The following is a 72,089-nucleotide window of genomic DNA, read 5'->3' on the forward strand; positions in this document are numbered from 1 at the left end:
CTTTTTACGGGGCATTCACAAGAAATGAGCAATGGTAAATGTCTGCAATAGTCAATTACAACAAAATAAGAGTTGTTTTAGAGGAAAAGGGCAAGGTTTACAATAAATGAGCAATGGAAATGCTTTACAAGAGAATAGCATTGGTAACTATTTTACAAGACTTGTTACAAGAAACAAGCAATGGTAACTAGTTTATAAAAGTTGTTGACAAGAAATAAGCAATGGCAAACAGTTTACAGGAGTCGTACCTAAAAACGAGTGATTGGTAAATGTTTATGACAGTTGTTTACAAGAAATGAGCAGTGAAAACTACTTCACATGAGTTGTTACAAGAAACAAGCATCGGTAAATAGATCATGTTCATAAGAAATAAGCAACGGTAACATCTTTACAAGAGTCGTTCACAAGAAATTAAGAGTAGTTCATAAGAAACGAGCAATGGTAACTTTTTACAAGAACTGGGGAACCTTGACATTTTACGAGTTATTAAAAATGAGCAATGATAACTACAGAAGTTGTTCACAAGAAAACAAGCTATGGCAAATATTATTATTTACAAAAAAGAGCAATGGTAACTAGCTTACAAGAAGTATTTACAAGAAACTAGCAATGGCAACTAGTTTACAAGAGTTGGTCACAAAAAATGAGCAATGGTATCTAGTTTACAAGAGGTATTCACAAGAAATGAGCAATGGCAACTAGTTTACAAGAGGTATTTACAAGAAACGAATAATGGCAACTAGTTTACAATAATTGTTCACAAGGAACGAGCAATGGTAAATAGTTTACAAGAGGTATTCACAGTAAACGAGCAATGGCAACTAGTTTACAATAATTGTTCACAAGAAACGACCAATGGTAAATAATTTACAAGAGGTATTTACATGAAACAAGCAATGGCAACTAGTTTACAAGAATTGGTCACAAGAAATGAGCAATGGTATCTAGTTTACAAGAGGTATTCACAAGAAATGAGCAATGGCAACTAGTTTATAAGAGGTATTTACAAGAAACTAGCAATGGCAACTAGTTTACAAGAGTTGGTCACAAGAAATGAGCAATGGTATCTAGTTTAAAAGAGGTATTTACAAGAAACTAGCAATGGCAACTAGTTTACAATAATTGTTCACAAGGAACGAGCAATGGTAAATAGTTTACAAGAGGTATTCACAGTAAACGAGCAATGGCAACTAGTTTACAATAATTGTTCACAAGAAACGACCAATGGTAAATAATTTACAAGAGGTATTTACATGAAACAAGCAATGGCAACTAGTTTACAAGAATTGGTCACAAGAAATGAGCAATGGTATCTAGTTTACAAGAGGTATTCACAAGAAATGAGCAATGGCAACTAGTTTATAAGAGGTATTTACAAGAAACTAGCAATGGCAACTAGTTTACAAGAGTTGGTCACAAGAAATGAGCAATGGTATCTAGTTTAAAAGAGGTATTTACAAGAAACTAGCAATGGCAACTAGTTTACAAGAGTTGGTCACAAGAAATAAGCAATGGTATCTACCGGTAGTTTAAAAGAGGTATTCACAAGAAATTAGCAATGGCAACTAGTTTACAAGAGGTATTTACAAGAAACGAATAATGGCAACTAGTTTACAATAATTGTTCACAAGAAACGAGCAATGGTAAATAGTTTACAAGAGGTATTCACAAGAAACGAGCAATGGCAACTAGTTTACAATAATTGTGCACAAGAAACGACCAATGGTAAATAATTTACAAGAGGTATTTACAAGAAATTAGCAATGGCAACTAGTTTACAAGAGTTGGTCACAAGAAATGAGCAATGGTATCTAGTTTACAAGAGGTATTCACAAGAAATGAGCAATGGCAACTAGTTTACAAGAGGTATTTACAAGAAACTAGCAATGGCAACTAGTTTACAAGAGTTGGTCACAAGAAATTAGCAATGGTATCTAGTTTAAAAGAGGTATTCACAAGAAATTAGCAATGGCAACTAGTTTACAAGAGGTATTTACAAGAAACGAATAATGGCAACTAGTTTACAATAATTGTTCACAAGAAACGAGCAATGGTAAATAGTTTACAAGAGGTATTCACAAGAAACGAGCAATGGCAAATAGTTTACAATAATTGTGCACAAGAAACGACCAATGGTAAATAATTTACAAGAGGTATTTACATGATACGAGCAATGGCAACTAGTTTACAAGAATTGTTCACAAGAAACGAGCAGTGGCAACTAGTTTACAAGAGTTATTTACAAGAAACGAGCAATGGTAACTTGTTTACAAGAACTGTTCACAAGAAACGAGCAACGGTAACTAGTTTACAAGAGTTGTTACAAGAAACGAGCAATGGTAACTAGTTTACAAAGTCAGAGCAATAGTAACAGGTTTACAGGAATATTTTTTACAAGAAACGAACAACAGTAACTAGTTTACAAGAGTTGTTTACAAGAAACAAGCAATGGTAACTAGGTTACAAAAGTCAGACCAATGGTAACTGGTGTACAGAAGTATTTTACAAGAACTGAGCAATGGTAACTAGTTTACAAGGGTTATTTACAAGAAACAAGGAATGGTAACTAGTTTACAAGAGTTTTGTGTTACAAGAAACGAGCAATAGTAACTAGTTTACAAAAGTAGTTTACAAAAAAAACAAGCAATGGTAATGGGTTTCCAGAAGTTGTTTACAAGAAACAAGCAATGGTAACAAGTTTACAAGAGGGTTTTTTTAACAAGAAACGAGCAATGGTTACAAGTTTACAAGAGTTATTTACAAGAAACGAGCAATGGTAACTAGATTACAGAGGTTGTTTACAAGAAATTAGCTATGGTAACTAGTTTACAAAAGTCGTTTACAAAAAAACAGGCAATGTTAACGGGTTTACAGAAGTTGTTTACCGGTATATGAAACAAGCAATGGTAACTAGTTTAAAAGAGTTATTTACAAGAAACAAGCAATGGTAACTACTTAACAATAGTTATTTATAAGAAACGGGCAATGGTAACTAGTTTACAGGAGTTGTTTACAAGAAACGAGCAATGGTAACTAGTTTACAGAAGACGTTTACAAGAAACAAACAATGGTAACTAGTTTACAAAAGTCGTTTGATAAAAAAAGAGCAACGGTAACAGGCTTACAGAAGTCATTTGCAAGAAACGAGCAATGGTAACTAGTTTACAAGCGTTATTTATGAAAAACCAGCACTGGTAACTTGTTTACAGAGGTTCTTTACAAGAAACAAGCTATGGTAACGGGCTTACAGAAGTTGTTTACAAGAAACGAGCAATGGCAACTAGTTTACAAGAGTGGTTTACGAGAGTTGCCTCGCTATTAGAGTCGTAGCTATGTCGTCACAATCTACCTTATTTTGGAGTAAGGGAATATAGGCCAACCACTGAAATTTTTCAGAAATGAGTTCACACAACTAGTTTACAGAAGACGTTTACAAGAAACAAACAATGGTAACTAGTTTACAAAAGTCGTTTGATAAAAAAAGAGAAACGGTAACAGGCTTACAGAAGTCATTTGCAAGAAACGAACAATGGTAACTAGTTTACAAGCGTTATTTATGAAAAACCAGCACTGGTAACTAGTTTACAGAGGTTCTTTACAAGAAACGAGCAATGGTAACGGGCTTACAGAAGTCGTTTACAAGAAACGAGCAATGGCAACTAGTTTACAAGAGTGGTTTACGAGAGTTGCCTCGCTATTAGAGTCGTAGCTATGTCGTCACAATCTACCTTATTTTGGAGTAAGGGAATATAGGCCAACCACTGAAATTTTTCAGAAATGAGTTCACACAACTAGTTTACAGAAGACGTTTACAAGAAACAAACAATGGTAACTAGTTTACAAAAGTCGTTTGATAAAAAAAGAGAAACGGTAACAGGCTTACAGAAGTCATTTGCAAGAAACGAACAATGGTAACTAGTTTACAAGCGTTATTTATGAAAAACCAGCACTGGTAACTAGTTTACAGAGGTTCTTTACAAGAAACGAGCAATGGTAACGGGCTTACAGAAGTCGTTTACAAGAAACGAGCAATGGCAACTAGTTTACAAGAGTGGTTTACGAGAGTTGCCTCGCTATTAGAGTCGTAGCTATGTCGTCACAATCTACCTTATTTTGGAGTAAGGGAATATAGGCCAACCACTGAAATTTTTCAGAAATGAGGTCACACTGCCACCTGGTGTTACGTAGGTGGAAAAGCCAAACAGCCAACAGCATGAAATAACCCCATAGCAGGTAAACACAGCTGTACATGGTAAAAAAGTGAAACGTATCAAAACAAGAAGTCCCAACGTCTCTCCACAAATCCTCTCCTACATTTCCAGTCGGGCACTCAGCGACACAGATCCGCGCATGATCTCCTCGCCACGATGCAACAAGCCGGGCCGGCACAGACGAGGCAATTCTGTTTCTATTTGTTTGACAGCGAAAGGGAGGGTAAAGATAGGAGCTTCTAGCGGGGATGACGGGTGTTGGGAGGAGATGGGGGGGCGGCGTAAATCTAACATAGGGCCCTGTGGCAGAGCCCCCAGGATCAAATCCAATTCTGGCAAGATACACATTAAGCCCCGTCAATCACAACAGTGTCCTTGGGATGCGGCGGAATGGCGATGAGAGCGAGTGGCAGGGAGTCTCTCTTTCCAAGGGAGTCGGCATGAAGCCTCCTTAGTAGAAGGGGGATGAGGAAGGGGCTACTATTCAAACACTACTTAACACACTTATACGGTAAAGCACACATATCAGTGTTGTTTTATTTGTCCTGACCTGCCACTAATAGATCTGGCGCTACAGTTGTGGCAAAATTAATATTCTGGTAATTTATTGTCTAACAATTCTAGTCCAAGTAGAAGTCCACATCTGAGTTATGTTGTAATGCTTCTCTTCCCTGTATTGGCTTGTTTTTTGTGTCCTAATATAAGGCACTTGTATAGCCCTGCTAAATTCCTAGAGCACAGCGGAGATGGCTCCACTCAGTTCTTCATACACCCTAAACCCCCACACTGAAGGAAGATTTGGTACAGCATGGCAACATAAGCCAGCTGAATTCTGATTGGATACAAACTCTAAACTAAAAACAACATCATTGGAAGGAGCAGAATGCCTGAAATAAATAAATATTTGCTGAAATAAATAAATAAATGAAAAATGAAAAAAAAATACCGTATTTTCCGCACCATAAGGCGCCCTGGGTTATAAGCCGCGCCTTCAATGAACGGCATATTTCAAAACTTTGTCCACCTATAAGCCGCCCCGTGTTGTAAGCCGCATCTAACTGCGCTAAAGGAATGTCAAAAAAACAGTCAGATAGGTCAGTCAAACTTTAATAATATATTAAAAACCAGCGTGATGTGGGCGCGCATGGAGTCGTATATCAACATGGACGGAGCTGCGTGAAAAAAGCCACCCGGCCTCTTCGCGTAAACTTACCTTAACCACTCGCTCATCTTTTCTTCATCCATCCATCCCTTCGAGTTAGCTTTTATGATGACGCCGGCTGGAAAGGTCTCTTTTGGCAAGGTCTTCCTTTTGAATATCACCATGGGTGGAAGTTTCTGGCCATTAGCATGGCAAGCTAGAACCACAGTGAAGGATGACTTCTCATTCCCTGTGGTGCGAATATTCACCGTACGTGCTCCCGTTGTATCCACAGTGCGGTTCACAGGAATATCAAAAGTCAGTGGAACCTCGTCCATGTTGATAATGTTCTCTGGCCGGATCTTTTTTTCAGCTATCTTGTTTTTACAATATGCACGGAAAGTAGCCAGCTTTTCTTGAAAGTCTTTAGGCAGTTGCTGTGAAATAGTAGTCCGTGTGTGGATGGAGAGATTGCGTCTTTTCATGAACCGGAAACCTGTCGCTAGTAGGAGCCATTTTGTGGTCTTTACAGATGTAAACACACAAAGGAAATGAAACGTAATATCCGCGCGCTTCTTCTTCTTCTTCTACGCGGGCGGGTGGTTGCTTACAGTAGAAGAAGAAGCGCTTCCTGTTCTATGGGGCGGGTGCTTACCTTGGCGGTTGCTTGCGTAGAAGAAGAAGCACTTCCTCTTCTACGGGGAAAAAAGATGGCGGCTGTTTACCGTAGTTGCGAGACCGAAACTTTATGAAAATGAATCTTAATATTAATCCATATATAAAGCGCACCGGGTTATAAGCCGCACTGTCAGCTTTTGAGTAAAGTTGTGGTTTTTAGGTGCGGCTAATAGTGCGGAAAATACGGTATGACAATACTTTTAGATATTGAAGGAAAGTAAAATCAAAAAACACTTTTATCTTTAATTATGATCATGATTTCTGGTTGTTAGGCCAGCAGAGAAGACCCTAGGGCAGGGGTCGGCAACCCAAAATGTTGAAAGAGCCTTATTGGACCAAAAATACGAAAACAAATCTGTCTGGAGCCGCAAAAAATTAAAAGCCATATTACATACAGATAGTGTGTCATGAGATATAAATTGAATTAATATGACTTAAAGGAAACTAAATGAGCTCAAATATAGCTACAAATGAGGCATAATTATGCAATATGTACATATAGCTAGCCTAAATAGCATGTTAGCATCGATTAGCTCGCAGTCATGCAGTGACCAAATATGTCTGATTAGCACTCCACACAAGTCAATAACATCAACAAAACTCACCTTTGTGGATTCATGCACAACGTTAAAAGTTTGGTGGACAAAATGAGACAGAAAAAGAAGTGGCATAAAACACGTCCTAGAAAGTCGCAGAAAGATATACATGTAAACAAACTAAGGTGAGTTCAAGGACTGCCAAAATTAGTAGGACAAAACGGCGCTCGCCAAATACTCTAATCAGTGAAGCATGTTTAATATAAACAGTGTGCTTTATAACAATTAGGGAGGTTTGTGTCATGTTTGTCCTCCTACAGAAACCATATTAAAACAAAAAATATTTTTTTTTCCCCTCATCTTTTTCCATTTTTCATACATTTTTGAAAAAGCTCCAGAGAGCCACTAGGGCGGCGCTAAAGAGCCGCATGCGGCTCTAGAGCCGCGGGTTGCCGACCCCTGCCCTAGGGTAAACTGGGTATAACACATGGCACACTGACAAAGCTTAACCTATTGTTACTATAACAATCTACAAGGTTAATGTAGGTTGCTTCTCTTTCTCCCCCTCCATTTTTCTGCATTCTTTCGTATGTCAAGTTATCATTACGTATATGTATTGTTGCACTTGAACAACTGTATTGTTGATAATAAAGGTAAAGTATTGGTAGTGTTCTTTATCAATAGCGCTATTTCTATTGGTATTTGTATTGATCCAATGCTCATTGTCGTTTCTGTATTATTTTTTTATTTTTCGCTAACTGCTTATTTGCTATTACTTTTACCATCATATTTGTACATGTCGTATTTGCTGATGCTGCTCTATTGTTGTTGTTGTTGTTGTTGTTTTTGTCTCTCTGTCTAATCCCCCTCTTGTCCCCACAATTTCCCCCTCTGTCTTCTTTTTTCTCTCTTTCTATCCCCTCCTGCTCCGGCCCGGCTGCACTAAATGATAATATAAATACATTTAATAAAGTCAAATACAAATAAAGTAAATCTGAACAGCCGACATGGGCATCTACATCAACTATATGACTTGCCTGAGAAGCTGGACAGGACATAAAAAAATAAATAAATTAAAAAATTAAAAAAAGAGAAGACCTTGACGGCACACCACTGCCAGTGACGGAGCAGGAGTGGGCTAGGAATACATTTGCAGTAAAAATTAATATGGAGGACCCTGTCATTCATTTATTTTTGACATACACTTGGCATAGAGTGAGGGCCTCGGCCCAACTGCTAACTGTGCCTATCCGGAACGTTCAATGTCAAATGACATTTACTTTGATGCTGGACTCGGGCTAATTGCCATGACTTCAAGCGTGATGATTAGCGTTCACATCAAAAGTGGTGCACCCGCAGAATACTCCACCCCCGGTGCCAAAACGCACTACACCCGTGCAGGAGATTCACGACATTACCGCGCGAGTCCACGTTTTGATAACCAAAATGAGGCACTAATCCGCATACAGCTGAATTAGCAGGAAATAAATGAGACCCCAGGGGGTCGTCAACCCCCCCATTAGCAGGGCTGATCAATACATAATGGAGCCGCTGCCTTGATTGGCGCCCGACACCGCTTGATACCTGCAAATCTCACATGCACGCATTGTTTTGCGCGCAAAGACCCAATAATCAGGTCATTGAAAGCTCCCCCGACAGTCACCATCGGCGGCGGCGTGGAAATTTACATGGCGTGCATTTAAATTCCTTTGAAGTTGTTTGTTTTGCTCACCTTGGAAACACACTATTTCTACTTCTCCTCTGTGGTAAGACGCACCCCATAAATATTTATCTACCCAGGGCCTGTGCTATTCTGGCCCGGTGTTTTGAACATAGCCACTGGAGATTGGACCTATCAGGGACCCGCAGAGAGAGAGGGTAGGGTGGGAAACAGGGGGGAAAAAGGGTAATATTTTTTTGTGCATGTTCCAAAAAGGAAAGTGGATGGTTTTGCGTGATGTTTAATGCAGAAGGAGCAGGCCAAGTTTGACAGAGTGCGTTTCCTTCACGAGTCACCCCACACACCTCCAACTTTCAGTCACAAATGAGCCTCAGCATTTTTATTTTGTGCTTGGGTAGATCTTTTTTTTTTTTCTCTCCCTCCCCCCCCTCTCTCGCTCTTTCAGCTTTAAATTAAAAACTTTTTTCCATGAACAAATAGGTGACGGCAGCCAAAATGGATGCAAAAGTTTTTTGGCTGAATACAAATTCACAGTTACATTAAAGAGCTGGAATAGCTGGACGGCTTGAAGGAATATTTACAAATAAATCAATAAAATACAGCCCTTAAAATTCACAGAATTTGTTCAGATTTGTAAAAATACATATTCTAAAAATTGTGAAAAAATGTTTCAATAAAAATTGCAAATACTGTACTTTTCGGACTATAAGGCGCACTAAAAATTCTTTCATTTTATCAAAAATCGACAGTGCGCCTTATGTACGGAATAATTCTGGTTGTGCTTACCGACCTCAAAGCAATTGTATTTAAAAGTTAAAGTTAAAGTACCGATGATTGTCACACACACTAGGTGTGGTGAAATTCCTCTGCATTTGACCCATCCCCTTGTTCACCCCTGGGAGGTGAGGGGAGCAGTGAGCAGCAGCGGTGGCTGCGCCCGGGAATCCTTTTGGTGATTTAACCCCCAATTACAACCCTTGATGCTGAGTGCCAAGCAGGGAGGTAATGGGTCCCATTTTTATAGTCTTTGGTATGACTCGGCCAGGGTTTGAACTCACGACCTACCGATCTCAGGGCTGACACTCTAACCACAAGGCCACTGAGCAGGTTTGGTTCATTTGGTACATCGTGTAATTATAAGCGCGACCAGTAGATGGTAGTCACACATAAGAGATACGTGTAGACTGCCATATGACGCCAGTAAATAACACCAAAACTTTAAATGTGTCATTGAAAACACTCAAAAATCTGTCAAAATGTTTTAGTATGACTAAAACGCACTACTTGATGGATTGTCGGTCCATTACGTCCACCGTAGTCAGAGATACAAGTATTACCTTCTGGTACCTGCTGATGTGTATTTGGGGTCTGCATAAGTCCTGAAAATTTGCGGAGGCACGCCACTGTAGTCTGTGCCGATGACGTAGTCGATAAGCGTCTTCTTCTTCACTATCTTCTTGTTATGGGACATTCATCCTCTGCTGTTGCCATTTCTAATATAAAGTAGTGTAAAGTCCCAACTTACTGTATATCTCGCTATGGAAGCGCTAAAAACCACCAGTATAGTGGGTTAACTTTATTCACCCACGGAACTTTAGTTATTAGCAAACATGATACATTTTGTCTGTATTCTACCCAAAATATTAACATGTGTGCCTTGTGATCGTTGTTAAGAACTTACTACTACTTTAATATTGGAATGAAGTTCATTTAAGTCAGTCATTCTGTACTTTACAAGTTAAAACTTTAAATGACAAACATTAACTTCTAGTTATTGATATAATTGTATAATCATACTACTATATATATATATATATATATATATATACACATATATACATATATCAGCCTGCCGATATTATCGGCCGATAAATGCTTTAAAATGTGATATCGGAAATTATCTGTATCGGTTTTTTTTATCATCTGTATCGTTTTTTTATTTTTTTATTTTTTATTTTTTTTATTAAATCAACATAAAAAACACAAGATACACTTACAATTAGTGCACCAACCTAAAAAACCTCCCTCCCCCATTTACACTCATTCACACAAAAGGGTTGTTTCTTTCTGTTATTAATATTGTGGTTCCTACATTATATATCAATATATATCAATACAGTCTGCAAGGGATACAGTCCGTAAGCACACATGATTGTGCGTGCTGCTGCTCCACTAATAGTACTAACCTTTAACAGTTAATTTTACTCATTTTCATTCATTACTACTTTTTATGTAACTGTTTTTATATTTTTTTACTTTATTTTTTTATTCAAGAAAATGTTTTTAATTTATTTATCTTATTTTATTTTATTAATTTTTAAAAAAAAGGACCTAATCTTCACCATATGTGGTTGTCCAAATTAGGCATAATAATGTGTTAATTCCACAACTGTATATATCGGTATCGGTTGATATCGGTATCGTAATTAAGAGTTGGACAATATCGGAATATCGGCAAAAAAGCCATTATCGGACATCCCTATATTTTATGTATTCATTGTGTTTATTATTTTATTCCAGAATTGTTTTTTTGTTTTACTACCATAGGAATTTGTTAAACATTTACGAAGTTAAACTTGCCAAAAAAAAAAAATCATGCATTAAATGTCTTCCTCATTATTCACTATAAATGTTATTGCATTTTGTCATTTGCTATTTTCTAATAATTTATTAACATATTCCCAAAGCCCAAAAATTATCAGCAAAGGGTTTTTTTTGTATTTAATATTAGAAAGGTGTTTCCCTGTCTGACATTTATATCTGCCTCATACTGACATGTACTTACAATAATCCAATGCATGTGAAAATGGAACATACCTGTGTGGAAACTCTTTCCCTTCATGGACATTGGATGGTGACACCTGGGAGCAGGTGGGTGCTGGCCCTGTCACACACACACACACACACACGTTAAAAGGTGAGCTTGGCAGGCTTCCAGAATTTTTAGGCCCCTAATGAGCCCACCTCAGTCAAAGTCACCTGACGCAGGTAGATTGATCTTCACGCTTGACTCAGCGTCCTCTCCACTTGACTGCTGTGTTTACCTCCCTGCACAATTAGTCTCGAGGTGAAGACAAACAGAAGAAAGACAAAGATGCAATGTGTGTGTGTGTGTGTGTGCGTGAGACTTCATTAGCTGTTTATAAAGATGGGAGATGTCTTTCAAATGTCTTCAAGGTGGCTCCCTTCTAACTGAATGGCCATTAATCCCCATGATGCTACAATAAATGCCTGCGGCTCCAAATAACAAAAGCAGAAATTGCTTGGATGAAAAAATAAAATGCTTGTTTCATCCCCTTTCTTGTCCACATTTGCATTTTAGACCCCCAAAATAAACTGCAAGCTTCTTTTTTTTTAAACAAAACTTATTTGGGCTCAACCAGCATTGTTACTATTGTGCACAATTTAAAGGTAAATATTGTCTGAATGGTTATAATTGTTGTTATCTAGTAGAGGTTAGTTAGCCTTACCTGAAGTGTGACGCAAAGACGCCTCGGATGGACTCGTGTATTCGAACGGGGCCACAGCGCCACTCTGCGGTAAAGAAGGAAATTACATCCTGTGGCCATTCCAGGAAACAGGAAGTGTGAAAGCTCAAAACATAAAAATATTTTTTTATATGGATATAAATATAAAAAATAGTAGCTGCCCCTACCACAAATAACTTTGAATTTCACGCCATAAATATATATTATTCAAATTAATTGAAACTCTGAACCTTGTGTATCTTATTTAGCATGTTTAGCTGTTAAGCTAATTTAGCCTGTTCGGCTAAAATTGATTGCGATATTTTTCCAACTTTTGAATTAATTAATTAAATTAATATAGTAGCAACAGGTCAATTGTGATAATAAAACTAATAAAATGGATACAAAAGTTTTGAATGCTTGCATAATTACCTTTAATGGCGAATCTTTTTTGTGTGGAAATTAGCCAGCTGCTTTACATGATTACCTGACAGTAACCGATGTCACGTGACATCCGGGGGGCGTAACGATCCAAATGTCAAAAAAATAAAATATGTAAAAAAAATAATCAAAACATTAACTATATATATATTTTTTTTTTTATTTATTTAAACTAAGGGCAGTTTTAACACGATTGACTTAAGCAAAGTGTTGTATTGTTTTGATATTGTTACATTGTCTTTATATATCGTTAAATATTTAATTTGCAAAATATTTTGATTATAATTATGATCCACCAATTAAAAGTGCAAAATCACAACCAAATATCTTGAAAAATTATGTAAAAACTATCAATATCTGCAATACTTAGCTTTTTATTTGGACTCAATTTTATATTTCATTTTAAAGTGCGAAATAAGTCGTTGGAAATATCTCCATCTTTATTACTAACAAATGCAGCCTGGCCTGGGAACGCCTCGGGGTCCCACAGGAAGAGCTGGACGAAGTGGCTGGGGAGAGGAAAGTCTGGGTTTCCCTGCTTAGGCTGCTGCCCCCGCGACCCGACCTCGGATAAGCGGAAGAAGATGGATGGATGGATGGAAATGCAGCCCATTAAAAATGTGTATAGCTCAACACTTTGTCAAAACTTCTTTGGAGAACTTCAAAACGCTTCCCACAGAGCCTCTGAAGTACTCATGATTAATTAAACAAATTCATAAAATGAATGCTCTTCAACTTATGTGAGAAAAAGAAATCAGTCATATTTGTATTTATTTTCTTTGCTCTTTCATGTGACTTGATAAAAATGACTCAATACAAAATGAAATCACCCTAACTGCTACCCAGACAAAAAAAAAGCCAGATTTAATTTCTACAGCTACAAATAAAAAGTTAGAAAATCATAAGTATCTGTCACAAAATGTGCCACTTTACCACAATTGTTCCTCGAGTACATAAAGTGAAAACAATGCTTTCAAATAAGTTAGCGCGGCCCTGCAACTATGGCAAAAATAAACAAGTCACATAAGAGAATATTCTCACGCTGAAAAAAAACTATCTGGGTAGCAAATGTTTTGGTTTGGTTATCCACATAATCGGACTTCAGACATACTGGATCACGGTGTATTCAAAACATATAAATATACTATATAGCAACAAAAATAGACTAAAACTATTTCATAGAAAAAAAGGATTAATACCAAACGAAAGCGCTCGATTATAAAGGGCAATAATTTAAAACTTTCACATGGTCAGACCTCGTCTTCAAGGCTTTTCTTCTCAGCACTCACGCCGTACTTAGCGCCACAAATGCATGAAAAAGTATAAATACAAAAGGACACTAAAAATAAGTTAGTGTGGCGTGACTGTACATATGTACAGTTGGAATACAAGGTTCCACATGTCCATTGTCATACAGAAATACATGATTTGGTCTTGAGATGGAGGACACGGTGGCGTGGACAGTGGACACGGTCTCTTCAGCACAGTGACAGGCCGAGGAGGGCCATTCCTTCAAGCAGCTTCGGCACGTTTGGGAGTGCGTACAAGCGGGAATGTGGCGAGGAGGAGTAAACATCGGCGTGGGAGAGGTACGGGAGAGGTGCGGGTTTTCGTCAGTCGACGTCGCTGAGGTCGCTGACGCGCTCGTCCTGCACGATGCTCAGGTGGTTCATGGCGCGGCTGAAAGCCACCTGGACCGCCTTGCGAATGCTGGACGAGCGGCCTTCCATCATTTTGATCTTGTCGATGGTCTTGTCCATGCCCAGGGGGACCATCTTGGACCTGGGAAGCCACTGCCTGAGGGTGGGGAGGGGAAGTTGTCACAAGGATTTAGCAGGAAGACCACATTGACCCAAATATTAGATGTTGCTTTCCCCCTCGGCAAGTCTTGTATTTATGGTCTGGATATTTACACATGAAAGTGGCGCCAAACGACTTCTCAAGCAAGGCAGCGCTTTTCTTTCCGTCCGTCACTCACTCACTCACTCAAGCACACATACAGGTAAAAGCCAGTAAATTAGAATATTTTGAAAAACTTGATTTATTTCAGTAATTGCATTCAAAAGGTGTAACTTGTACATTATATTTATTCATTGCACACAGACTGATGCATTCAAATGTTTATTTCATTTAATTTTGATGATTTGAAGTGGCAACAAATGAAAATCCAAAATTCCGTGTGTCACAAAATTAGAATATTGTGTAAGGCTAATACAAAAAAGGGATTTTTAGAAATGTTGGCCAACTGAAAAGTATGAAAATGAAAAATATGAGCATGTACAATACTCAATACTTGGTTGGAGCTCCTTTTGCCTCAATTACTGCGTTAATGCGGCGTGGCATGGAGTCGATGAGTTTCTGGCACTGCTCAGGTGTTATGAGAGCCCAGGTTGCTCTGATAGTGGCCTTCAACTCTTCTGCGTTTTTGGGTCTGGCATTCTGCATCTTCCTTTTCACAATACCCCACAGATTTTCTATGGGGCTAAGGTCAGGGGAGTTGGCGGGCCAATTTAGAACAGAAATACCATTGTCCGTAAACCAGGCACGGGTAGATTTTGCGCTGTGTGCAGGCGCCAAGTCCTGTTGGAACTTGAAATCTCCATCTCCATAGAGCAGGTCAGCAGCAGGAAGCATGAAGTGCTCTAAAACTTGCTGGTAGACGGCTGCGTTGACCCTGGATCTCAGGAAACAGAGTGGACCGACACCAGCTGGACTGCTGCTGAGTGGTCCAAAGTCATGTTTTCTGACGAAAGCAAATTTTGCATTTCCTTTGGAAATCGAGGTCCCAGAGTCTGGAGGAAGACAGGAGAGGCACAGGATCCACGTTGCCTGAAGTCTAGTGTAAAGTTTCCACCATCAGTGATGGTTTGGGGTGCCATGTCATCTGCTGGTGTCGGTCCACTCTGTTTCCTGAGATCCAGGGTCAACGCAGCCGTTTACCAGCAAGTTTTAGAGCACTTCATGCTTCCTGCTGCTGACCTGCTCTATGGAGATGGAGATTTCAAGTTCCAACAGGACTTGGCGCCTGCACACAGCGCAAAATCTACCCGTGCCTGGTTTACGGACCATGGTATTTCTGTTCTAAATTGGCCCGCCAACTCCCCTGACCTTAGCCCCATAGAAAATCTGTGGGGTATTGTGAAAAGGAAGATGCAGAATGCCAGACCCAAAAACGCAGAAGAGTTGAAGGCCACTATCAGAGCAACCTGGGCTCTCATAACACCTGAGCAGTGCCAGAAACTCATCGACTCCATGCCACGCCGCATTAACGCAGTAATTGAGGCAAAAGGAGCTCCAACCAAGTATTGAGTATTGTACATGCTCATATTTTTCATTTTCATACTTTTCAGTTGGCCAACATTTCTAAAAATCCCTTTTTTGTATTAGCCTTAAGTAATATTCTAATTTTGTGACACACGGAATTTTGGATTTTCATTTGTTGCCACTTCAAATCATCAAAATTAAATGAAATAAACATTTGAATGCATCAGTCTGTGTGCAATGAATAAATATAATGTACAAGTTACACCTTTTGAATGCAATTACTGAAATAAATCAAGTTTTTCAAAATATTCTAATTTACTGGCTTTTACCTGTATACTAGTGATGGGTCCGGCAACACCGATGCATCGGCGCATGCCTCGAGCTCAGAGCAAAACCCTGTGTCGGTGCGCGTACCGCTTTTAGAAAGTCACGTGACCGATCATAAGCTGTGTCGGTCACATGACCGATACGCGAACTGTGTCGCACTGACGCCTCCTCTGTGCCCTGTGAGCGGGTCTTTTCTACAGCCGGAGAAATAATAACTAAGAAGAGAAATCGTCTAAAATTTAATACGTTGGAAAAACTGTTTTTTTTTTTAAATAAAAATGTGTATAAAAATAAATACAAAAATTCCCAGTCCACAAGCATCCTCATTCACAACACGTTCTCTTAGATTTCCATGTTCTGATACATGTTCACATTATTTATTGACTATCTAAAAAAGATAAAAAGATATTTTTATTGAAATGAAGATATGAAATAATCCTAAATTGAATACAATGACTTGGTTTACATTATTGTATATACGAGGTCATAAAATCAGTGTCAGTTGAGTCGGTCCATAGGTTGCCTGTAGGGATTTTTAATGTCCAGCAGATGTCAGTATTTAGTGACACAGTATCAATACAGTTTTGCAATGTGTCGAAACGCTTCATGACGCCTCATCAACCCATCACTAATATATACATATAAATATACAAATATATACAGTACAGGCCACAAATGTGGACACACCTTCACATTCACAGTACAACTGATGGTCCCCACCCCATTGATAAAGCAAGAAATTCCACTAATCAACCCTGATAAGGTACGCCTGTGAAGTGAAAACCATTTCAGGTGACTACCTCTTGAAGGTCATCGAGAGAATGCCAAGAGTGTGCAAAGCAGTAAGCAGAGCAAAGGGTGGCTATTTGGAAGAAACTAGAATATAAAACATGTTTTCAGTTATTTCACCTTTGTTTGTTAAGTACATAACTCCACATGTGTTCATTCATAGTTTTGATGCCTTCAGTGACAATCTACAATGTAAATAGTTATGAAAATAAAGAAAACCGTTCGTAAATCGAGGTTCCACTGTATTTAGTATTGTACTTAAGAGTCTTCTCGCTTGCTTTGTGAATGTCTATCCTAAGTATTGAAAAGCTGGGATTGGGCTGGAATTGTGGTTGCTCTATTTTATTTTATTGGATTAACATTCTGTGTGATTTTTGTAGAATTGGGTTTTACTTGTCCGCTTTTCCACATCGACAGACTGATAGGCATCACGTTACACCACCGATTGTATTTTTTTGTGGCTACTAAGAAAGAAGCAGAGTCAGACAGGTGTTGAACAGCTAATAAAATATCACAAGTGAGTCTGACACCTGGTTGTTGTTTTAAAGATTTCCACTATCACTCAGAGTCCTGCCACCTTCAGAAGTTTTCTGATGACTCTGCGATAGCGGGGTGTATAGAGGATGGGGATGATGAGGAATAGAGGGCACTGGTGGAGGACTTTGTCATATGGTGTGTAAAGAACCACCTCCAGCTCAATGTGACGAAGACCAAGGAGCTGGTTGTGGACCTGGGAAGGAAGAGGAGTACTCCGACGACCCCTGTTTCCATCAGGGGGGTCGATGTGGACATGGTTGAGGATTATAAATACCTCGTGTACACATGGACAACAAGCTGAAAGGGTCAAGACACGCTGAGGCACTCTACAAGAAGGGACAGAGCCGCCTCTACGTCCTCAGGAGGCTAGGATCCTTCAACGTCTGCACAAAGATGTTGAAGATGTTCAACGAGTCGGTGGTGGCGGGCGCCTTCTTGTACGCCGTGGCCTGCTGGGGCAGCGGGCTGAGAGCGAGGGACGCAAACAGACTGGACAAGTTGGTAGAGAAGGCCAGTAACGTGGTGGGAGTGGAGCTAGACTCTCTGGCGGTGGTGTCAGAGAGGAGAAGTCTATCAAAACTCCTAGCCATTATGGACAACACCTCCCACCCACTACACTCGGACCTTGCGGGGAGAATGAGCACGTTCAGTGGAAGGCTCAGACTCCCAAAATGCAACACGGAACGACACAGGAGGTCCTTCATACAGACAGCCATCAGACTGTATAATGCATATGTTCCTTGACTGCACTTAAAAGTATATGTAGAATATATTTATATTATTCATATATTATATATATATATATTAGGGATGTCCCGATCCGATATTTGGATCGGATCGGCCGCCGATATTTGCCAAAAAATGCGTATCGGCAAGGCATGGGAAAATGCCGATCCAGATCCAGTTTAAAAAAAAAACTCCGCTCCGTGTTTTCCAACGCACCGATTTAAATAATACATTCCACTTTTCTGCTGCTCCCTAATTTCCGTTCCGCATTTTCCAGCACACCTTCAACACATCCACAGGTCTGTGGATTCTCACGCAGTTGCTTTTAGCTGCTGGCATTACACGACAGGCTCTTCTCACTCTTTTCTGTGTCTCCCTCTCACAGACAGCAAGCGCACCTTCTTACACACGTCACATACTGTCACGTCATACGTCACATACGTATACGTCCTCCCCGAGCAGAGAGGTAGCATCATGGCTAACGTTAGCTGTGATGCTAGCTCAGCCGTGTGCCACACGTCCACACCATCAAAATGCCGAGGCAAAAATTTCCACATCAACACCGTATGAAAAAATTAGTGATTTTTTTAGTTGTGATTTCCTTCTCTGCATGAAAGTTTAAAAGTAGCATGTATTAATGCAGTATGAAGAAGAATGTTTTAATGTGTAGTATTGTGTATTATTCAAACTCCCCTAATTTCAGCTGGCTAGTTGTTATCAAGAGTACTAAAACACTTTTCAACATGATTCTGACAACTAACTAGGCTAAATAACTTTAAACTTTAATACATGCTCGGATAGGCCAGTATCGGTCAGTATCGGATCGGAAGTGCAAAAACAATATCGGTATCGGATCGGAAGTGCAAAAACCTGGATCGGGACATCCCTAATATATATATATATATATATATTATTTATATTATATTATTTATTATTATTATTGTCTATTGTGAGCGAACTGTGGTGCTGAATTTCCCCCAGGGATCAATAAAGTACTTTCTATTCTATTCTATTCTAAAGACATTCCCCACCAAAAAGTATCAGAAAGATGGCTTATTGTCTTACAGTGTATTTGGGTCAATACAATATTCCTCACATACAACCTATTAATAATGTACAACAGTAAAAAAAATAAAAAGGAACTCACCAGCTGCGTTTGTTGTCGAAGAAGAGCACGAGGTAGAGTTTGTCGTCCGATTTGTACTGCATTTGTTCTCCGATGCGGAGCACGTCCATGGGGGGCATGGGGATGGACACCCCGTTGTGCTGGCAGCCCACGCGCGGCATGTGGGGGTCGACGATCTAAACAGGCGTACGCATTAAATGGACTTGTCATTACATCCACTCTCAAAGTGCACACTATGCCCTTGTTTTTTTGTGTCTTTGCATGCAATTAAATAGCAAGCGGTTAAATGCTGCCACCTAGCGGACAAAAATTGAACAGTACATTTTGGCTTCATCCGCAAGCCACGGACTTAAAAGTTTTCAGAGCTACGAAAACACTCACCAAGGCAGGGTAGGAGGGGTATCCGCTACATTTGGCCCAAACTAGCTTTAGGGGTTCCAGTGCAACAGTTGCAGCACTAGCGGGCATCCAAATATTGCTGTTGCCAACCTCTACAGAAGCGGGGGGGACACCGAACAAGGATACAGGTGGGTTTAAATCAACCACAGGAGCATCACAAGCAGGAGGGTGGGACGTCCACATGGAACAGACAGATATTGCACTTTACGAGCCATGTTCTTGTTTATTTAATCAGCCAAATATGAATTTTAGAGGGTCCAGATGTTGGCTTGTGGGATGCCATGGCGACAGGAGGAGTTGCAGAGACCGCCGCAAGAACTTGGCAGGGAGCTACTGTGAATTTCCCAAACAGCAGGTGTCTGCACTTTGTAATGCATTTAACCGTGACATTTCAATGAAATACACCTTACAAATGGTCAGTTTTTGCTTTATTTTCTTCGACAACCTGCAGACATCTGGGACTACGCACAACAAAACCACTACACTTATGTGTCGACACACAGTATATTTACATACCTGCAGCAATCCGTGCAGCTTTGGCAAAATTCCCATTTTCTATGCAGGCAATTAATTCACTCTTATCATCCACTGTGTTTCTGCGCACCATGGCGGGTTTCCCCTTGCCGCACTTGGGAAGACTGAGGATGGTGCTGGAGACGAGAAAGTTGAGGTGGTTACACGAGAAAAGGTGACGCACGGCTGGTAGGGCTGGACAATTAATCCAATTTTCATCACGATTTTCGATTTTGGCTTCTCACAATCATTAAAAAATAATGGAAACAAATGATTAATGGGCCGCGCAACGAGCATGCAAATCCCTGAATTTGCAACGGTGAAACGGATGAGAAGCAAATGAGTGAGGAAAAGACGTCTGCTAGAAGTTTGGAATATCACCATGGTTACTAGTTTTTATTTGACACAGAGCGAGTATGCCTAATCAATAACCACGAAAGAAAAAAATCACGACCATATCAGGGTTTCCCCTCGGTTGCCAAAATGCCTGTGGCGGTGTGGGCGTGGTCCCATGACGTCATCCTATACTTGGCATAATTTGTTATGACGATGTGATTTTCTTTATAAGGGCTCCAAAAATGTGCACATAAATTTAAAAAATTCTGTGTTAAAGGGGAACATTATCACCAGACCTATGTAAGCGTCAATATATACCTTGATGTTTCAGAAAAAAGACCATATATTTTTTTAACCGATTTCCGAACTCTAAATGGGTGAATTTTGGCGAATTAAACGCCTTTCTAATATTCGCTCTCGGAGCGATGACGTCACGGAAGCAATCCGCCATTTTCTCAAACACCGAGTCAAATCAGCTCTGTTATTTTCCGTTTTTTCGACTGTTTTCCGTACCTTGGAGACATCATGCCTCGTCGGTGTGTTGTCGGAGGGTGTAACAACACGAACAGGGACGGATTCAAGTTGCACCAGTGGCCCAAAGATGCGAAAGTGGCAAGAAATTGGACGTTTGTTCCGCACACTTTGCTGACGAAAGCTATGCTACGACAGAGATGGCAAGAATGTGTGGATATCCTGCGACACTCAAAGCAGATGCATTTCCAACGATAAAGTCAAAGAAATCTGCCGCCAGACCCCCATTGAATCTGCCGGAGTGTGTGAGCAATTCAGGGACAAAGGACCTCGGTAGCACGGCAAGCAATGGCAGCAGTTTGTTCCCGCAGACGAGCGAGCTAACCCCCCTGGATGTCTTGGCTCACACCGAAGATGATCAAGAGAAGGTTAGTTAGAAGGCGCTCGCCGAATTCTTCCTCGCTTTCTCCCGTGTCGCTGGCTGTCGTGTCGTTTTCGTCGGTTTGGCTAGCATACGGTTCAAACCGATATGGCTCAATAGCTTCAGTTTCTTCTTCAATTTCGTTTTCGCTACCTGCCTCCACACTACAACCATCCGTTTCAATACATGCGTAATCTGTTGAATCGCTTAAGCCGCTGAAATCCGAGTCTGAATCCGAGCTAATGTCGCTATAGCTTGCTGTTCTTTCCACCATGTTTGTTTGTGTTGGCTTCACTATGTGACGTCACAGGAAAATGGACGGGTGTTTATAACGATGGTTAAAATCAGGCACTTTGAAGCTTTTTTTTAGGGATATTGCGTGATGGGTAAAGTTTTGAAAAAAACTTCGAAAAATATAATAAGCCACTGTGAACTGATTTTTAATGGTTTTAACAATTCTGAAATTGTTATAATGTTCCCCTTTAATAATTAGTAGTGACATTTATGTTTACATTATATCTTTTGCTCTACATTTCAATTATTACTGCTTATTGTACAATGTATTTTGTTGAGAATATTTTAAGTGCTGGCATGTGAGCCTTTGAGGGGAAAAAAAGAGGAAAATTGACAAAAAAAGAGGAACATTTCTATCTCCTGGTACACAAAGTGCTGCCAAATTTTGAAAATCAAGAATACATTTCCTGCAATTGGGTGCATTTCTACACTATATTTTACCTTAATATTTATTCTCCTCTACCAACTTCTTTTTTTGGCTTTTTAACACTTACATGTCCAATTTAATGTACCACAGACATTTTAGGTTTTACTAACATTATTATAATTGAAAATGTCATGTAAAATTATATACAGTAACATGCATGCAAAGAACTCAGAAAACGTTGGCAACGCTATCTTCCGGTGTTGTGACCTCTGTTTACATCGTGATGTCAAAAATATATTTTCTCGCTGGCTACTAATAAATGCTCTAGAACTACAACTGGTTCGGAACTAACAGTGTTGGGATTATAATCATCCAAATATGATAAGCAGCAACGCAGAAAGCCGTCAACGTTGTGGCTCGGAGAGCAAACACAGGCGACCAGGAAGCTAGCTAGTGCTCAGTGGCCTAGTGGTTAGAGTGTCCGCCCTGAGATCGGTAGGTTGTGAGTTCAAACCCCGGCCGAGTCATACCAAAAACTATAAAAATGGGACCCATTACCTCCCTGCTTGGCACTCAGCATCAAAATGTTGTAATTGGGGGTTAAATCACCAAAATGATTCCCGTGCGCGGCCACTGCTGCTGCTCACTGCTCCCCTCACCTCCCAGGGGGTGAACAAGGGGATGGGTCAAATGCTGAGGACAAATTTCACCACACCTAGTGTGTGTGTGACAATCATTGGTACTTTAACTTTAACTAGATGATGCTAACTAGTGAACTTGTTTCGTCGCCCTGTCCTACAATTCAGTGCAGCATTTAGGCAAGACGAACATCGAGTACCTGCGGCTGAGGCGAGTGTTCAACAAATTTTGTTTAGATCCTATGTTTTTATATTGTAATGAGTTTACACTATTCACCCATGGAACATTTGTTATGGTTAGAGTTCCGGCCGGGCGGGTTTTCACGGGACACATCTTCGGTGTTGTGTGTTGCACTTATAAGTCACGGATGTTTAGTTACTGGTCGATTGCTGATAAGAAAACGAAGTTAGCTACATCTTTTGACACTCCTCCTTTGACTCCCATCCTTACACGCTACAATGTTTCATTATAAAACACGAAAGTTATATTTTGACTTGGAAATCAATGTTTAAAAACGCGGACATTTTAAATTCCTGCAAGTGTCTAGAACAGAGGTGTCAAACTCATTTTAGCTCAGGGGCCGCATGTAGGAAAATCTATTTCCATGTGGGCCGGACAGGTAAAATCATGGCATAAGACAACTTCAGATTGTTTTCTTTGTTTTACTTCGGCCCAAAATAGAACAAGCACATTCTGAAAATATACAAATCACAAATTATCCTCTTGACAAAACACTTCAAGTTAGTTGAAAACTTCTGAGGAAAAACCAGAGCTGTTTCAAAAACACCATTAAGAACACAATGAACTTAGACTTAATCTCAGTGTATATACAAAGCAATTAAACTTTAAGTCACAGCCCATCTAGGATTGAACAAAAAACTACATAAAGCATAAATAAAAAATATGTATCAACTACCTCATTTGTTATTTTTACACATTAATCCTGTGCTAACTTAACAAACCATACAAACTGAGGTTGAAACTATTCAAGACAGTTGACTTACTCCCTGCCTTCGATGTATCACCGTGTATCGATAGAAAAATACAAGCTGTGCAATGTGTGAACAGTTTCAACAAACCAACAATAAAACGTAAAAGACTGACAGTAATGTAGTAAATCGCACAGTTCACGTTCTTTACATTTGCACTGAAGACATTAATTTTCACACAACTATATTAATGTGCAGTGTCTCATGCAGCATTTTAAGTGGAAATACCAATTGTTTATTTTACTCCTGTTTGTTTTACTAGGGTCGAGGGGGAGTAGTCGCAGCCCAGCTTTAATGCGTACCTCCTTCTTGGTATACTTGCTCACCCCGGTACAAACTATTTGCTTACCTAACAGAATTACTATTGCGACATCCAGTGGACACATTTAGAACAGCAGTTTCTTTAAATTAAAAATGCCGCTTAATTTCACACTTAGCAAACTCGTCTTGCGGGCCGCATTGAGCTTGTTCGCGGGCTGCATGTTTGACATCCCTAGTCTAGAGACTGTCAGTGACTTTTACTTTATCAAAAACAACTAGTGCAGCGGCTCTGCATAGTGTATTGATTTTCCCTAACCGCCGCCGCTCCAAAAATGTATATATAAAAGTGCAAATTTCTGTATTTAATTAATGGACATTTTATAAAGAAAAAAGTATGACACAAAAAGCACATAAAGGTAAAAAAAGGAAATCAAAAAGTGTTAAACGGAAACACTGAATTGTATTTGTTCATATTGCTATTTAAATTTATAGACGTTACTATTATGATTTTTTTTACTTATTTATTCGTTACTCTTTTATATCCCGTTGTTTTTCTAAATCATATTTAAAGTTGAATACTCATGTTTTTAAAATAATGATTAATTACGTTATTACTCGTAGTTTCAATATTATTTGCCATAATCGTCCAGCCCTAGTGGTCGGTCTATACCATACCTGGGGCCTCTGGGTAGGCTGTTGCATGAGGAGATGGAGGACTCGGAGGCGCAGCGTCTTCGCGGCTCCGAGGGTCGGCTTGCTCTGCTGGGCTGCTCGACCACTTTCTCTTTTTCTATCCCCAGGAAACCTCTCGACAGGCCTGAGCCAACACAAATTGTACATTGTCATTCTCGTCCACAGCCACAAGGGGGTGCAATGCATTGAATTGAATGAGCCGCCATACCCATATCAAGTCTTTTGACTGAAGACTTGCCCTCCTCTTCATCTTCACCCTCACTGTCTTTTTGCTTCCTCTTCTTGGTGTGAAGTAACGTCTCCAGTCTCGGAATGACCACGGACAGGAAGGATTTGGTACCCAGCTGCGTGGCGCCGTTGCGCACCTCCTCCTCACTCTCTTTTTTCTCTGCGCCGTCATCGCCTTTCGCTTTGCGGAAGACCACGGCAGTCTCTTGGCTCACGGTGCCCGTCGGCTCGGCGAGGGTGGACGTGGCCACTACGCTCACGTCGCCATCGAATAAGGCGTTTTGGAGGCCGTTGTGTGAGTGGCCGTTGAGGCGCGGCGGCGACGAGGAACGAGGGAGGTCGGGTATTTCCCAGTTGTATCCGTCGTCACGCTCCGGGGCGGCGTCTATCGGTTTGAGGGTGGGGGGCCCCGGGTCCGTGTCCGAGTGGATGAGAGGAGGGATGGCGTCCGAAGGTTCGAGTTTCGGTGGGAGAGACTTGTCTGCTGGAGGAAATGGCACAAAAACAGAAGATCAATAGGGGTGGTAGAGATAGATGTTTATATTTATGTGTATATATGTTGTGTGTATGTATACGCACTCACACGCACACACTTTATAAGAATCCATTTTAAAAAGACGTTTTTACGCCATCTCGATGCAACTAGAAGGAGCTTTTCTAACCTGTATTAAAAAGTTACATTATAATTACTATACCAAATAATACCGTATTTTTCGGACTATAAGTCGCAGTTTTTTTTCATAGTTTGGCCGGGGGTGCGACTTATACTCAGGAGCGACTTATGTGTGAAATTATTGACACATTACCGTAAAATATCTAATAATATTGTTTAGCTCATTCACGTAAGAGACTAGACGTATAAGATTTCATGGGATTTAGCGATTAGGAGTGACAGATTGTTTGGAAAACATATAACATGTTTTATATGTTATATTTATTTGAATGACTCTTACCATAATATGTTACGTTAACATACCAGGCACGTTCTCAGTTGGTTATTTATTCCTCATATAACGTACACTTATTCAGCCTGTTGTTCACTATTCTTTATTTATTTTAAATTGCCTTTCAAATGTCTATGCTTGGTGTTGGGTTTTATCAAATAAATTTCCCCCAAAAATGCGACTTACCGGTATATATGTTTTTTTCCTTCTTTATTGTGCATTTCCGGCCGGTGCAACTTATACTCCGGAGCGATTTATACTCCGGAGCGACTTACCGTATTTTCCGCACTATAAGCCGCACCTAAAAACCACAAATTTTCACAAAAGCTGACAGTGCGGCTTATAACCCGGTGCGCCTTATATATGGATTAATATAAATATTTATTTTCATAAAGTTTCGGTCTCGCAACTACGGTAAACAGCCGCCATCTTTTTTCCCCGTAGAAGAGGAAGCGCTTCTTCTTCTATGGTAAGCAACTGCCAAGGTAAGCACCCGCCCCCGTAGAAGAGGAAGCGCTTCTTCTTCTACGGTAAGCAACCACCCGCCCCTGTAGAAGAAGAAGCGCGCGGGTATTACGTTTCATTTCCTTTGTGTGTTTACATCTGTAAAGACCACAAAATGGCTCCTACTAAGCGACACGCGTATAACGCAGAATTTAAACTTAAGGCAATAAGTCATGCCGAAGAACACGGAAATAGAGCAGCAGCAAGAGAATATAACATAAATGAATCAATGGTGCGTAGGTGGAGGAAGCAACAAGATGACCTGCGCCAGGTAAAGAAGACAAAACAGAGTTTCCGAGGGAACAAAGCAAGATGGCAACTGTTGGAGGACAAACTCGAACAGTGGGTTGTTGAGCAGAGAGCAGCAAGCAGAAGTGTCAGCACCATCCCTATTCGAATGAAGGCAACAGCGACACTGACTCCGATGACTTCGACGAGACGCAGCCGGCCATTTTGGATCTCGTATTCGCCCAACTTTTTAATTCGGACACCGAAGGAGAAGAATTCGAGGGATTTATGAATGAAGAATAACTTCAGAAAGTGACCGTTATGTTTATTTTGTGTGTTGTGACATTAACGTTCGAGCAACATTAAGTTATTGATGTTGCTATTGCTAAGCACTATTTTGAATTTTACTATGTTTGTGATTGCACATTTGCACATTACCGTACATTTTGGGAGTGAACAGAGTTGTTAGAACGCTGGTTTTTAATATATTATTAAAGTTTGACTGACCTATCTGACTGTTTTTTTGACATTCCCTTTAGCGCAGTTAGATGCGGCTTATAACACGGGGCGGCTTATAGGTGGACAAAGTTTTGAAATATGCCGTTCATTGAAGGCGCGGCTTATAACCCAGGGCGGCTTATGGTGCGGAAAATACGGTATACTCCGAAAAATACAGTACACTGCGAAAATCGGTTTGAATCGAGAATCGTATAAAATCGAGAATCAATTCTGGTTTTAAATCGTCACGCCAGGAATTGGATCAAATACTTAGGTGCCCAAAGATTCACACCCCTGCAATTATATAATTTCTCGCCGTAACAAATCTACCGCACTGAGCAAAATATAGTCTAAGTCAAGAGTTACATATGCAAGCCAACAAGTGGTCAGAGCTTTTTTTCCCCGTCACTGACCTGGAGAGATGCAGCCATAACAAACACCCAGTCGTAAAAAAACATCTTACAATATCCATACGTACCCTCGTCTTCCGGTAAATGTCCATTTGGCCTCCATTTCTCCTCTTTCTTCAAACCTTCAGATCGGAATACAGACGACGCTGACGTGGAAGGAGCTACAGACGACGTGAGGTGTCGGTGGGCGGATGGTTGGACCATCTTCAGGCTCATTTCGCTGCGCACGTCATTGATGGTCTTCTTGAGCAGCTTGATTCGCTTGCTGCGCGACGGGCTGGACTTCATGGCGAAGGTCAGGTCAAACTTCTCCAGGAGCTGCTGCAGCTGCGTGTTCAGGGGTAAATGGCTGCGATTGGCTGGTTTGAGGAGGCGATCCACTACGGGGAAAAGACAGTAGATGATCAGTTTGGTTTCGTATTTTCTTAACCTGACTCTCGCCAGATCCTTGTAGTTCGCTGAGCTCCACACTAGGATCTGGGACTTCTCAATAGGAGATGTATTTCAGAAGGCGGGGCCTTGTAAAAAAATAATTGTATGTGACCCGATTGTAGCTGAGATAGGCTCCAGCGCCTCCTGCGACCCCGAAGGGATTAAGCGGTAGAAAATGGATGGATGGATGGATGGATAAACCACTTGTCTGTAATCTTGAATGACGTGCTACTTCAACCACTCACATCGAAATCAACCTGTGACGCTGATGAGAGCGACGCTGGGAAATCCAAAACAGAACAGTCGACATATTGGATAACGACAAAGCAAATTGTTCTCTGTTCATCTTTTAAAGAATTAAAATTCTATAGTTTCGACAAAACAGTTGCAATAGCAGAATCAATGTCAGCACACGACTCCTCCCGGCGTGCCGCCATTGTTGTTTAAATCAAACAGTCGCTTCGGCGCTTCGTCACATCTATGAAATCCCGCCTGGCGATCCTGATTGGTTCCTTATTTTTTGCTTTCTTGAAGGAGTTTGCAATGCCCTCGAGCCCAGATCTTTGTGTGGAGCTCAACGAACTACAAGGATCTGGCAAGAGTCAGGTTAGTATTTTCTAGCTTGACAGGAGAATGTGGGTTCAAATCTGTGCTTGGACTTGGCATGTTCCTCACTTGCTTGTGTGGGGTTTCTTTGCTTCCTCCCACAGACAAAACAACATGAGCTACAGTTAATTGGAGACTAAATTGTCCTTAGTTGTGACTGTAAATGGTTGTTTATAATAATTATTGGACCGATATTGGACATTAGGACACCACACCAATAAATCTGGTTAAAGTTCAAGTTAAAGTACCAATGATTGTCACACACACACTAAGTGTGGCGAAATTATTCTCTGCATTTGACCCATCACCCTTGATCACCCCCTGGGAGGTGAGGGGAGCAGTGAGCAGCATTAAAAAAAACTGCTCCGACAATTGATTAAAAAAAATGAAATGTTTAAATGACGAGAGATTACACGTACTGTGCTGTAGATGGATTAGGGTGAGCAAAACAAGCGACCCTACCTTGTAGGACGTAAACTTCCTTTGAGCTCACAGTGTAAAGAAATATGGCATCAATCTTACAGAGGATGACATTTCCTGTGCTATTTGCACCAAATGTTCGGTACACACTCCGCAAGGAATGAAAAAAAAACATTGGGCTTCAACACATCAAACCTTGTCAGCCACCTAAAATGCCAGCATAGCTATGACGTTGTTTTGATAGCCTAATCCTTAATTTTCACGAGATGCGTAATAGCTGCCACAGCGGTGGATCTGATACGTTTCCATCCATCCATTTTCTACCGCTTGTCCCGTTCGGTGGGAGTGACATGCTAACAGCCAATCAGGTAACAGTACCAACTATCAAGTTTGGTTGCGCCATCTTGTGTAATGGAAAAAACAGTCACCTCGACAGTATGGCAGTTTATGGATTGTGTCAAAAAGACTGTGGTCAGACCAATGTGGTCTGTCTATTATCCAAGGCGATTGTCCCATTTAAGAGCGAAAAATTCCGATCCAGTTTTGAGACAGTGTTGATGAGCATATGAGTCAGTATGAGGTGTTTGAAAAATAATTATGATGCTTGTCTTGTATGTTCCGTGGCGGTATAAATAACGCATGTATGGAAAACACAGGTCAATAGTCTGCCTACCGTCCACCCAGGAAAAGATCGACGTCTTCATTTCCGGAACCTCCACAAGATGCATGCCGCTCTCTGCGTCAAAGCCAATTTTTTCCGCGTCTCGTCGAGCCTTTCTGATCACCGCCCCACCCTGATCTCGAAAGCGAACGGCCGCCCGGTAGAAATAGGTGTCCTTGGCGTTGTATTTCATGCAGTTGTCAATAATGAGGTTGAAGTCCATCTCGAACTGGTCGAAGTTGGTGTAGTTCTGGGCGTCGATGCGCTGACGCATGGTGGACAAGTCCATTGGCTGCTTGATGTGCTCCAGGTAGTCAGTCACCTACACAAAGTAAGACATCGGTAAATTATTTCTGACTGGAAATCGACCAATGTGGATTTTTTCAGGGACAATATCGATTATCAGTAGTCATGGTTAATTATATTTGGAGCCGATATTCATTTGCAGTAAAGGTTAGCGAAACATGACTAGTATATGTCAGTAAACAGCTGGATAAGTCTTTAAGTTCTTGTTTTGTTTTTTTACATCAGCGACCAGCAGCGAGATAATATTTCCTGCAACGCTGATGTTGTGGTTCATTTAGCAGCACAAAACCTGAAGGGATTTAACAAACACCTTTATTACGTGTGTCTAAGAGGAGCATTAACATTTACATTTTAACATATGGGAAATCTTTTGAGAAAATTGGAAAAATTTGGCATTAAAAAAAACAAAAATAAAACCAAAAATACATGAATCGCACGGTTAGTGAGCATGCCTCATACCGAGAAGGCCCTGGGTTTGATTCAATTGAGGTTGCGACTTGTCCAGGATGTACCTTACCTTCCGCAGCAGGGATAGGCTCCAGACCCCGCTACACTGAGAGGGACAAACGGTAAAAAAATGGATGGATGGACGTAAAAAATATATAGGTATAATTTTTTCATGGCCTGGAATTCAACAAATGTTCTCTACTCCACAATAACTCGTCGTATACTTCCACCCATTTAATTTTATAACATTTTATAGCAGTTTATAGATTTAATACAGTGGAAGGTTTTTGTACGGAACCCTGAAATATTGCCAACATTTAAATATAAACAATTCTGGGCTCGTTCACGTAGCTTATTGTTGAGATATGTTTCCAGCTGGCTGTTGCAGAAAGTATGACAATGTTTAAGCTGCTGCCTGTTCTTCTTTACTTAATAAGTCTCCTACATGTCTAGATATTTACACAATGTTTGGATTTTTGGCAGACGTAACGATCCAACTCTGTAGCGTTTTTATTTGATTGAATCAGAAAACAGGAAACCTGGTGCGCTCTTTTAATGAGTTCACAGTGCGAGTGTTGCGGACGTAGGCTTGTCGAGCGACTCCAATGCTGCAGTAGCGGAAAAAAACAAAACAGTACCGGGGAGATGGCAGGAAAGAAGGACAAAGGATTTTCCGCCAAAAATTGAAAGTTTTGACACAAAGAGGAGAGGTTCTGTAAGCGATCAGCACGGCAAGAGGGATATAGAAAAGCGGGCATGGCCACAGAACTCAAATAAATAAATGCCCTGTCAGATATCAAAACATATTTGAGGAGAATTTTTGACCATCCATCCATCTTCTTCCGCTTATCCGAGGTCGGGTCGCGGGGGCAGCAGCTTAAGCAGGGAAGCCCAGACTTCCCTCTCCCCAGCCACTTCGTCCAGCTCCTCCCGGGGGATCCCGAGGCGTTACCAGGCCAGCCGGGAGAGATAGTCTTCCCAGCGTGTCCTGGGGCTTTCCCGTGGCCTCCTACCGGTCGGACGTGCCTGAAACACCTTCCTAGGGAGGCGTTCGGGTGGCATCCTGACCAGATGCCCGAACCACCTCATCTGGCTCCTCTCGACATGATTTTATATATTTTTTTAAATGGGCTCAAGCAAAAAAAAATGTTTTTCATGCAGGGCAAAAGGGCAAGTGCTTGAACAGTATACGTCACAATTTTCTTTTTTAAATACTGGTATGGTAGGTGTATATATTTCCTCTGCTAATGTAGATCTGTTGTAAAAAAAAAAAAAATATATATATATATATATATATATATATATATATATATATATATAAAGGCCGATACCACAATACCTCGAAATACCAGATATCGGCCCCGATAATTGGTCGATCTCTAGTTGTGACGATGTTTATTTTGGCATGTGGAGTTTAAGCAAAAGCTGAAAATTCACCTCACTGATGTCAACTGGCTGAGTGAAGATCCTAGCCTGGTCTTTGGACAGCAGCTGGTCCAAGATGGTCCTCAGCAAGATGCTAAAGGGAGTGAGCTGCATCTCCAGAAGGCTCTCATGGAACTTTAACTACAACACAGCGCAAAACAACATGAGCACATTCGGTGGCTTTCGTATCTAGCAGGACTTGTCTTAGTATTTATTACCTCCTCCCTCTTCAGCTTCTCCCTCTTGCGAATGAGCTCCAGCAGCAGTCGGGCTCTCTCCAGGTCGTGCCGGAGCCGGTGCCATGCCTTCAGCTGCTCCTTCAGCACCAGCTTTTCGTCCTCGTTCTGCTTCTGCTGAGAGAAAAAAAGAAATGAGCACATCTGACAAGACTGGCCGGGTCTGCTCTACCAACTACACGTCCGGAAAGAAAAGAAGATGATTTGACTGACTGATGAACAAACCGGGTGCGCATTCTTCTGGGATTGCAGGCTGGTCTGGAGGCGACGGATCAATGGCAGGCCGTTCCGGGATTGCCTTTTAAGGGTCCAGTAATTGAGGACCAGCTCCACAAACACTTTCTTTTTCTGGATGGACACCTGGTTCAGAATGCTTTGCAACCTAGCGCAGACATGCAGAAACCAGAGAGAAAAAAGTGACAGGTTTGTGCAAGGTAAGCAGTTCAAACATAAACCGCCACCTCATGATCTGACAGTCAGAGGCAAAGCCAGGGCACCACTTTAGAACCGACACTTGTGTATCTATGATGTCCATGTACCAAAGCATGCCTTGTGAGTATGAGGTAGTATAAACAGTTTTGTATATATATTAGTGTGTTGAGATCACACCATAGTTTGTGTGGTGGTTTTTCTTTTTGAGAACACCGCAAGTAACAATGGAGAATTCTGTTGTATCGCATTATTTGGTTGGTGTGTGCGAATATGGGTGAAAATGTTAAGCTAATAGATAGTAAATGGAGCATTGCCTCAAGCACATTATTATTATAGACCGCAGCACCGTAGGTATAACTCTGCATTTAATGGTGTGCCAAATAGACGTGGTGTTTTGTTCTGTTTGTGGTTTTATGCCATAAACACGAAGAGAATTACTGTGTTAGTAATTAGGCAAGGGCTGATAACGCATTTTGCTGCACGATATATTGTCCCACAAATTACTGCCAAAAAACAATATTATTGTCAGCATTATTTTGATAGCAAATTAAGCAGTAAAGTACCGGTAATTATAATTTATAACTAAAGCTGCAAGCAGCGATGGATGGGACCGACTTTGACGGCACATAAAATCCAAACCGCAGCAGTAATTAAAACTCTTTCGTCAACTTTTAATCAGAAGGGTTCAATCTCTCTCCTGTGCTAGTTTGAAGCTGACACGACAAACGCGCTCAGAGAAGATAATCTTTGAAAAAAGGTGACCGGTTTTTATAAAACTTTTGTTTTGAAGGAGGAATTGCAAACTTCCTGTTGATTTTTGCTGGGGGTTGTCAATATATTAAAATGTAGGTCTAATTGAGACCTACATAGAGGTTTTTGTTTCATGTCTCTAAGACATTCCTACTGGAAGTTACAGGCAGTTTTGTCTGAATTTTCTTCCTAGGAGCAGTTGTGTCTGTGTTTTCTTCCTAGGGGGGCGCTAGAGCGCAATTTTGAGTTTTGGGGTTGGGTTTTTTTATGAGAGCGCAATTTCTGCCAGTCCTGATGTGTGTGTCCAGTTTGGTGAATTTTGAAGCGTGTTAAGAGGGTCAAATTACAGCTCAAAGAGGCAAAAGTGTCTGTTTTTACTAAACTTTTATTTTGAAGGGGGAATTGCAAACTTCCTGTTGATTTTTGCTGAAAGATGTCAGTGTATGAAATGTAGGTCTAAGTCAGACCTACATAGAGGTTTTTGTTTCATATCTCTACGACATTCCTACTAGGAGTTAGAGGCAGTTTTGTCCGTGTTTTCTTCCTAGGGGGCGCTATAGCGCAATTTTGAGTTTTGGGGCTAGGTTTTTTGATTAGATCGCAATTTTCGCCAGTCCTGCCTGATGTGTGTGTCAAATTTGGTGAGTTTTGAAGAATGTTAAGGGGGTCAAATTACAGCTCAAAGAGGCGGCGGAATAATAATAATAAAACCTTACAATTACAATAGGGTCCTCTGTCCCAAAAAGACATTTGGTCCCTAATAATAACGCAAGTAACTCTTTCCAGCTCAATAAACTTTTCTCATTAGTTCACTTTTGTATTATGAATTGTAAATGGAAGGTCAAGAACTTTGACTATCTTAAATAAGTAAACTTGAAATGTAGTTTTGAGAGGGTTTTTGTTGCTATCACTTTTACAATAAAATTGGCGTACTGGCTCGTTTGTTTATATAAATGAGATATTTTTTCAACATTTCCGCAAAGAAACATTTGGCTTCGCGATCATCTTTTTTTCCTACTAACTTTTATTACTTTGCGGTGCTTCTCACTAGCAACTAGCCAGGCTCTGTCCGTGCATGTGTGTGAGCTGGTGAAGAATTCACATCGTTCATTTAATTCTGCTATAGAATTGACCTCTCGCACCTTGTTTGGCAGCAACAGACGAAGAAAACACACAAGAGGTGGGAATCTTTGGGCACCTCACGATTGGAATACCGATTATGATTCACGGGCTACGATTCGAATATGAATGTATTATTCATACGTCTAGGATTATCATATTGTATATTGTTAATATCGTATACTACCGTAAATTCCGGACTATAAGCCGCTACTTTTTTCCTACTATTTGAACCCTGCCGCTTATAAAACGTGCGGCAAATTTATGGATTTGTCTTCGCTGACGGTCATTGTGGTCTACAGTTGGGGGAAAAAAACAAAGCAGATACACTGAATAGTTGTGGTATCATTTGTGTTCCGGCGCCATCTTTTGGACGAGTTTGCTCATTGCAGGTGCTGCATAGCCCTTCTGTTTAGACTGACCTTTCAACCAGAAGTAGAGGTCATGTTCTGTCTTGTACATCCACAGCGGTTCTACTCGTACAGATGATCACTCTAAGCAACATTTGTAAGTTTTACAATGTAACTAAAACAATTCTTACTTACTAGACCAGGGGTCGGCAACCCGCGGCTCTAGAGCCGCATGCGGCTCTTTATCGCCGCCCTAGTGGCTCTCTGGAGCTTTTTCAAAAAATGTATGAAAAATGGAAAAAGATGAGGGGAAAAAAATCTATTTTTGTTTTAATATGGTTTCTGTAGGAGGACAAACATGACACAAACCTCCCTAATTGTTACAAAGCGAGCGCCGTTTTGTCCTACTAATTTTGGCGGTCCTTGAACTCACCGTAGTTTGTTTACATGTATAACTTTCTTCGACTTTCTAGGACGTGTTTTATGCCACTTCTTTTTCTGTCTCATTTTGTCCACCAAACTTTTAAGGTTGTGCATGAAAGGTGAGTTTTGTTGATGTTATTGTCTTGTGTGGAGTGCTAATCAGACATATTTGGTCACTGCATGACTGCAAGCTAATCGATGCTAACAGGCTATTTAGGCTAGCTATATGTACATATTGCATCATTATGCCTCATTTGTAGCTATATTTGAGGTCATTTAGTTTCCTTTAAGTCCTCTTAATTCCATGACACACTATCTGTATGTAATATGGCTATTAATTTTTTGTGGCTCCAGACAGATTTGTTTTTGTATTTTTGGTCCAATATGGCTCTTTCAACATTTTGGGTTGCCGACCCCTGTACTAGACCATCCCATGTGTGATGTCTGTTAGTGTTTTCATGCATATTTGTACAGTACGTAGTATTGCAATGTAATAGAACTAGCGTCGTTAGCATTAGCTAATATGCGAACACGTTTAATAGTGTCTTTGTTAGTATTATTAACTTACAACGGCATTTTTTGTATTATTCCAGTTCCGATAATTCACTAAAATGTCACTGAGGACTTAAGAGTCTGTTTAGCTGATTGGAAAGGTAGCTTCTGCAGCGAGTGGGTCCATGACGGTGACCTCTGTTTTGTTTGATCAGCCGTTTTACTGCCGTTTTTTAAAAATAAATAAATGATCATTTAGTGTAAATAACTAGTTTTACAACGTATATATATGTGGCTAATATATGGAAAGATGTTTTTTTCTTTTAAAATTTAATGGGTGCGGCTTATGTACAGGTGCGCTCTACAGTCCGGAAAATACAGTATATATTTTAAATGTATCATGTTAAATTATTAATAAGATTAATGTCTACAAGACTCCTCCAGTAATGCTTAATTTCTGGTTTTGGCTGACAGTCGTGTGGCCACACTGTATGGACATTATTGTCTCTCCAGACTTATTAATAATCTAGTCGCTAATTTCCTCTTCATAGCTGGTTACTTTCTGCTGTAAGGCGGTTCCGATTATCCTTCTGTTGAAGTGTACAAAGCATTTATTATTTTCTTGTTTCACTACTTCACAATCAAGCTAGCTTAGCAACGTGGCTAGCATAGCTTGTCCTCTCCTCCGTATGTCCGAGCTAACCCAACTAACACGTAACGTAAAAATAATGTTAGCAAATAGTACTTCCTTAGTTAGAACCAAACTGAGCAATAACGTTGAGAGAACATTAGCATTAATGTCACATTTTAAAACCATCTGCATTGCTTTATTTAACATGTATAAATAACCGACGTTTGATTCATGAATCGCCCACGTTCTAATCGTGATGCATCAGAGAATACATCACGATTAGGTTTGAGGTGGGCAGGGTTGGGAGAGGGGGGGTTTTGGTGGTAGCGGGGGGTGTATATTGTAGCGTTCCGGAAGAGTTAGTGCTGCAAGGGGTTCTAGGTATTTGTTCTGTTGTGTTTATGTTGTGTTACGGTGCGGATGTTCTCCTGAAATGTGTTTGACATTCTTGTTTGGTGTGGGTTCACAGTGTGGCGCATATTTGTAACAGTGTTAAAGTTGTTTATACGGCCACCATCAGTGTGACCTGTATGGCTGTTGATCAAGTATGTGTGAGTTGTGTGTGAGTAAAAGCTGCACATATTATGTGACTGGACCGGTACGCTGTTTGTATGGAGGAAAAGCGGACGTGACGACAGGTTGTAGAGGACGCTAAAGGCAGTGCCTTTAAGGCACGCCCTCAATATTGGAAATCGGGAGAAATTCGGGAGAATGGTTGTCACGGGAGATTTTCGGGAGGGGCACTGAAATTCGGGAGTCTCCCGGGAAAATCGGGAGGGTTTGCAAGTATGCCCTACGTCCGTGTTTTACCGGATATGTACCGCTCCGTACAGCGGCGTTTTAAAAAGTCATTAATTTTACTTCTTGAAACCAATACCGATAATTTCCGATATTACATTTTAAAGCATTAATCGGACATCTCTATTTAAAACAAATGTTATTGTTATACTGTTTCCTTTGAAAAATTTTACTGTGAGCAAGTTGCAAACAGCATCTTTAATTGAGGCACATTTTTGGGTGAAGCGTAAAAACGCGTACAACAATTTGCTCTTTAAGAGGCAAAGAATCTTTCAAGTGACAGCGCTATTATTAAGCACCCACTATAAGACAAATACTAGCACGTATGAGTGAAATATACTAGTTTGTGTACCTGTGAGCAGGAAAAGAAGGCACAGCAGCAGGGGTTGCTTCTTCACTTTCAGCATCAGGCTGAGGGTTCCCATCCTTCTTCTTTTCTCTCCCCTTCTCCACGTTGCTACACACTCCATTCTTGGCTTTGGCCTCGTCATAGATGGTCAGCTTCCTCCTGGCGCAGCCGTTGGGAGTGTGAGCGCCGCAGTAGGCCGTCTTTTTCACCGAGAAGGTGGGCTCCCCCGACTCGGTCAGGTCCTTAACGGGCTCCATCTTCATGAACAAGCCCGCTTTTTGCGCGCAGCTGACGTGGAAGGCCGTGTAGCAGTTGGCCTTGTGGCACTGGATGCACGCTCCCACGCCTTTCTCTTTGCACAGGTAGCAGGTGAGCTTCCACCGGGCGGGCGGGATGTGGGCCACGCCGTCGATGGGCTCGATGAAGGTGGTGTTGGAGAAGCCCACCTCGGGGACCCACAGGGCGCAGACCACGTGGCCCCAACGGTCGTCGTCCGTCTTTTTAACGGCGCCGCCCTTACTGGGGCAAAGGATGCAGTCTGCGGGCTGCGCGGGCGACTGCAGGCAGTGTCGACAGAGCCACTGGCCCTCGGGGATGTACGGCACGCCGTAACACTCCTGGTGCACGACCACGTCGCACGCGTCGCAGAAAAGAATGGCGTTGCTGTTGTGACACTCGCCATCCATGCAGATGCAGCACACGGCGTCCTCGTCGACGGCAACCTGCCTCTCGCTGCCTTTATCCAAGCCCTCCAGGTGCAGCTCTTTTTCAAAGCGGTCGATCAAGAACTCAAAGACGTTGAAAGACACCTGACTGACGCCTTCGCCTCGCCGTTGGTCGTTGACCAAATCCAGCCAGGCGTAATCCTCCTCGTCCATGTCGTACTCCGTCTCCTCATCCAGCTCTTCTTCCGTTTTCTCTTCAAAGGTATAATAAGAAGCAGGACGTTTGGGAACCGCAGGTAGGTTATACTCCACAGTCCGAAACTTAGGCTCATGGAGTTTCGGCGCGGGTTTAACACAAGCCGGATGTCCGCCGCCTCTTTCTTTATGAGCGGTGATGCCCAGTGCGGCGTTCCTCTTCTCCCGGTTGTTTTTTAACCGCACCGAGCGCAACAGAACCTGCTGCTGCGGTTTCTCCGTGTTCTCCTTGTTGTTGGCCCACTCCGTCATCTCCCGCACCACGGGGTCATCCTCCGAGACCACGTGGAGCTTGTCGAAGATGCTGAGGCGGTGGAAGTGGCCGTCAAGTTCAAACTCCACCATTTGTTGAGCCTGGGCGTAAGTCAGGATCTGCTTGTTGGGCGAGGGCCTGATAGGCGAGGGCGGCCTCGGCGGCACCGGGACACGGTGGCTGCGGGCTTTCTTCTTCATCCTGTCGCGCCGTGTTTCTGCCGAGAATTAAGACAAATTTAAAGCGTGTTCACACTTGTGGTAGTCCATGATACTTTAATCCACACTAAATATTTTAAAAAGATACTTGGTGATGGAGATGGGCGAATGCGTCAAAAATAAAAATCACTATATTTGAATTGTCTTTATTCTTTTAATTTGCTTTATTAAGCATCGAGAATGCAGTACAACACAGTGCATCGATTAACAAAAGTTATAATGCTAATCTTCTTTTCTATTTTTTTTATAGAGGAAGCTCCCATCTTTCTTCATACAATTAAATTAGATTATAATTAATAAAAATAAAATAAAATACAATTACATTTTAAAAATAAATTAGATGAAAAAATAAAAAGTAAAATAAATTAAAATAACATAAAAAATAATTTTAATAAAATAAAATAAACATTTTATATTTCTTTATAAAAATAAAATGTCAAATAGATACATACAATAAAATGAAATATATGTAGTAATAAAATAAAGAAAAGAAAACAATTAAACAATAAATATAAAGAATGTTTTAAAAATATTATGAAAGTAGCAAAGAAGATGATTACATTTCAATGAAATCAGGTAAATTGCGTAGTTTACAGTAACGCAGATTAGCAAGTTGTTGCAGTAGCAAAATGAAAGAAGACAATGGTTCAGTAAAGTAGAATAAATGAATACCGTATTTTTCGAAGTATAAGTTGCACCGCAGTATAAGTCGCACCTGCCGAAAATGCATAATAAAGAAGGAAAAAAACATATATAAGTCGCACTGGAGCATAAGTAGCATTTTTTGGGGAAATGTATTTGATAAAACCCAACACCAAGAACAGATATTTGAAAGGAAATTTAAAATAAATAAAGAATAGTGAACAACAGACTGAATAAGTGTACGCTATATGATGCATAAATAACCAACTGAGAACGTGCCTGGTATGTTAATGTAACATATTATGGTAAGAGTCATTCAAATAACTATAACATATAGAACATGCTATACGTTTACCAAACAATCTGTCACTCCTAATCGCTAAATCCCATGAAATCTTATACATCTAGTCTCTTACGTGAATGAGCTAAATAATATTATTTGATATTTTACGGTAATGTGTTAATGAATTCCCCGAAAGCTCGAATGGGTGCTACAGACTAAGTTCAAATATTTTATTTCTTTATTTTTTTTCACGTTTAATATGTTTTTTGCAATTTAAAATTTTGGCAGTACCACATAAGATATGTTTTAATTACTGATACGGACTTATTGATGTTGAAATGCGCCATAACTCATTTTGTACACTGTTGATGTGATGCAATGAACAGTAGTGCGTAAATGTGTTCCTGTATAGTATTTCCCCAGCAATGGTCACATGGTGACATAAATTATGGTATTTTGAGAGGTTGTAATTATTGAAGTCGGACATCACTGAAGGCGTAGGTGTGGGATTTGAGCCGAGGATGTCATTGTGGCTTGTGCAGCCCTTTGAGACACTCCTGATTTATTTAGGGCTGTATAAATAAACTTTGATTGATGATCGATTGATAGGTGGGAAACGCCACTGCGATGAGGACACTGTTCTTTTTCCTACTCAGTGGCCTAGTGGTTAGAGTGTCCGCCCTGAGATCGGTAGGTTGTGAGTTCAAACCCCGGCCGAGTCATACCAAAGACTATAAAAATGGGACCCATTACCTCCCTGCTTGGCACTCAGCATCTAGGGTTGGAATTGGGGGTTAAATCACCTAAAATGATTCCCAGGCACGGCACCGCTGCTGCCCACTGCTCCCCTCACCTCCCAGGGGGTGAACAAGGTTGATGGGTCAAATGCAGAGAACAAATTTCACCACACCTAGTGTGTGTGTGACAATCATTGGTACTTTAACTTTAATGCTGGTAAGGGGATCATAATGTAACAAATTGTCCTGAGCATCGTTTAATTGGATATGTACTGAACTACGATTTTCCTAAAACTAGGATTATTTGTTATTTGCCACCTGTCAACATTCGAGTAGGTGACTTCTCTAAGTCAAGCATGGGCATTCTCTGTACTTTATTGTGATAATATATGAACAAAAATGCACATTACTGTAAAACATGATAGAAATGGTTACAGTGGGAGGCGTCCACTCTTTATAATAGTGACACAAAGAAGCGACTGCTGCAATATTAGCAACTCCCAAGTTAGCCTAGATCAGGGTGGCGCTAACCGCGGATCTTTAGCGCCACCCTAGTGGCTCCCTGGACCTCTTTCAGAAATATGTAAAAATGGAAAAAGATGAAGAAAAAAATATTTTTTAGTTTTAATATATTTTCTGTAGAACAAACATGACACAAACTTTTTTAATTGTTAGAAAGCCCACTGTTTATGTTATACATGCATCATTGATGAGCCGTTTTGTCCGACTAATTTCAGTGATCCTTGAACTCATCGTAGTTTGTTAACATGTACATTTTTCTCCGATGCTGCCAAGGAAAGACATGTTTTATGCCACTCCTTTGTCTCATTTTGTCCACCAAACGTTTTATGCTGTGCGTGAATGCACAAAGGTGAGCTTTGTGGATTGTATTGATTTGCTGGAGTGCTTATCAGACATATTTGGTCACTGCACGACCGCAAGCTAATCAATGCGAACATGCTATTTAGGCTAGCTGTATGTACATATTGCATCATTATGCCTCGTTTGTAGGTATATTTGAGCTCATTTAATTGCCTTTACTTATGTCCTCTGTGTATTTAATTTAAATTTGCATGTCTCGTGACACATTATCTGTATTTCTGATAGTGGTTTGTGTGCCATTTTGTTCCAGACCACAGCAAACGTTACCCAGCTTGCAAAGATCATTTAAACTCTTATATAAGAGTGCCTCCGAGTCCGAGTCCATGGTTCTCGCCCGGAAAAGGGTGGAGTGCCATCTCCGGGTTGGGGAGTAGATCTTGCCCCAAGTGGAGGAGTTCAAGTACCTCGGAGTCTTGTTCACGAGTGAGGGAAGAGTGGATCGTGAGATCGACAGGCGGATCGGTGCGGCGTTGTCAGTAATGCGGACGCTGTATCGATCCGTTGTGGTGAAGAAGGAGCTGAGCCGGAAGGCAAAGCTCTCAATTTACCGGTCGATCTACGTTCCCATCCTCACCTATGGTCATGAGCTTTGGGTTATGACCGAAAGGACAAGATCACGGGTACAAGTGGCCGAAATTAGTTTCCTCCGCCGGGTGGCGGGTCTCTCCCTTAGAGATAGGGTGAGAAGCTCTGCCATCCGGGAGGAACTCAAAGTAAAGCCGCTGCTCCTCCACATCGAGAGGAGCCAGATGAGGTGGTTCGGGCATCTGGTCAGGATGCCACCCGAACGCCTCCCTAAGGAGGTGTTTAGGGCACATCCGACCAGTAGGAGGCCACGGGGAAGACCCAGGACACGTTGGGAAGACTATGTCTCCCAGCTGTTCTGGGAACGCCTCGGGATCACCCGGGAAGAGCTGGACGAAGTGGCTGGGGAGAGGGAAGTCTGGGCTTCCCTGCTTAGGCTGCTGCCCCCGCGACCCGACCTCGGATAAGCGGAAGAAGATGGATGGATGGATAAGACTTTTAAAGTAATTTTCATAGTAGGCTATCCATCCATCCATCCATTTTCTACAGCTTATCTCAGCTACAATCGGGCGGAAGGCGGCGTACACCCTGGACAAGTCGCCACCTCATCGCAGGGCCAACACAGATAGACAGACAACATTCACACACACATTCACACACTAGGGCCAATTTTAGTGTTGCCAATCAACCTATCCCCGGGTGCATGTCTTTGGAGGTGGGAGGAAGCCGGAGTACCCGGAGGGAACCCACGCAGTCACGGGGAGAACATGCAAACTCCACGCAGAAAGATCCCGAGATTGAACCCAAGACTACTCAGTACCTTCGTATTGTGAGGCAGATGCACTAACCCCTCTTCCACCGTGCTGCCCCATCTAATATAGCTAATATAGACACTTCCATCATGTGTTGTCTTCATTACAACACTGATATAAGACTTTTAAAGTAATTTTGATAGTAGGCTAATATAACTAATATAGACACTTACCGTACCGTATATAAGACTTTTATTTTTTTGCAGATTTATTTTTGTATTTTTGGTCCAAACTCTTTCAATATTTTGGGTTGCCGACCCCTGGCCTAGATGCTAACAATAATATTAGCTAATTAGCATGCATAGCTACCCGCTCTCATACGAAGACAAAACAAAAGTTAGTCAATATATTATATCATTATGCCAATACTTGTGGAGTTATGGAGTTAATGTGTGTGATTAAAGTGAAAATGACAAACCTTTTGTAGGTGAACAGGGTTGCAGGTTGAAAAGCACAGCTAGCCTCCAGCCGTACAAAGCAATGGCGACGCGGCCTGCTAAGCGGCTCTCTCCCCGGACACGCAGCTCTCATCCAACGGCTAATTCAGCTCAAATGCATAAACATGACATGTTCTCTGGTGCCTCTTTGCTTGCCCCCCACGACGCGTTCCACGCTAATATCAGCTTTAAAAGGAGCCTTCATAACCTGCACAGTCGAGCCAGAGGCTTCAGCTAAACGGCAGCCAAGCCTGGACGGCTCATCCCCCAACACAACAATGCTTTTTTTCTCTCCTTTTTTTTTTCAGCAGACATGAACAACTCCCACCGCTCGGCGTGTGACGCCGGAGGTCATGTTTGCCAGCGGCTCGTGTTTCACACAAAAGCCCATCTGTCACGCCATCGATGCATCGGCCTTCTGACGACACTAACCGCACGGCGGAGTAACAAAGTAGTAGTAGTAGTAGTAGTGCCAACTGCAGCTGACTTGGCGTACCATCATCACCCGCACACAAAAACACAACAGAGACGCTTTTTATTTCGCCGCCAAAGCAGCTCACTTACCAACCCGGGTGACGCGTGTGGGTCAGTGTGTGTTTTTGGTCATTTTATTGTATTTTCATGATTAGAAATGAAAAAAAAACACAAAAAAAACATTTCATTCATTTTAAAAATCAAAATATGATATTTAAAAACAAGCGTACCGGTATTTATTTTATTTGGTGTTAGGGAAACAATTAACTAAACATAAAAATCGGTTTGATTTTCATTTTATATTTCATAAAAGACAAACTCCAGTTAACAGGAACAGGTGATTTGTTCCATATTCGGACACCGGAAGTTTTATTTTCAAAGTAAAAGCGGAGAGTCTGCAGTACGTACACTGCAAAAACTGAAATCTAAGTAAGATGAAATATCTCAAATAAGGGTGATATTTGCTTATTTTCTGTCTAATAAGATAATTCTTCTCACTAAGCAGATTTTATGTTAGAGTGTTTTACTTCTTTTAAGGGTTTTGGTCCTAAATGATCTCAGTAAGATATTACAGCTTGTTGCTGAGATTTGATGACCTATATTGAGTAAAACATGCTTGAAACTAGAACATCAACAGTTGCAAAGCTGTGTCATCAACACTCATAAGCAGGGGTCCCCAAAGTTTTTGACTCTGGGGCCGCATTGGGTTAAAACAATTTGGCCAGGGCCGGGCTGTACATATATATATATATATATCATACTTGCCAACCTTGAGACCTCCGATTTCGGGAGGTGGGGGGCGTGGTCGGGGGTGGGGCGGGGCGTAGTTGGAGGCGTGGTTAAGAGGGGAGGAGTATATTGACAGCTAGAATTCACCAAGTCAAGTATTTAATACATATATATATATATATATATATATATATATATATATATATATATATATATATATATATATATATATATATATATATCTACATCCTGAAAGTATGCAAACAAAACTGTGTTTAGATAATTGATACTTCAAACTTGCATAAATAAATATTAAGGAATATAACATAACTTGGCTTCTGAGAGCTTCAAAATGTAATGAATAAAATGCTAAAGTTGTTGATAAACAAGCAATTATTTTAATAATAATCATTCAAATTAATTATTTCAAATATGTTTATTTTAATGTATAATTCTATGGCTCGATGTAATAAGGAGTCAGAAAAAATACAAATAAAAATACAATTAATTTTGATGTTTTTAGCAAAATATAGAAAAAATGTATTTAGTTTTTTTTTTTTTATTAATAATTTAATAATACAATTTGTCTGTAGTCTGGATGATTTAGTTCTTGTCACCCTGTTGTCCTCCCGTCCTGAAAATCGGGAGTTTTTCGGGAGAATATTTGTCCCGGGAGGTTTTTGGGAGAGGCGCTGAATTTCGGGAGTCTCCCGGAAAATTCGGGAGGGTTGGCAAGTATGATATATATATATATATAGACCCCGCGCGTGCGATGATGTCACGTTATCGATGAGAAAATGCATTTTTAGACAATGTGATTTGCCTGAGCGGCTAGGAGACACCGTGCGTAGCAAGCAGTACAAAGTGGATAAGAAAAGACAGAAAAAAATATATATATATTATTTTTATTTTATTTTTTATATACTTGGGACTTCACGCGGGCCGGATTCGGCCGTAGTTTGGGGACCCATGCTCACAAGTATAAAACTAGTTTTTTTAAAGTAACCATTCCTTATTTCAAGCATGAAAAAAAAAATCATGACTTTGACACAATTGTGTCTCATAATTAAAACGGATGGACTTTGCAGTTTAATTTTCAGTGAAACAATAGAACATACGTACTCATATAGTAGTACAGTTGGCACAGTACAGTAAATTGACAGTTAATATTTAAACATTTGACTTTTCTAACAATTTTGAACAGAAATAGTTCATGCACATTCAGATAAATTCTTCAAAATTACAATAAAAAAAAAATTGGCCGGGGGCCGGGCTGTATATATGACTGAAAGAACACGCACTTGATGCTATGATTTCATGTTATCCATGGAAAAATGCATTTTTAGACAATATGATTTGCCTGAGCGGCTAGGAGACACCGAGAGTAACAAGCGCTTGCCTTGTTGCCTTTCCATTAAGAACAATAAATTAGTTTTTAGTGTAAGTTTGCTGGTTCAAGAAATGTAATGCCGAGCGCATATCATTATGTCAAGATAATGGCACTAGTATTTACTTAATTTCAGAAAATTTTTCAACATTGAGCAAAAAAGTCTTTTTTTCTACCAAGAAAAGTGCACTTGTTATTGTGAGAATATACTTATTTGAAGGTATTAGCTAATTTTACTTGTTTTGGAAAGTTTGACAAGCCGAATTTTCTTGTTCTATTGGCAGATAATTTTGCTTAGTTCAAATAAAATACCCCTCATTTTTGTAATTTTTTTTTCTTGTTTTTGAACAATGACTTTTTGCAGTGTATGCCTGTCTAAAATGTCGTTGGAGACCTACACACAATTAACTAAACATAAAAATCGGTTTGATTTTCATTTTATAGATAGGCTCCAGCGCCCCCCGCGACCCCAAAGGGAATAAGCGGTAGAAAATGGATGGATGGATGGATTTCATAAAAGACAAATGAAAACTCCAGTAAACAGGAACAAGTGATTTTTTTCCCCATATTCGGACACCGGAAGTTTTATTTTCAAAGTAAAAGCGGGGAGCCTGCAGTACCTATGCCTGTCTAAAATGTCGTTGGAGCCCTACACACAATTAACTAAACATAAAAATCGGTTTGATTTTCATTTTATATTTCATAAAAGACAAATGAAAATCTCCAGTTAACAGGAACAGGTGATTTTTTTTCCATATTCGGACACCAGAAAATTTATTTTCAAAGTAAAAGCGGAGAGCCTGCAGTATTGATTGATTGAGACTTTTATTAGTAGATTGTACAGTACAGTACATATTCCGTACAATTGACCACTAAATGGTAACACCCGAATACGTTTTTCAACTTGTTTAAGTCGGGGTGCACGTTAATCTATTCATGGTATGCATGTCTAAAATGTCGTTGGAGCCTTAAACTTAAATCATTTTAGAAATAGCACAACGAGGAGTAATATGTGCAGATTTTTTTCACGCACAAATCACACGAAATTTATGGCAAAAATGATTTGATCACGCTGCTCCACGCACCATACAGAAGTATCCGCAGTCCTGTCTTTAAAAACCCACACTTCAAGATTGGTAATTTTTTTTTCCACCCCAAAACTTTATTTTAATAGCAGTATAATACAGATATTTAACAATTCCAATAACGATACTCAAATATTTTCAGGAAGTAACATAAACATAAAGGAGTAAAAAAACACACACACAAAATAAAAATATATAAAACAAGGAACATAACATGTGCGAGGGATAACTCTAAAGTAAAAGCAAATAAAAAATATGAGGTTATACATATATATTTTCTTTGATGGTGCTCGTTTTTATATTTCTTCAGAACGTGGGAGGTTAAGATGGCCTTTTTTCCCCCTTTGTCATTACAAGTGAGTTGTACATTATTTTTAGTTCTTAATAATAAAAAAAAAAAAGATGAATGTAAAATTTACCTAAAATACATAACAGTTTAATTGCTCATGATTTAAAATTACAATGTAAAAACGAAACCATTTATTTTTTTCAACACAAAATTTATATTGAGAAGTACCAGTCGAAAAACTGTCTTTATAATTGATACATCCGGTTTGGTTAAGAGGGGAGGAGTATATACAGCTAGAATTCACCAAGTCAAGTATTTCATATATATATATATATATATATATATATATATATATATATATATACAAATATATATATATATATATAAGAAATACTTGACTTTCAGTGATTTCTAGCTATATATATATATATATATATACCGGTACCGTATATATATATATATATATATATATATATATATATATATATATATATATATATATATATATATATATATATATATATATATATATATATATATACATATATGTTTATTTATTTTATTATATATATATATATATATATATATATATATATATATATATATATATATATATATATATATATATATATATATATATATATATATATATAAATAAGAAAAATATTTGAATTTCAGTGTTCATTTATTTACGCATATACACACACATAACACTCATCTACTCATTGTTGAGTTAAGGGTTGAATTGTCCATCCTTGTTCTATTCTCTGTCACTATTTTTCTAACCATGCTGAACACCAGTGTTGGGTTAGTTACTGAAAAACAGTAACTAGTTACAGTTACTAGTTACTTTATTTCAAAAGTAACTCAGTTACTAACTCAGTTACTTACACCAAAAAGTAATGCGTTACTGTGAAAAGTAACTATTTAGTTACTTCTTCTACTTTTTTTTTTTTAAAGCTCCCATTAATGCCCTTTTAGCCTTCATTTCAGTACTGTTATTACCCTGGAGAATAATACAATCTGTTGATCAACTTGACATACATTTGCATCACTGAACTCTGCTAAGCAATGTGCTCTACATACAACACACAAAGACAAAGATATGTTTCAAAGGGCCAATTTATTTCAGGCCAGAACAAATTGACAAAACTATTTTAAATAGCTGCAACATAACATACATAAGTAACAAACAGCATAATAACACTAACACTAACCACGTTAAACCCAGATTCCGAACTAATAAAGGTTTTAACTCATTCTCTTTCTATGCCACTTCAATATGGAATGCACTCCCAACAGGTGTAAAAGAAAGGGCATCTCTATCCTCCTTCAAAACCGCACTAAAAGAACACCTCCAGGCAACTACAACCCTAAACTAACACCCTCCCTTCCACATAATACCTCTTCGGATTGTAAATAATCAAATGTAGACACTTTTTCTTATACTTTCTGATCTCTCTCTCTGTGTCCACTACTTGCTGTACATATCCTACCAAGTCAGTCCTACACTGTTTCAATGTCCATTTCTCTGATGATGCAATTGTTGATGACTGAAGTGTTGATACCAACCAAACCTAACCCCCCCCCCCCCCCCCCCCTCCATATCCCACACCCCGGATTGTAAATAATGTAAATAATTCAATGTATATACCCTGATGATTATCTTGTGTGATGACTGTATTATGATGTTAGTATATATTTGATAGTATATATCTGTATCTGGACCCCGACTTAAACAAGTTAAAAAACGTATTTGGGTGTTACCATTTAGTGGTCAATTGTACGGAATATGTACTGTACTGTGCAATCTACTAATAAAAGTTTCAATCAATCAATCAATCAATCAACAACATAGCTGTAAAGCTGGCTTCACCTAAGGAAGGCACACGTGACATACACAGAGCCTAACCAGGCAGATTTGAATTGTTGTTTTGGGCAGTAGACGGGATCTTTGATCCAAGACACAACTTACATTTAACTAAATTGTGCTTGACAAAAGAAAAGAAGTGAGAATATCTCATACTTGCCAACCCTCCCGAATTTCACTGCCTCTCCCTGGGACAACCATTCTCCAAATTTCTGCCGATTTCCAGCCGGACTTAAGGCACGCCCCCTCCCGGTCTGTGCGGATCTGAGTGGGGACAGCCTGTCGTCACGTCCGCTTGGCCAACCAAAAAGTAACCACAGAACACTATACCGTATAGTCGTATAGTGTTCTGTGGTTACTTTTTTGTTGGCCAACGGTTGTATTGCGCACCCCCTCCCCCCCTCCCCCCCTCCCCTTCCCACACTCAGACACACAGTCACACACACACACAGAGAGCGCAGAGGAAGAATAAGCAGCACGTCTCTGCTTCGCTGGAATAAAACACACTCAGATCCTCAGTTTCTAGCCGATACTACATAAAAAATAACGTAAAATTACGCAGTAACGCATCATGTAGTAACGGTAACTGAGTTTTTGACTATAAAAAAATAATGCGTTAGATTACTAGTTACCGCCGAAACTAACGGCGTTACAGTAACGCGTTACTTTGTAACGCGTTAGTCCCAACACTGCTGAACACCCTCTCTGATGATGCATTCTGCTACGTCTCCTTGTTGTGCGCGCAGTTGTGCACTGCATTCTCTAAAAGCCCGAGATGTTATTGTCACATATGCATGTACAGTAGATGGCAGTATTGTCCTGTTTAAGAGTGTCACAACATTGCTGTTTACGGCAGACGAACTGCTTTACGGACGTGAAAATAGGCTGTCGACACGTCACTCAGGTCCGCATGAATTTCGGGAGAAAATTTGTCCCGGGAGGTTTTCGGGAGAGGCGCTGAATTTCGGGAGTCTCCCGGAAAATCCGGGAGGGTTGGCAAGTATGGCGTAGATATTTCTATCGATGTCGGTCTTCGTTTGCCGTGTCTAAAATTATTTCTGTGTAGGGCTCTAAAAGCATTTTAGATAGAGAGTCACAAGGACACAGATACAGTGTAGACAGATAGATAGACAGACAGATAGATAGACGTATACAGGTAAAAGCCAGTAAATTAGAATATTTTGAAAAACTTGATTTATTTCAGTAATTGCATTCAAAAGGTGTAACTTGTACATTATATTTATTCATTGCACACAGACTGATGCATTCAAATGTTTATTTCTTTTAATTTTGATGATTTGAAGTGGCAACAAATGAAAATCCAAAATTCCGTGTGTCACAAAATTAGAATATTACTTAAGGCTAATACAAAAAAGGGATTTTTAGAAATGTTGGCCAACTGAAAAGTATGAAAATGAAAAATATGAGCATGTACAATACTCAATACTTGGTTGGAGCTCCTTTTGCCTCAATTACTGCGTTAATGCGGCATGGCATGGAGTCGATGAGTTTCTGGCACTGCTCAGGTGTTATGAGAGCCCAGGTTGCTCTGATAGTGGCCTTCAACTCTTCTGCGTTTTTGGGTCTGGCATTCTGCATCTTCCTTTTCACAATACCCCACAGATTTTCTATGGGGCTAAGGTCAGGGGAGTTGGCGGGCCAATTTAGAACAGAAATACCATGGTCCGTAAACCAGGCACGGGTAGATTTTGCGCTGTGTGCAGGCGCCAAGTCCTGTTGGAACTTGAAATCTCCATCTCCATAGAGCAGGTCAGCAGCAGGAAGCATGAAGTGCTCTAAAACTTGCTGGTAGACGGCTGCGTTGACCCTGGATCTCAGGAAACAGAGTGGACCGACACCAGCAGATGACATGGCACCCCAAACCATCACCCAACCATGCAAATTTTGCATTTCCTTTGGAAATCGAGGTCCCAGAGTCTGGAGGAAGACAGGAGAGGCACAGGATCCACGTTGCCTGAAGTCTAGTGTAAAGTTTCCACCATCAGCGACGTCCCACTGGGGTGAGTTTTTCCTTGCCCGTATGTGGGCTTTGTACCGAGGATGTCGTTGTGGCTTGTGCAGCCCTTTGAGACACTTGTGATTTAGGGCTATATAAATAAAGATTGATTGATGGTTTGGGGTGCCATGTCATCTGCTGGTGTCGGTCCACTGTTTCCTGAGATCCAGGGTCAACGCAGCCGTCTACCAGCAAGTTTTAGAGCACTTCATGCTTCCTGCTGCTGACCTGCTCTATGGAGATGGAGATTTCAAGTTCCAACAGGACTTGGCGCCTTCACACAGCGCAAAATCTACCCGTGCCTGGTTTACGGACCATGGTATTTCTGTTCTAAATTGGCCCGCCAACTCCCCTGACCTTAGCTCCATAGAAAATCTGTGGGGTATTGTGAAAAGGAAGATGCCGAATGCCAGACCCAAAAACGCAGAAGAGTTGAAGGCCACTATCAGAGCAACCTGGGCTCTCATAACACCTGAGCAGTGCCAGAAACTCATCGACTCCATGCCACGCCGCATTAACGCAGTAATTGAGGCAAAAGGAGCTCCAACCAAGTATTGAGTATTGTACATGCTCATATTTTTCATTTTCATACTTTTCAGTTGGCCAACATTTCTAAAAATCCCTTTTTTGTATTAGCCTTAAGTAATATTCTAATTTTGTGACACACGGAATTTTGGATTTTCATTTGTTGCCACTTCAAATCATCAAAATTAAATGAAATAAACATTTGAATGCATCAGTCTGTGTGCAATGAATAAATATAATGTACAAGTTACACCTTTTGAATGCAATTACTGAAATAAATCAAGTTTTTCAAAATATTCTAATTTACTGGCTTTTACCTGTAGATAGACAGAGAGACAGACAGATATACAGAGAGATAGATAGTACTTTATTGATTCCTTCAGGAGAGTTCCCTCAGGAAATTCCAGCAGCAGTGTACAGAATTGAGATCGAATTTCAAAAGTAAATAATAAATAATGTAGTATTTGTCCTCATTTTTACTTAGAAAATAAAAACTTCCAGTGATTGCAAATGGAAGAAAAAAAACAGTTTTTTATCTGTTTTTCTATTGTAATTTACTGCGGATTTTAATTGTTATATGAAATATAAAATGAAACCAAACATTTTTTTAGACACAAAAAAAAGAAGAACGCTTCGTTTTTTGTTTAGCGTTTTTAAAATGTAAATCAAATAAACCCATTTCGCAATCAAAACCTCCAAAATGTCGTCGTGCATGAAACAAGTACACGGCGGGCGCTTTCAAAAATGACAGTGAACCACACGTCTAAAATGAACGAGCCGAGCCCCTCTTCCAGGTCTTTAAAGTGATGCAACGAACCACAAGTAAACATCCACAACATGCGGCTTTATTAGTGCTCGCACATCAAAGTCCACGTCGTGCGAGAAATAAAAGACACATCACACCGTCGCCGTCCTAAAAAGAACCCCGCGGGTGACGTCACGAGAAGCCGTTCCTTCCGTCCGACGCTGTGTGGCGCTGCTGCGGGCCGAGCTCTCCGGGAGACAAAAGCAACAAAGTGATCCCACTCCTGGGGCCGGATCAATCAAATGTGTCACATTTAACCGTTTATGGGCCGGACACTTCACAGTGAGTACAACCAAAAAGAAACAAATAACATTAGTGGGAAACTTGTGACGTCGCTGGGGAGAACTGGTCCGAACTGGGTTGGGTTCGACTCGGTTCTACCTCGCTAGTTTGCCCGGTGTATGCATGGCCTAGCTGCCTGCAAACCGGGTCAGTAACAAACCGGTGAAACGTGTTTTATTCAAAGTAATATTCCTGTAGAATACTACAAAAGAGTACTATTTATCAGACTTAATAATACTGTTGTACATGGATGTGGTTTGTTTTGGTGAGTATTAGCATTAAAGCTAGTTAGCACGATGTTTACTGATCATGTAGCGTGACTACTCGGTTATTATCGACGCCTTGTGAATGTGTCTGGACTTTTGACGATTATTAGCAGTTATTTTCTTAACAATTGTGTCAAAACTGGTTTAAGATGGTGTTACTGGTAATATACGTTGGCTGAATATTGTAGTTCTTCCGGATTAGCACTTTAGCCAAACCCGGAAAAGCTTGCTGTCAGTTAGCATGTACGAAATACCTTGCTTTTTTTTTTTTGCAAAAGCAACATAAATATATGAATAATAAAAGTCGTCACATGTGTCGCATATATATATATATATATATATATATATGCATATAATTAAAAATGAAAATAAAAATACCCCATCATGTTTTGACTGTGCAACTAACGCTTGTTTGCGTTAAGGGCTCAATATCACATAAGTAAATATGTATTTAACTTATATATGTGTACAGCTCTGGTAATGGCTACATTCGCACCCACCTGCACAAATGTACTCCAAAATGTAACAATCAAAATAAATATGACTTTTTTTTGTTTACTCGGGCATGCATATATAATATGCATTAGTTTGACCATTTAAAATCAACGATAATAAAATGTATTTAACTTATATATGTGTACAGCTCTGGTAATGGCTACATTCGCACCCACCTGCACAAATGTACTCCAAAATGTAACAATCAAAATAAATGACTTTTTTTTGTTTACTAGGGCATGCATATATAATATGCATTAGTTTGACCATTTAAAATCAACGATAATAAAAAGGAGATGCTTGGAAATAGCATAAAAATGCCCCAAAAACTTGGAAAAACGCATGATCATGAGCGTTCCTGTTCAGGTATATTTCTTTTATATTTTGATAAATCATCATATTTATGTATGACTGAATTTAAATAGGTATTGATCAATCTTTAAGCTGTGTGTATTTGATTCCAGTTTGCTTTTGACATCTTATTTAGAATTGTAGTTGAAACTTTTACAACCTCGTGTTGCGCTCATGATGGCGTAACCAAACTAGATTTAATTTAATGATCTTATTTTGAATATTTATTCCCTTTTTTACATTTGGTATATTTAAATATTCATTTATAAACATTGAATACATTTCAAATATCAATAAAATGCAATTGCCTTCATCTTATAGGGTAATGTTTAGTTACACCAAGGCATGAGCGTAACACTGAGCTTCATCACTTTGACTTGTAATATCTGTAACTCTGGTGGTACTATACATATAATATAATAAAGTCCCATATAAAATTATGTTTCTAGCAATACTTTAATTTTGCCTTTGAAAGTAACACTCCAATGTCCATTAGTGGAGCTGTACACACATATATATATATATATATATATGGGTGCAAAAATCAAGGGATTTGAAAGATAAATGTATTGCACAATTTAACTTATACTATATGTATTCTTACAAATAATGTTACAAGTCATCTCATACACCCACTGCAGGTCAAATACCAGCCACATATTTATAGCTGAACTGTCATGGTATGCTGAGGTAGCAAAAACGGTGGTACTTGTAAGCATAATACAGGGCTCGTACCAGTGCTTAAAAACCTTGAAAATGCTTGGATTTTAATGTTGTGATTTCAAAGTTTGAATTTTGGGTGAAGTGCTTGTGAATGCTTGTAAATGTTCATCATATTTCTCGGCAGTCTGACTCAATAGGCTACCGTACTTTTCGGACCATAAGTCGTTTTTTTTCATAGTTTGGCCGGGGGTGCGACTTATACTCAGGAGCGACTTGTATGTGAAATTAACACATTACCGTAAAATATCAAATAATATTATTTAGCTAATTCACGTAAGAGACTAGACGTATAAGATTTCATGGGATTTAGCGATTAGGAGTGACAGATTGTTTGGTAAACGTATAGCATGTTCTATATGTTATAGTTATTTGAATGACTCTTACCATAATATGTTACGTTAACATACCAGTTGGTTATTTATGCGTCTAATAACATACACTTATTCAGCCTGTTGTTCACTATTCTTTATTTATTTTAAATTGCCTTTCAAATGTCTATTCTCTATTATTTAAAATTAAAAACGCAAGTTTTCGCGGAAATTTCACATCACTAGTATTTACTCACTCATTGTAGTAACTAAAATGTAATAAATCTGGCCTTTTCCAAATTAAGTTAGCAAAGCAGGTGTGAAAAACATTTTTTTTCTCACACTGCTACGCTTCTCCTAAAGTCTCCAAGCACCTTGTGGTGGGAAAATGAGACCTACTCATTTTAGTTGCCATTATGCAACTAGACGTGTAAACAGAGTATGCATCCCCCATGATTATTGCAGAATGGACTCTGATCTTGTTTCCCTCTTTCTAGGTTGTGTGCGGAGCGGTGCGACTATTTGGGTCATAAATGGAGACAAGCCGTCACCCAATGACCCGGACAGCCACACAAACACAACTACCCCCACATGAGCAGAAGTGATCAGACCTGACGAACAAGACACAAACCTTTTTGGGCCGCCATGCACGGGGAGGACGATGTCTCGCACACGGGGGAGGACGTGCTCGGCTCCATAGACAAGAAACGAGAGGCGAAGGGGATCTGCCTAAAAATTGAGGGTCAGGATGGATATGTGTTTAAATCCTACAGCATGAACCCCCGAGACTCTATGGCTACCAAGTCGTCTATTTCAACACTGGATAGAGACCTCCCTTCCTCCGTCCATCTATGTTCTCAGGGTGACACAGAAAAAGACCCGGTGTCTCCGTCTCTTTCAAGCAAATGGCTCGGCATCAGCACAGATGAAAATACAGAGAATGAAAATTATAAAATTGGTAACGAGCCTAATGAGCACATTAAAGAAGAAAGTCGGGAGACAAACGATTTAGAGGATGAAACACAGGATTTTGAAAAATTGGAGTTTGGCCCTTTTTTGACAAGAGATGGGGATGACTATAGTAACCTACTAAATGGCTACACAAGCACTCTTTACGATGTTGCCATGGACGCTGTCACCCAAAGTCTTCTGGCGTCGATGAGAAGTCAAACCAACTCTAGGAAAAAGTCCCCCGCATGGAATCATTTCTGCATATCACCAAGAGATAACACCAAAGCAATCTGTTTGTACTGCATGAAAGAGTTCAGTCGGGGAAAGAACGAGAAAGACCTCAGTACAAGCTGCTTGATGAGGCACGTGCGAAGGGCCCACCCTACCATGCTCTACCAAGATGGCGCTGACGCATCAGCGCATAATCTGAGTTCTTTAGCCTCCTCTTTGATTCCTCCTTCCCCAAACTCGCCAAAAAACGGGGACATAAACAGTTTAATGTATCCTGGGTCAAAGAACACTTCACCGTCCACGTCTTCTGCTGAAAATTCCGACTTATCATCCAAAGAGGCGTTACCCAAAGTCGAACCAAAACTTGAGCCTGTTTGCAGCACGCTTGCACCCTCGCATTCCTGTGAAAACAACCTTGAAGACATGTCTGACGGAAGCACCGAACGCCTTCCCTGTAACCCAAAAAGCGCAAGTTCCCGTCGTAGATCGGCTGTATGGAAACACTTTTACCTTTCACCCTTGGACAGTTCCAAAGCGGTATGCATCCACTGCATGAATGAATTCAGCAGGGGGAAAAATGGGAAGGATCTTGGCACAAGTTGTCTTATTCGTCACATGTGGAGAGCCCACAAAGAGGTCGTCATTGAGGAAAATGGACGAGGCAATCACATTCCTCCACCCTACTCAAACCCGCCGTCACTCTTGTCCCGCACACCAATACATGACCCACTAGATATAAAAAAAGAATCACCACTTCCGTCTTCACCAGAAACCGTATCAGATGAAGTATCCCAAGCTGCGGTGGAAAGCATGGATATAAAAGAGGAATCTGATGAGGCTATGCTACTGTCCGAACAGGAGCCCTCTCTCAATCTGCTTTTTAGTGGTCCTGAAGAGGATACACCCGTAACCTCCTCGCCATGTGATCTCTCTGAGGCTCCCGACCTCAACCAGAATCATGCTATTTTTCAGCAGAACAAAAAAATAATGAAACGGGTAAAATCAGAGGTCTGGCAGCATTTCCTTGTATCGCCCGTTGACCAGTTAAAAGCACTGTGCCGTTACTGTCCATGCGTCATCAGTCGTGGGAAACGGGGGGACTTTGGCACAAGCTGTCTAATGAGGCACCTCATGAGGCGCCACCCAGACGTCCTACAAAACCAAAAAAACACCGACAAGGAGCCCTCCCCCCAGCCCTATGTTAACATGACCCCAGACACAGTTTCAACCAAAGAAACTGAAAGCCCTGCCAGTGAGAAAAAGCCACAAACCGGTTTCAGTAAGAAGACGTCCAAACTGTGGAACCATTTCTCAATTTCACCAACTGACCCCACCAAGGTGATTTGTTTGCACTGTAGCCGCACAATAAGTCGAGGCAAAAAGACTACAAACCTCGGCACCAGCTGCCTCTTCAGGCACATGCAGAGGTTTCACAGACAATTCCTCGAAAGCAACAATACTATCTCAGGTGACGTGCCATCTGCTGAAATTTGCGTCAAACAGGAACTCGTAGATATGTCCGTTTACGACGCGAAGCAGAGCCACGAGAGGTTTGACGAACACCACACAGTTGCCAAAAAAATAACCAAACTTATCGCTGAAATGATTGCACTGGATCTGCAGCCATCATCCATGGTGGAAAATGCTGGACTGAACCGATTACTAGAGTACCTCCAGCCTCAGTATTGTCTACCAACCTCTTCTTACTTCACCAGCACTGCAATACCTGATATGTACGCGAAGGTGAAGGACGTTGTGCTGACACACCTGAAAGAGGCTGAGGGTGGAGTCATCCACTTCACAACGAGTATTTGGGTCAGTAGTCAGACAAAGGAGTACTTGACCCTCACTGCTCACTGGGCAACTTACGAGTCCAGCGTCAGACCCCAGGGCCAGGACTTCCACTGTTCAGCTCTCCTAAGTGTGTCCAACATAGACTGTGACCAGGATATGCACGACATCCCAAAGCAGCTGGAGTATCTCTGGGATTCATGGATCATCTCATCAGGGCTGAAGAAGGGTTTCACTGTGACCGACAACGCCAGCATCAGAAACAATCTGGAGGACCACGGCCATGTCACAGTGCAGTGTTTCGGACACACAATTGACCTCATTGTTAGCGAAGCCATAAAGAGCCAGAGAATGGTTCAGAACCTTCTGAGTATCGCACGAAAGATCTGCGAGCGCGTGCATCGCTCGGCCAAAGTGAAGGAGAAGCTGGCCGAACTCCAGAGAGACCACCAGCTACCGGAGAACCAACTTGTTCAGGACATCCCTTCTAAATGGAGGACTTCCCTTTTAATGCTGGAGCGGCTGGTGGAGCAAAAAAACGCCATTGACGAAATGTCAATCGAGTGCAATTTCAGGGAGATCATCAGCTGCGACCAGTGGGAGGTGATCCAGTCCGTCTGCCATACACTGAAACCTTTTGACGTGGCCTACCAGGAAATCAGCAGCCGCACTGCCACTCTGGGACAAGTGATACCACTCATTCATATCCTAAATCGAAAGATAGACCTGCTGTTTGATGAGACCGTGGGCATAGACACCATGCTCAAGTCCCTCAAAGAAGCAATGGTGAGCAGAATGTCGGCCACCTTGCACGACCCACGCTTCACCTGGGCGACCATGCTGGACCCCCGTTATAAGACTTCATTGTTCACAGAGGAAGATGCAGAGCAATGCAAGCAAGACCTGATCCAGGAGCTGGACTTGTTTTCTTCTACCTCAGCAGAAAAGTCTTCACTGCCCAACAGCTGCAACAAAGCCCTCGTGTCCGACGGCACGGCCATTTCCAGAAAGGACAACATCTGGTCCCTGATGGCCGACTTAAGGCAAAAGGTTAAACAAGAGGAGAAGCCAAAGTCCTCCGAATTGGCAGTGCTGGAGTACTTCGAGGAGGACATACTGGATCAAAGCTGTGACCCGCTCGACTATTGGAATCTTAAGAAGTTCCTATGGCCCGAGCTTGCAAAGGTAGCCGCCCGTTACGTGGGCTGCCCGCCCAGCATCGTTCCAGCAGAGTCGCTGTTCAGCACTGCCAGCGGCAACTGTGCCCGAAACCACCCCAGGCCTTCACTGGAAAACATGGAGGGTCTGCTCTTCCTAAAAGTCAACCTCCCTCTGATCTACTTTCAATACTGATGAAGCATTAACTTGAAAGCCCTTTAATAATAACAAAAAAGGACCAAGTGACATAGCTGTGAAATAGGGTTTTCTATTATGTGATGTACAGTATCATGCTATACACTGATTTCTTGCTATGCTGCAGCCGGGGTTTTTTGTTAAGTTTTGGTTTTCTTTTGGGGGGGTAATTTTATTGCGTGTACTACTGTTTGAACACTTTGAAGTTCATGAAGTCTCAGTGAAAAGTGTATCAGGGAGGGGTTTTCTAGCTGTAGGGGTAGTGTGTTTGCCCGATTCTTCTTGTGTGTTGTCTCTCGACTCCTCTCTTTGTGCCTTATCCAAATCTACTTCAGGTCAAAAATGCTGTAAATATTTCTTGATGAAATCTGCGCAACCCCCTTCAGGTTGCTTTTGAATATAATATTACTGATGCAGAGTTTTCTCCGTGAAAACGCGGCCCAAAAATGAATGCTGTGACTGAAAGATGTTTTAAGTTAATGTTATTTAATTTTCATTGTGAAATTGTGGCTCATGGTACTGTCATGTAGAGCTAGACTTTTTTTCTTTTCTTTTTTAAACCTACTGAATTGTTTTTAATTTGACTGTAAGATATTGCTGTATTTTCTGAATAAGACATTTGGAATATACGATTTGTCTCTTAAGCACAATTTAGGTTTATGATCAGGGGATTAATTTATGGGTTTGAGTAAAGAAATGTATTTGTTTTTATAACAAACCAAATTAGAAAAACGTTTTAGCATTGAAACTGGAACCAGTTTGTAAATAAAGTTTTTTTTTCCTTACACTAGATTGCAGAGATGTATTTTTTGTAGCCAGGTATTTTAATGTTTTAAAGGAAGTTTGAATTTTAGTCTGTAAATCGGGGGTATCTAACTTGTTTTTGAGGGCCACATCACAGTTATGGCTGCCCGTAACGGCAAATAATATGAATTCGCCCATGCATTTGATTTCTTTTTTTTTTAAGTACACTTATGTAAAAACAAACTGTAGATTTTACAATAAATCTGACAACTGAGTCACCAGAAAGGTACCTTAAAATATACAGTTTTCTAACTGGGGGGAAAAAAGTACCACTGTTTTTCTATGGAAAAAAACTGGCCGCTTAGTCTCCAGAATTTTACTGTAAAATGTAGTGTTCCTTTTTTTTTTTTTTCATTCAATACCACTTTCTAAAAATTCTGGCCACTGAACCGCTAAACACGGTACCGTTTTCTTCATTAACAGTAATACACCGTGAAAAAAAACAACCGTAGATTTTAGGATAAAATGGCAGCTCAGTCGACAAAAATTTTACCGTAAAAGAATTTGTTTTTTTCAATTTGCAGTAACATGTTGTAAAAACCACTGACTTTACATGGAGATTAAGCTGCCAGCTTTTATTCCGTAAAAAATATTACAGTAAAGTTCTGATGACTTGAGTTCAGTTTTTTTTGCTGTAAAATCTACAGAAAAAAACACTAAAATCTATTGTCAGTTTTAAAATGTACAATTATTATATTGGGCATTTTAAAATGTTTACAAAAATTTGTTTGGGCAGTATGATAATTATATATGTTGCAACATAATATATTAAAGTTGAAAAGGTATGGAATTTCAAGCAATACATATTTTTCCCTGTGAAAATGGAAAGAACACAAATTTAGTAAGAAAATATAAAGTACTTTATTGAAGCATATATTTTCAGACCATATAAAATGATGGGGTGGGCCAGTTCTGATCCTCGGGCCTTGAGTTTGACATCTGGTGCCGAAAATAATAATTCCATCTTAATTTTGTGTAAAATTTGAATATGCATGTCCATCAATGCTAAATAGAAAATATTTCAATAAGTAATGTATTCTAATGCCTAATTTGATTATTTCAAGAACACACTTTATTTTCTTCATCAGATTGACTGTAAACTGGTCTTTACAAAAGTACCTTATCGCAGTGGTCCCCAACCTTTTTGTAACTGCGGACCGGTCAACGCTTGAAAATTTGTCCCACTGACCGGGGGGAGGGTAATGTTTTTTTTTTTTTTTTTTGGCATAAAAAATACAATCATGTGTGCTTACGGACTGTATCCCTGCAGGCTGTAAATTATATATCTATATTGATATATAATGTAGGAACCAGAAATATTAATAACAGAAAGAAACAACCCTTTTGTGTGAATGGGGAGGGAGGTTTTTTTGGGTTGGTGCACTAATTGTAAGTGTATCTTGTGTTTTTTATGTAGATTTAATAAAAAAAAAAGTTTTTTAAATTAATTTTATTTATTTTTTTAATTTCTTGTGCGGCCCGGTACTAATCGATCCACGGACCAGTACCGGGCCGCGGCCTTGTTGGGGACCACTGCCTTATAGGAATTGTTTGCGATCTTTACGCGGATGCCTAGAGGACGCTAACGTGCCGTAAGCATATCCTGCCCTTTTACGCTGAAACTGCTCATGGCAGACCTGTCGCGGTGCTCGAGTACGTGTGCACTTTTTCCCTACATGAGAAAAGTGACCTTTTTTATGAATTCATTCATTTGAAAATGGCATCAAAAAGGTAATAACGATGTTTGAGGAATCCGGTAATTGGTACTAAATTAACCACAACATTAGTGCCATTGAAAGCATTACTACGCTAATGGCCCGATGTTTCCTAAACAAAATAATAAAAAAAATCAAAGGCTCGTCCAGCTGTTTACTGACGTTTGTCGTTTTTAATGAAGAGATTGAGAGAGGACATAACTGTCAACATTTACATTTCAATCTAAGGAAAATTAAGTAAGGAACTTAAATAAGGGGTTTTAATTCTCATAAGTGGCTGTTAAATCAGTTAAAAAAACAAAAAGATTCCCAAATTAGGGCTCAAACCCACCACCAGCAAGTGTGATAACCGCTGAGCTATCTAATCTGACGGGCGTGCAAAGTATTTAACGACAGTTTTGTTAAAAAAATTACAAGTTTGTTAAAATTTTAATTATTGTGAGGAAAAATGGATCTTAAGTTGCGCTACGCCACAAATATACATTAGATTTACAAGGTGAAATTAACATGATGTAGGATGGATTTGATTATATATATATTTTTTAAGTACACTGTTAAATTTTTTGTAGATTTTACATTAAAAGTCACTAGAATTTTACGGTATAAACTAACCTTTGCACAATATTCACATTATTCAACAATATTCCACCTGTATATATTATCATAACAACATAACTATATTTTTGTAATTTTAAATTGATTAAAAAACAATTATTAATCAATTTAGAATCAGGATGAATAAGAATCCCGATTTGGGTGTGAATCTATTTCTTGGTGCACTTACAAGTGACCCTTTCAAACGCAATAAGCACATTTTTCATGAGTGTATTTTCTACCATTTGTTATTGGAAGTGAATAAATCAATTATCCTAAATAGGTAATCAAACATAAAAATAAATGGACTCTTAAAAGTGGTTAGCAAAAACTGCACATCAAAGAAATATCAGTAAATAAATGATAAATGGGTTATATTTGTATAGCGCTTTTCTACCTTCAAGGTACTCAAAGCGCTTTGACAGTATTACCACATTCACCCATTCACACACACATTCACACACTGATGGCGGTAGCTGCCATGCAAGGCGCTAACCAGCAGCCATCAGGAGCAAGGGGTGAAGTGTCTTGCCCAAGGACACAACGGACATGACCAGGTACATTATTATTATAGTTTTGTTCCCAAATTAGAAAAACTGGGTCGGGTGGTTTGTTTTGTTGTCTGTTTTGTTGCCGGTGTAGCTCGGTTGGTAGAGCTCGGTTGGTATAGTGGCCGTGCCATCAACCTGAGGGTTGCAGGTTCGATCCCCGCTTCCGCCATCCTAGTCACTGCCGTTGTGTCCTTGGGCAAGACACTTTACCCACCTGCTCCCAGTGCCACCCACACTGGTTTAAATGTATCTTAGATATTGGGTTTTCACTATGTAAAGCGCTTTGAGTCACTAGAGAAAAGCGCTATATAAATATAATTCACTTCACTACATTATTATTATAGTTTTGTTCCCAAATTAGAAAAACTGGGTCGGGTGGTTTGTTTTGTTGTCTGTTTTGTTGCCAAATGCAATTGTGTGACATTGTATTTAATGCTTTTTAATGGCCTTTAAGGCCTTAATTTTTACAAAATTAATTTAATGACCTGCGAAAACCCTTTTTTTAAAAATTGGATAAAAAGGAGTGATTGTGAAAAATATAGACATTTTAAATGTATACACTAGGGATGTCCCGATCCGATATTTGGAGCGGATCGGCCGCCGATAATTGCCAAAAAATGCGTATCGGCAAGGCATGGGAAAATGCCGATCCAGATCCAGTTTTAAAAAAAACAAACTCCGGTCCGTGTTTTCCAACGCACCGATTTAAATAATACATTCCACTTTTCTGCTGCTCCCTAATTTCCGTTCCGCATTTTCCAGCACACCTTCAACACATCCACAGGTCTGGGGATTCTCACGCAGTTGCTTTTAGCTGCTGGCATTACACGACAGGCTCTTCTCACTCTTTTCTGTGTCTCCCTCTCACAGACAGCAAGCGCACCTTCTTACACACGTCACATACTGTCACGTCATACGTCACATACGTATACGCCCTCTCCCAGCAGAGAGGTAGCAGCATGGCTAACGTTAGCTGTGGTGCTAGCACAGCCGTGCGAGCAATGTTCCCTCTAAGGTGCGCGCATGTGTAATTGCGCACTGCTCAAGCGTCCTCTGCGCATAGCAATTATATGCCATGCACAAAATCAAATAAAAAAATAAGCGCATAGCAATTTTCGACACACGGACACGACAGAGAAAACAGTTTTCGTCATCATTGTTAAAATATTGTGACGTCTGTCGAGACGCTTATCTCCAATCGGTGCCACACGTCCACACCATCAAAATGCGGAGGCAAAAATTTCCACATCAACACCGTATGAAAAAACTAGTGATTTTTTTAGTTGTGATTTCCTTCTCTGCATGAAAGTTTAAAAGTAGCATATATTAATGCAGTATGAAGAAGAATGTTTTAATGTAGACATGCAAGCCTTGAAAGAACATTTTGAAAATCAAGACTACATTTCCTGCAAATGGGTGCATTTCTACCCTATATTTTAACTTAAGTTTTATTCTCATATCAAACTCTTTTGGCTGTCTTTTTGACACTTACATCCGGCGCCCCCCTCCACACCCTGGATTATAAATAATGTAAATAATTCAATGTGATTATCTTGTGTGATGACTGTATTATGATGATAGTATATATCTGATAGTATATATCTGTATCATGAATCAATTTAAGTGGACCCCGACTTAAACAAGTGTAAAAACTTATTGGGGTGTTACCATTTAGTGGTCAATTGTACGGAATATGTACTTCACTGTGCAACCTACTAATAAAAGTCTCAATCAATCAATCAAAACACATAGAATCATCATACTGCTGTGATTATATGCATCAAGTGTTCATTCAAGGCTAAGGCAAAATATCGAGATATATATTGTGTATCGCAATATGGCCTTAAAATATCGCAATATTAAAAAAAGGCCATATCGCCCAGCCCTAGTTCAATGATGCCATTTCTGTTTGTCATGTATAATTTTGTCTATTTTGTGTTTATCCTTGAATAAACAGGTCAGTTTCTTGTTACCAACCATTGTGTATTATTCAAACTCCCCTAATTCAGCTGGCTAGTTGTTATCAAGAGTACTAAAACACTTTTCAACATGATTCTGACAACTAAGTAGGCTAAATAACTTTAAACTTTAATACATGCTCGGATAGGCCAGTATCGGTATCGGTCAGTATCGGTATCGGATCGGAAGTGCAAAAACAATATCGGTATCGGATCGGCAGTGCAAAATTCTGGATCGGGACATCCCTAGTATACACCGGTTTATATGTTCTGTTAAACCACTAATAGTAACATAAACTAGCCGGCGATGATCTTGTTATATTTTTTGGTTTGCAAGTTGCAAACAGCCCATTTAATTCGACAACTTGGCCTCGTGGAACGTGGTCCTCTGCATGAGCACGCTTTTCCTCTCCAGTCTCACACTGAAAGGAGGGAAACTAAACATGTCGAGAGCGATTCTGCTGTAGCCTTCGATAAATACCAGAGGTCTGTGGGTGTTTTGGAGCATTTCAATCTTTGTGGCGTTTGCCTCCATCAGTAGGTGTGAGAACGTTTTCATTTCAGGACTTGTAAGGTTCAAATCCTCCCGTTTGTCATATCTGCAAAGAACAGACTGAAGGTATTAAAACATATAAAGTCTTGACACTTGTTAAAATACGCACCAAACAAAAAAAAAAAAGGCTGACCTCCAGTGTGGATGCTCCTCCATGAAGCGAGATGTTCCAGTTTGAGCAGCGTATGTGTCGATGTGAACAGATACATCTGAAAAGACGGCGTACTTTTTGTGAGTTCGCACAATAATAGTTGACATGTCAGTCGAAACTACCTGCTGTGGCGGGCAACAGCCGGTGCAGCTGCTGCATCCCTCGGCCCCCTGGGTAATTGTGGTGGGAAATGTAGAGACACATACTGGAGTAGGCGGCATTCATCAATAGATGACCCATCACCACAGCTGATCCAAGTTTATACATCCAGGATTTGTTGTAGTTGCACAAACTAAAGAAGGCATACAAAACATATCATACATTGCTATAATCCTCTATAAAAGCTGACATTTTTTAAAGGGACTATGATGACTTTCCTCTTTTCGGACATATAACTGTTATGTTGGCGAGATCAGTGGTTCTCAAACTGTTTTCACAAAGTACCACCTCAGAACGCACTTGCTTCTCAAAGTACCACCAAAATGAAAATACAGTGGCGTAGTAGCCAGGTTTAATTTAACAAGTATATTTAACCTTTTTGGCCACTGTAACATTACATGCAGTTTGAACAGTAACACTGTGTTTGAATAGAGGAAGATACAACTCTGTAACCTGACTCCCGCCAGATCCTTGTAGTTCGCTGAGCTCCACACAAAGATCTGGGCTCGAGGGAAGTGCAAACTCCTTCAAGATAGCAAAAAATAAGGAACCAATCAGGATCGCCGGGCAGGATTTCATAGATGTGACGCAGCGCCGAAGCGACTGTTTGATTCAAACAATGGCGGCACGCAGCGAGGAGTCGTGTGCTGACATTGATTCTGCTACTGCAACTGTTTTGTTGAATCTATCGAATACTAATTCAGTAGTTTAGGAGCTGGGGGAGCAGTAGGTGTCGGGGCATGGGGACACAATTTCGATGGAGTCGGCACCCTGTCCCGTTTATCCATACTTGCCAACCTTGAGACCTCCGATTTCGGGAGGTGGGGGGTGGGGTGGGCGTGGTCGGGGGTGGGGCGTGGGCGTGGTTAGGGGCGTGGTTAAGAGGGGAGGAGTATATTAACAGCTAGAATTCACTGAGTCAAGTATTTCATATATATATATATATATATATATATATAAGAAATACTTGACTTTCAGTGAATTCTAGCTATATATATATATACATATATATTTATTTTATTATATATATATATGTATATATAAATAAAATAAATACTTGAATTTCAGTGTTCATTTATTTACACATATACACACACATAACACTCATCTACTCATTGTTGAGTTAAGGGTTGAATTGTCCATCCTTGTTCTATTCTCTGTCACTATTTTTCTAACCATGCTGAACACCCTCTCTGATGATGCATTGATGTGTGGCACGCACAAAAGTGCTTTCATCAAATGCATTAGAGACTGGAATCTTCCATCTCTCCCTAGCATGGCCCAAAACCGGTCAATCTTTGCTTCCTGAGGAAGATCTTCAGTGCCAAGCACTTGGTAGTCCACTACTTCTTCCCGGAGGCTATCCAGGTCCAATCGCAGCTGCGGCTTGGAACTTACAAGCTGTTATGAGAGTAGCGTATGTGTGTGTGTGTGTGGCCCTTTAATAGGTGAGCATGTGAGGTGAGTGACGTCAGTGAGTGTGTGGGCGAGAGAAGAGAGGGAGCGGTAGCGTGAGTGCGGGCGGGGACTAGTTTGTTTTGTGTTGGATTGGCTGTGTGCAAGCAATCAATAAAGCAAGATTTGCAACTAATCGCCGGACTCAGGCAGGAAAGGTGCAACAAAGCGTATTTCTTCATCTTACTCGTAGTCGGCGTCGCCATGGCTGTATCTTCCTCGTTCTTCTGCTTCGTCTCCTTGTTGTGTGCGCAGTTGTGCACTGCACTCTCTAAAAGCCGTATATGTTATTGATGTTATAGATGGCAGTATTGTCCTGTTTAAGAGTGTCACAACATTGCTGTTTACGGCAGACGAACTGCTTTAAGGTAGACAAAAACGTGTCTGCTGTTGTTGTGTGTTGTTACCGCGCTGGGAGGACGTTAATGAAACTGCCTAACAATAAACCCACATAAGAAACCAAGAACTCGCCCTCCATCATTCTACAGTTATAATGTGATTGGGCAGGAACACTGTTTATATCGTGGGTAAGCGGACTAAGGTCTGCATGGAGCTGGAGGGGGCGTGGCCTCCAGCTCCGCCTGAATTTCGGGAGATTTTCGGGAGAAAATTTGTCCCGGGAGGTTTTCGGGAGAGGCGCTGAATTTTGGGAGTCTCCCGGAAAATCCGGGAGGGTTGGCAAGTATGCGTTTATCGTATTTTTTGGAGTATAAGTCGCTCCGGAGTATAAATCGCACCGGCCGAAAATGCATAATAAAGAAGTCACACTGGAGTATAAGTCGCATTTTTTGGGGAAATGTATTTGATAAAAGCAAACCCCAAGAATAGACATTTGAAAGGCATTTTAAAATAAATAAAGAATAGTGAACAACAGGCTGAATAAGTGTACGTTATATGAGGCATAAATAACCAACTGGTATGTTAACGTAACATATTATGGTAAGAGTCATTCAAATAACTATAACATATAGAACATGCTATACAATCTGTCACTCCTAATCGCTAAATCCCATGAAATCTTATACGTCTAGTCTCTTACGTAAATGAGATAAATAATATTATTTGATATTTTACGGTAATGTGTTAATAATTTCACACATAAGTCGCTCCTGAGTATAAGTCGCACCTCCGGCCAAACTATGAAAAAAAACTGCGACTTATGGTCCGAAAAATACGGTATGTGCGACAGACACCTTTGCACTCTCCGATGTCGCAGTCGCCGAAGGAGATGACCGTTCAGAACTCGGTTCCTCTTCAGTTTTTTGCCATCTTTTAAAAGAGTGTCTTCGAGTTTCCCTACCCAGCGAAAGCACCGTAAGCATATTCGACACGGCCTCTCCCGAACGTTCAACAATTTCAAACCGAGTTCTGTTAGACGTTCGTCCATGCTTTTTTTTCGTTGGCGACTTTGTGAAATATTTTTTTGCTGTTCCCAATGAAGCCTTTTACTTGCATATTTTCTTTGCAGAAACGACATCGATTGTCTGCTGACATTGCTGCATTGTTTCAGTAAAAGTTCTCTAACTTTTCACTCTGTTGTTATTAGGGAGATGTCCGATAATATCGGCCGATAAATGCTTTAAAATGCAATATCGGAAATTATCGGTATCATTTTTCAAATTATCGGTATCGTTTTTTTTTGTTGTTGTTGTTTTTTTAATTAAATCAACATAAAAAACACAAGATGCACTTACAATTAGTGCACCAACCCAAAAAACCTTCCTCCCCCATTTACACTCATTCACGCAAAAGGGTTGTTTCTTTCTGTTATTAATATTGTGGTTCCTACATTATATATCAATATATATCAATACAGTCTGCAAGGGATACAGTCCGTAAGCACACATGATTGTGCGTGCTGCTGGTCCACTAATAGTACTAACCTTTAACAGTTAATTTTACTCATTTTCATTATTTTACTAGTTTCTATGTAACTGTTTTTATATTGTTTTACTTTCTTTTTTATTCAAGAAAATGTTTTTAATTTATTTATCTTATTTTTTTTTTAAAGGACCTTATCTTCACATACCCTATTTTTCAGACTATAAGTCGCAGTTTTTTTCATAGCTCCAGTGCAACTTATATATGTTTTTTCCTTCTTTATTATGCATTTTTGGCAGGTGCGACTTATACTCCGGTGCGACTTATACTCCGAAAAATACGGTACCTGGTTGTCAAAATTAGGCATAATAATGTGTTAATTCCACGACTGTATATATCAGTATCGGTTGATATCGGTATCGGTAATTAAAGAGTTGGACAATATCGGAATATCGGCAAAAAGCCATTATCAGACATCCCTAGTCGTTATCCAATATGTCGGCTGTTCTGTTTTGGATTTCCCAGCGTCGCTCTCATCAGCGTCACGGGTTGATTTCGATGTGAGTGGTTGAAGTAGCACGTCATTCAAGATAACGGACAAGTGGTTTATCCAATCACATACAATGATTCGTTTACAAGGCCCAGCCTTCTGAAATACATCTCCTATTGAGAAGTCCCAGATCCTTGTGTGGAGCTCAGCGAACTACAAGGGTCTGGTGAGAGTCAGGTTAACAACTCTGCACTTTAATAATGAATCAAATACAATTAATTGCACATAAAATATTTAATGAAGTGATTCTCTGATGTACCACTAGTTTGAGAATCACTGGTATAGACAAAGCAGACAGAAGCTACAGTCATCCCTCGCAAATATTACGGTTTCACCACATCGCACACTTTTGAGGGACTTTTCTTCGTTTTTTTAAAGCATATTCTACTTCTTCTTTGGTCCTAAATTAGGTATTTTATAGCATTAAAATGGCTAAATGAACTAAAAATGTCAATACTACAGTAGTATTGGCCACGAGGAGACCAATCAGGGCCCGCTGTTTAGTGTTGTGGCCACTGATTGGCTCGTATACCCCTGTGTTAAAACGTTATTTGGAGTTGGGAATATTACACTATGGCCCTGCGATGAGGTGGCGACTTGTCCAGGGTGTACCCCGCCTTCCGCCCGAACGCAGCTGAGATAGGCTCCAGCACCCCCCGCAACCCCAAAAGGGACAAGCGGTAGAAAATGGATGGATGGAATATTACACTACACTTGGAGACCATCATTTCTTAAAGTGATTAAGTATTTGTCAAAAAATACATACATGCAAGTTTGTTATATGCTGATAAGTATTGCTAAAATCGTTTTAAAAACATGTAATATAATGATCCGGAAGTGATTCAGTGTGACCCACCCAACAGCCAATCCTGTCGCTAGGCCTCAGTGCGCACCTGCAGCTCCTAGCTCGAGCGGCACACAACCTCAGATCTCGATATCTTTAAAATGAACAACGGATTGTCGCATTTTACAGTGTTTGACTTGTTGGAATTGGTTTTAGCTTACCAATTTCAGGGGGTTTTCTATGCACTTCTGCTATCACCACGCTAATCTTCGGAACACACAGCCTAATTCTTTCATGCTCGGCGCCGACTGACGAAACTGTTGTCCCCAGGCTTCTAACAGCAGGCACGAGCCACGCTTGGAGGGCCCTTAATCCTATTGGTTAACACTCAGACTAAATGATGACAAAATTGGCTGTTCGGTGGGTTGGGATCGGTTTATTACATGTTTTTAAATTATTTTTAGCAATAGTTATCAGCATTTTAATAAACTTGCATTCATGCACTTTTTGACAAATGTTAATTCACTTTAAGAAATGATGGTCTCCAATTGCAGTAGTCTAAATATTCACAACTGCGATCACATTTTACCACTGCGTTACACTCAGATTCAGACAGGATTGCTATATTGGATTAAAGTTAAAGTTAAAGTACCAATGATTGTCACACACACACTAGGTGTGGCAAAATTATTCTCTGCATTTGACCCATCACCCTTGATCACCCCTTGGGAGTGGAGGGGAGCAGTGAGCAGCAGCGGTGGCCACGCCCGGGAATCATTTTTGGTGATTAAACCCCCAATTCCAACCCTTGATGCTAAGTGTCAAGCAGGGAGGTAATGGGTCCCATTTTTATAGTCTTTGGTATGACTCGGCTGGGGTTTGAAAGAGCGTAAAGGTGACTAACGGTTGTTATCTCGCATCTAGAGGGCTCAGGTAATGATTAAAAATATATTTGGAAAGTCGTAAATAGGTTTTTAATGCTCTAGCTATGAAAATACTTTAAAATGAATGATTCTTACTTTGTGCAAATCCATTTATCTCGGTCATGTTTGGAACCAATTAACACCCATAAACGAAGGACTGTATTTGCTTATGGACAAGATGAGAAAAGGAATAGAAAACAAAAAAATATATTGGAGTGTTTAAAGTGACAGCCTCATATCAGCTTCCTGTACTGTATATGATCAGAAATGTGCAAATGTAAAGATATTTACTTCATAAAATGTAAAAAAAAAAAAAAAAAATACCTTTATAACAGTTAAACTAACAAATATTCCTTAACCGCACATCCCTTTTTCTTTCTACTTGGTTCAGGTAAGAAAAAAACATTATTCTTACATAATCGTGGCATGCGACGTGTGACGTGCAGTGAGATAAATGCTGGTGAAAGCAGCTTTTTTTCATGCACAGAGTAGGCAAGTGTACCTAATGTTGTGATCGATGAATTTATACAATGTTTAAGAATTTTTTTTTTCCAGCGATGATGTTTGTCTCAAGATATATATTCAACAATGTATTGGGGATGGTCGATGTGGCTTAAAATCTATATTGTGATATATATTATGGCATCCGGGATAACAATTTATATCACAATATATTATTTGCCTTGTAATTGATTTAAGAAAGCATTCCAAAATTGATTACAAAGGCTTCTAATATGGCTGCTGACATATGCAGTGACATTTTACCAGTACATCCAGTTGTATTAATTTGTCAAAATTATTATTAATATACTTCTTAATTTACTGTTAACTTGATCTTCTTTTACCTATTATTTAATTATTTACTAATACCTTATTTTAACTTCTATTTACCCTTTCCCCCCACATTCTTTTTTCACCTTTAACCATACTTGCCAACCTTGAGACCTCCGATTTCGGGAGGTGGGGGGTGGGGGCGTGGTCGGGGGTGGGGCGTGGCGTTGTTGGGGGCGTGGTTAAGAGGGGAGGAGTATATTGACAGCTAGAATTCACCAAGTCAAGTATTTCATACATATATATATATATATATATATATATATATATATATATATATATATATATATATATATATATATATATATATATATATATATATATATATATATATATATATAGATAGATATTTACATCCTGAAAATATGCAAACAAAACTGTGTTTAGATAATTGATACTTCAAACTTGCATAAATAAATATTAAGGAATATAACATAACTTGGCTTCTGAGAGTTTTAAAATGCTAAAGTTGTTGATAAACAAGCAATTATTTTAATAATTAATTATGGTCATTTTAAATGAATTATTATGATGATTTAAAATCAATTATTTCAAATATGTTTATTTTAATGTATAATTCTATGGCTGGATGTAATAAGGAGT

The 72,089-nt window shown here is 40.1% G+C and overlaps 3 protein-coding genes and 1 long non-coding RNA gene across 13 annotated transcripts in view; 1 reads left to right on the top strand and 3 right to left on the bottom strand.

Annotated features, from left to right (window-relative positions):
• Nucleotides 1–10,585: 10,585 nt before the first annotated feature.
• LOC133605687 (uncharacterized) lies at nt 10,586–12,206 on the bottom strand. Of its 2 annotated transcripts, XR_009815167.2 has the most exons (4): nt 12,147–12,206; nt 11,718–11,781; nt 11,227–11,295; nt 10,586–11,131 (listed from the first exon to the last, which is right to left on the bottom strand). It is a non-coding gene; the product is annotated as an uncharacterized lncRNA (long non-coding RNA). The 2 variants fall into 2 exon arrangements; XR_009815166.2 differs by lacking the exon at nt 12,147–12,206 and having other exon boundaries at nt 11,718–11,861.
• Nucleotides 12,207–12,898: 692 nt separating this feature from the next.
• On the bottom strand, nt 12,899–43,230 carry brd1a (bromodomain containing 1a). Of its 8 annotated transcripts, none has more exons than XM_061959786.2 (13): nt 42,687–43,230; nt 37,000–38,386; nt 31,866–32,034; nt 31,635–31,766; nt 31,429–31,557; nt 29,251–29,560; nt 27,188–27,499; nt 24,516–25,019; nt 24,290–24,431; nt 19,840–19,973; nt 19,306–19,415; nt 18,946–19,100; nt 12,899–13,952 (listed from the first exon to the last, which is right to left on the bottom strand). In XM_061959786.2, exons 2-13 carry the CDS (start codon nt 38,367–38,369, stop codon nt 13,769–13,771), a joined length of 3,651 nt encoding a protein of 1,216 aa, XP_061815770.2. In that variant the 5' UTR covers nt 38,370–38,386; nt 42,687–43,230; the 3' UTR covers nt 12,899–13,768. The 8 variants fall into 8 exon arrangements, with proteins under 8 accessions (XP_061815770.2, XP_072769399.1, XP_061815775.2 ...); XM_072913298.1 differs by having other exon boundaries at nt 31,635–31,769; XM_061959791.2 differs by having other exon boundaries at nt 31,878–32,034; nt 42,687–43,229.
• Nucleotides 43,231–52,005: 8,775 nt separating this feature from the next.
• Nucleotides 52,006–59,687, top strand: zbed4 (zinc finger, BED-type containing 4). Of its 2 annotated transcripts, none has more exons than XM_061959792.2 (2): nt 52,006–52,168; nt 54,809–59,687. In XM_061959792.2, exon 2 carries the CDS (start codon nt 54,957–54,959, stop codon nt 58,635–58,637), a length of 3,681 nt encoding a protein of 1,226 aa, XP_061815776.2. In that variant the 5' UTR covers nt 52,006–52,168; nt 54,809–54,956; the 3' UTR covers nt 58,638–59,687. The 2 variants fall into 2 exon arrangements, with proteins under 2 accessions (XP_061815776.2, XP_061815777.2); XM_061959793.2 differs by lacking the exon at nt 52,006–52,168 and adding an exon at nt 52,410–52,433.
• A 4,503-nt stretch (nt 59,688–64,190) lies between these two features.
• The window catches only part of alg12 (ALG12 alpha-1,6-mannosyltransferase), a 20,743-nt gene continuing 12,844 nt past the window's right edge, over nt 64,191–72,089 (bottom strand). Inside the window, exons 7-9 of the mRNA XM_061959794.2 lie at nt 65,086–65,255; nt 64,946–65,021; nt 64,191–64,858 (exon numbers count right to left, since the gene is read on the bottom strand). Coding sequence (XP_061815778.2) covers nt 64,612–64,858; nt 64,946–65,021; nt 65,086–65,255 — 493 coding nt within the window. The 3' untranslated portion in view covers nt 64,191–64,611. The remainder of the gene's footprint in view (nt 64,859–64,945; nt 65,022–65,085; nt 65,256–72,089) is intronic.

The sequence above is a fragment of the Nerophis lumbriciformis genome, linkage group LG05 (assembly GCF_033978685.3).
Source record: "Nerophis lumbriciformis linkage group LG05, RoL_Nlum_v2.1, whole genome shotgun sequence".
In the NCBI taxonomy this organism is placed as follows: domain Eukaryota; kingdom Metazoa; phylum Chordata; class Actinopteri; order Syngnathiformes; family Syngnathidae; genus Nerophis; species Nerophis lumbriciformis.

Coding starts and splice junctions, on each gene's coding strand:
- brd1a (XM_072913298.1), bottom strand. CDS start 38,369: ATGAAGAAGAAAGCCCGCAGCCACCGTGTCCCGGTGCCGCCGAGGCCG. Junction 32,035..36,999: donor CCTTCTTTTCCTGCTCACAG/GTACACAAACTA, acceptor TGTCTGCGCTAG/GTTGCAAAGCATTCTGAACC. Junction 31,770..31,865: donor CGCACCCGGTTTGTTCATCA/GTCAGTCAAATC, acceptor TTTTTCTCTCAG/CAGAAGCAGAACGAGGACGA.
- zbed4 (XM_061959792.2), top strand. CDS start 54,957: ATGCACGGGGAGGACGATGTCTCGCACACGGGGGAGGACGTGCTCGGC.